The sequence below is a fragment of the Gobius niger genome (genome assembly GCF_951799975.1).
Source record: "Gobius niger genome assembly, contig: SUPER_10_unloc_1, whole genome shotgun sequence".
NCBI lineage: Eukaryota > Metazoa > Chordata > Actinopteri > Gobiiformes > Gobiidae > Gobius > Gobius niger.
Window position 1 is genome coordinate 277,698 of NW_027639332.1, and position 70,997 is coordinate 348,694.

Sequence of the window (70,997 nt, forward strand, 5' to 3'; positions counted from 1 at the left end):
TATGACGCCCCTCTGGTCACGTATGACGCTCTGGTCACGTATGACGCCGCTCTGGTCACGTATGATGCTCTGGTCACGTATGACGCCCCTCTGGTCACGTATGCCGCCCCTCTGGTCACGTATGACGCCCCTCTGGTCACGTATGACGCCCCTCTGGTCACGTATGATGCTCTGGTCACGTATGACGCCCCTCTGGTCACGTATGCCGCCCCTCTGGTCACGTAGGACGCCCCTCTGGTCACGTATGCCGCTCTGGTCACGTATGCCGCCCCTCTGGTCACGTATGCCGCCCCTCTGGTCACGTAGGACGCCCCTCTGGTCACGTATGCCGCTCTGGTCACGTATGACGCCCCTCTGGTCACGTATGACGCCCCTCTGGTCACGTATGCCGCCCCTCTGGTCACGTATGATGCCCCTCTGGTCACGTATGATGCCCCTCTGGTCACGTATGATGCCCCTCTGGTCACGTATGCCGCCGCTCTGGTCACGTATGCCGCCCCTCTGGTCACGTATGATGCCCCTCTGGTCACGTATGACGCTCCTCTGGTCACGTATGCCGCCCCTCTGGTCACGTATGATGCCCCTCTGGTCACGTATGACGCTCCTCTGGTCACGTATGATGCCCCTCTGGTCACGTATGACGCTCTGGTCACGTATGACGCCCCTCTGGTCACGTATGATGCCCCTCTGGTCACGTATGACGCCCCTCTGGTCACGTATGACGCCCCTCTGGTCACGTATGACGCCCCTCTGGTCACGTATGACGCCCCTCTGGTCACGTATGACGCCTCTCTGGTCACGTATGACGCTCTGGTCACGTATGACGCCCCTCTGGTCATGTATGACGCCCCTCTGGTCACGTATGACGCTCTGGTCACGTATGACGCCCCTCTGGTCACGTATGACGCCTCTCTGGTCACGTATGACGCTCTGGTCACGTATGACGCCGCTCTGGTCACGTATGATGCTCTGGTCACGTATGACGCCCCTCTGGTCACGTATGACGCCCCTCTGGTCACGTATGACGCCCCTCTGGTCATGTATGCCGCCCCTCTGGTCACGTATGACGCCCCTCTGGTCACGTATGATGCTCTGGTCACGTATGACGCCCCTCTGGTCATGTATGACGCCCCTCTGGTCACGTATGACGCCCCTCTGGTCACGTATGATGCTCTGGTCACGTATGACGCCCCTCTGGTCATGTATGACGCCCCTCTGGTCACGTATGATGCTCTGGTCACGTATGACGCCCCTCTGGTCACATATGACGCCCCTCTGGTCACATATGACGCCCCTCTGCTCACGTATGATGCTCTGGTCACGTATGACGCCCCTCTGGTCATGTATGCCGCCCCTCTGGTCACGTATGACGCCCCTCTGGTCACATATGACGCCCCTCTGCTCACGTATGATGCTCTGGTCACGTATGACGCCCCTCTGGTCACGTATGACGCCCCTCTGGTCACGTATGATGCTCTGGTCACGTATGACGCCCCTCTGGTCACGTATGACGCCCCTCTGGTCACGTATGATGCTCTGGTCACGTATGACGCCCCTCTGGTCATGTATGACGCCCCTCTGGTCACGTATGACGCCCCTCTGGTCACGTATGATGCTCTGGTCACGTATGACGCCCCTCTGGTCATGTATGACGCCCCTCTGGTCACGTATGATGCCCCTCTGGTCACGTATGATGCTCTGGTCACGTATGACGCCCCTCTGGTCACGTATGATGCCCCTCTGGTCACGTATGATGCCCCTCTGGTCACATATGATGCCCCTCTGGTCACATATGATGCCCCTCTGGTCACGTATGATGCTCTGGTCACGTATGACGCCCCTCTGGTCACGTATGCTGCCCCTCTGGTCACGTATGATGCCCCTCTGGTCATGTATGCCGCCCCTCTGGTCACGTATGACGCCCCTCTGGTCACGTATGATGCTCTGCTCACGTATGACGCCCCTCTGGTCACGTATGACGCCCCTCTGGTCACGTATGATGCCCCTCTGGTCATGTATGCCGCCCCTCTGGTCACGTATGACGCCCCTCTGGTCACGTATGATGCTCTGCTCACGTATGACGCCCCTCTGGTCACGTATGACGCCCCTCTGGTCACGTATGACGCCCCTCTGGTCACGTATGATGCTCTGCTCACGTATGACGCCCCTCTGGTCACGTATGACGCCCCTCTGGTCACGTATGACGCTCTGGTCACGTATGACGCCCCTCTGGTCACGTATGACGCCCCTCTGGTCACGTATGACGCTCTGGTCACGTATGACGCCCCTCTGGTCACGTATGTTGCCCCTCTGGTCACGTATGATGCTCTGCTCACGTATGATGCTCTGGTCACGTATGACGCTCTGGTCACGTATGACGCTCTGGTCACGTATGCCGCCCCTCTGGTCACGTATGACGCTCTGGTCACGTATGACGCTCTGGTCATGTATGACGCTCTGGTCACGTATGACGCTCTGGTCACGTATGACGCTCTGGTCACGTATGACGCTCTGGTCACGTATGACGCTCTGGTCACGTATGACGCTCTGGTCACGTATGACGCCCCTCTGGTCACGTATGACGTCCCTCTGGTCACGTATGACGCCCCTCTGGTCACGTATGACGCTCTGGTCACGTATGACGCTCTGGTCACGTATGATGCCCCTCTGGTCACGTATGACGCCCCTCTGGTCACGTATGACGCCCCTCTGGTCACGTATGACGCTCTGGTCACGTATGACGCTCTGGTCACGTATGACGCTCTGGTCACGTATGACGCCCCTCTGGTCACGTATGACGTCCCTCTGGTCACGTATGACGCCCCTCTGGTCACGTATGACGCTCTGGTCACGTATGACGCTCTGGTCACGTATGATGCCCCTCTGGTCACGTATGACGCCCCTCTGGTCACGTATGACGCCCCTCTGGTCACGTATGACGCCCCTCTGGTCACGTATGACGCCCCTCTGGTCACGTATGACGCCCCTCTGGTCACGTATGACGCTCTGGTCACGTATGACGCTCTGGTCACGTATGACGCTCTGGTCACGTATGACGCCCCTCTGGTCACGTATGACGCCCCTCTGGTCACGTATGACGCTCTGGTCACGTATGACGCTCTGGTCACGTATGACGCTCTGGTCACGTATGACGCTCTGGTCACGTATGACGCTCTGGTCACGTATGACGCCCCTCTGGTCACGTATGACGCTCTGGTCACGTATGACGCCCCTCTGGTCACGTATGATGCCCCTCTGGTCACGTATGACGCCCCTCTGGTCACGTATGACGCCCCTCTGGTCACGTATGATGCCCCTCTGGTCACGTATGACGCCCCTCTGGTCACGTATGACGCCCCTCTGGTCACGTATGACGCTCTGGTCACGTATGACGCTCTGGTCACGTATGATGCCCCTCTGGTCACGTATGATGCTCTGGTCACGTATGATGCTCTGGTCACGTATGATGCTCTGGTCACGTATGATGCTCTGGTCACGTATGATGCCCCTCTGGTCACGTATGATGCTCTGGTCACGTATGATGCTCTGGTCACGTATGATGCTCTGGTCACGTATGATGCTCTGGTCACGTATGATGCTCTGGTCACGTATGATGCTCTGGTCACGTATGATGCTCTGGTCACGTATGATGCTCTGGTCACGTATGACGCTCTGCTCACGTATGACGCTGTGGTCACGTATGACGCCCCTCTGGTCACGTATGACGCCCCTCTGGTCACGTATGCCGCCCCTCTGGTCACGTATGACGCCCCTCTGGTCACGTATGATGCTCTGGTCACGTATGCCGCCCCTCTGGTCACGTATGACCCTCTGGTCACGTATGACGCCGCTCTGGTCACGTATGATGCTCTGGTCACGTATGACGCCCCTCTGGTCACGTATGCCGCCCCTCTGGTCACATATGCCGCCCCTCTGGTCACGTATGCCGCTCTGGTCATGTATGACGCCCCTCTGGTCACATATGACGCCCCTCTGGTCACGTATGCCGCCCCTCTGGTCACGTATGACGCCCCTCTGGTCACGTATGCCGCCCCTCTGGTCACGTATGACGCCCCTCTGGTCACGTATGCCGCCCCTCTGGTCACATATGACGCCCCTCTGGTCACGTATGACGCCCCTCTGGTCACGTATGCCGCCCCTCTGGTCACATATGACGCCCCTCTGGTCACGTATGCCGCCCCTCTGGTCACGTATGACGCCCCTCTGGTCACGTATGCCGCCCCTCTGGTCACGTATGACGCCCCTCTGGTCACGTATGCCGCCCCTCTGGTCACATATGACGCCCCTCTGGTCACGTATGACGCCGCTCTGGTCACGTATGACGCCCCTCTGGTCACGTATGCCGCCCCTCTGGTCACATATGCCGCCCCTCTGGTCACGTATGCCGCTCTGGTCATGTATGACGCCCCTCTGGTCACGTATGACGCCCCTCTGGTCACATATGACGCCCCTCTGGTCACGTATGCCGCCCCTCTGGTCACGTATGCCGCTCTGGTCATGTATGACGCCCCTCTGGTCACGTATGACGCCCCTCTGGTCACATATGACGCCCCTCTGGTCACGTATGCCGCCCCTCTGGTCACATATGCCGCCCCTCTGGTCACGTATGCCGCCCCTCTGGTCACATATGCCGCCCCTCTGGTCACATATGACGCTCTGGTCACGTATGCCGCCCCTCTGGTCACGTATGCCGCCCCTCTGGTCACGTATGACGCCCCTCTGGTCACATATGCCGCCCCTCTGGTCACGTATGACGCCCCTCTGGTCACATATGCCGCCCCTCTGGTCACATATGCCGCCCCTCTGGTCACGTATGCCGCCCCTCTGGTCACGTATGCCGCCCCTCTGGTCACGTATGCCGCCCCTCTGGTCACGTATGACGCCCCTCTGGTCACGTATGATGCTCTGGTCACGTATGACGCCCCTCTGGTCACGTATGACGCTCTGGTCACGTCTGCCGCCCCTCTGGTCACGTATGATGCTCTGGTCACGTATGACGCCCCTCTGGTCACGTATGACGCTCTGCTCACGTATGCCGCCCCTCTGGTCACATATGCCGCCCCTCTGGTCACGTATGCCGCCCCTCTGGTCACGTATGCCGCCCCTCTGGTCACGTATGCCGCCCCTCTGGTCACGTATGACGCCCCTCTGGTCACGTATGACGCCCCTCTGGTCACGTATGACGCCCCTCTGGTCACATATGCCGCCCCTCTGGTCACATATGCCGCCCCTCTGGTCACGTATGACGCCCCTCTGGTCACGTATGACGCTCTGGTCACGTATGACGCCCCTCTGCTCACGTATGACGCCCCTCTGGTCACGTATGCCGCCCCTCTGGTCATGTATGATGCTCTGGTCACGTATGACGCTCTGGTCACGTATGACTCCCCTCTGGTCACGTATGCCGCCCCTCTGGTCACGTATGACGCCCCTCTGCTCACGTATGACGCCCCTCTGGTCACGTATGCCGCCCCTCTGGTCATGTATGATGCTCTGGTCACGTATGACGCTCTGGTCACGTATGACTCCCCTCTGGTCACGTATGACTCCCCTCTGGTCACGTATGCCGCCCCTCTGGTCACGTATGCCGCCCCTCTGGTCACGTATGCCGCCCCTCTGGTCACGTATGCCGCCCCTCTGGTCACGTATGACGCTCCTCTGGTCACGTATGATGCCCCTCTGGTCACGTATGCCGCCCCTCTGGTCACGTATGACGCTCCTCTGGTCACGTATGACGCCCCTCTGGTCACGTATGCCGCCCCTCTGGTCACGTATGACGCCCCTCTGGTCACGTATGCCGCCCCTCTGGTCACGTATGACGCTCCTCTGGTCACGTATGATGCCCCTCTGGTCACGTATGACGCCCCTCTGGTCACGTATGACGCCCCTCTGGTCACGTATGCCGCCCCTCTGGTCATGTATGACGCTCTGGTCACGTATGACGCTCCTCTGGTCACGTATGACGCCCCTCTGGTCACGTATGACGCTCTGGTCACGTATGACGCCCCTCTGGTCACGTATGACGCTCTGGTCACTTATGCCGCCCCTCTGGTCACGTATGACGCCCCTCTGGTCACGTATGACGCTCTGGTCACGTATGCCGCCCCTCTGGTCACGTATGATGCCCCTCTGGTCACATATGCCGCCCCTCTGGTCACGTATGCCGCCCCTCTGGTCACGTATGCCGCCCCTCTGGTCACGTATGCCGCCCCTCTGGTCACATATGCCGCCCCTCTGGTCACGTATGACGCCCCTCTGGTCACATATGACGCTCTGGTCACGTATGACGCCCCTCTGGTCACGTATGACGCCCCTCTGGTCACATATGACGCCCCTCTGGTCACATATGCCGCCCCTCTGGTCACGTATGACGCCCCTCTGGTCACATATGCCGCCCCTCTGGTCACGTATGACGCCCCTCTGGTCACGTATGACGCCCCTCTGGTCACATATGACGCCCCTCTGGTCACATATGACGCCCCTCTGGTCACATATGACGCCCCTCTGGTCACATATGACGCCCCTCTGGTCACGTATGACGCCCCTCTGGTCACATATGACGCCCCTCTGGTCACATATGACGCCGCTCTGGTCACGTATGCCGCCCCTCTGGTCACGTATGCCGCCCCTCTGGTCACATATGACGCCCCTCTGGTCACATATGACGCCCCTCTGGTCACGTATGACGCCCCTCTGGTCACATATGACGCCCCTCTGGTCACATATGACGCCCCTCTGGTCACGTATGACGCCCCTCTGGTCACATATGACGCCCCTCTGGTCACGTATGACGCCCCTCTGGTCACGTATGCCGCCCCTCTGGTCACATATGCCGCCCCTCTGGTCACGTATGCCGCCCCTCTGGTCACATATGCCGCCCCTCTGGTCACATATGCCGCCCCTCTGGTCACGTATGACGCCCCTCTGGTCACGTATGACGCCCCTCTGGTCACGTATGCCGCCCCTCTGGTCACGTATGACGCCCCTCTGGTCACGTATGACGCCCCTCTGGTCACGTATGACGCCCCTCTGGTCACGTATGACGCCCCTCTGGTCACGTATGACGCCCCTCTGGTCACATATGACGCCCCTCTGGTCACGTATGACGCCCCTCTGGTCACGTATGCCGCCCCTCTGGTCACGTATGACGCCCCTCTGGTCACGTATGACGCCCCTCTGGTCACGTATGCCGCCCCTCTGGTCACGTATGCCGCCCCTCTGGTCACGTATGACGCCCCTCTGCTCACGTATGACGCCCCTCTGGTCACGTATGACGCCCCTCTGCTCACGTATGACGCCCCTCTGGTCACGTATGACGCTCTGGTCACTTATGCCGCCCCTCTGGTCACGTATGACGCCCCTCTGGTCACGTATGACGCTCTGGTCACGTATGCCGCCCCTCTGGTCACGTATGATGCCCCTCTGGTCACATATGCCGCCCCTCTGGTCACGTATGCCGCCCCTCTGGTCACGTATGACGCTCTGGTCACGTATGCCGCCCCTCTGGTCACGTATGCCGCCCCTCTGGTCACGTATGCCGCCCCTCTGGTCACGTATGCCGCCCCTCTGGTCACATATGACGCTCTGGTCACGTATGACGCCCCTCTGGTCACATATGACGCTCTGGTCACGTATGACGCCCCTCTGGTCACGTATGACGCCCCTCTGGTCACGTATGCCGCCCCTCTGGTCACGTATGACGCCCCTCTGGTCACATATGCCGCCCCTCTGGTCACGTATGACGCCCCTCTGGTCACATATGACGCCCCTCTGGTCACATATGACGCCCCTCTGGTCACATATGACGCCCCTCTGGTCACATATGACGCCCCTCTGGTCACGTATGACGCCCCTCTGGTCACATATGACGCCCCTCTGGTCACGTATGCCGCCCCTCTGGTCACATATGACGCCGCTCTGGTCACATATGCCGCCCCTCTGGTCACGTATGCCGCCCCTCTGGTCACATATGACGCCCCTCTGGTCACATATGACGCCCCTCTGGTCACGTATGACGCCCCTCTGGTCACATATGACGCCCCTCTGGTCACATATGACGCCCCTCTGGTCACGTATGACGCCCCTCTGGTCACATATGACGCCCCTCTGGTCACGTATGACGCCCCTCTGGTCACGTATGCCGCCCCTCTGGTCACATATGCCGCCCCTCTGGTCACGTATGCCGCCCCTCTGGTCACGTATGACGCCCCTCTGGTCACGTATGCCGCCCCTCTGGTCACGTATGACGCCCCTCTGGTCACGTATGACGCCCCTCTGGTCACGTATGCCGCCCCTCTGGTCACGTATGCCGCCCCTCTGGTCACGTATGCCGCCCCTCTGGTCACGTATGACGCCCCTCTGGTCACGTATGACGCCCCTCTGGTCACGTATGACGCCCCTCTGGTCACGTATGACGCCCCTCTGGTCACGTATGACGCCCCTCTGGTCACGTATGCCGCCCCTCTGGTCACGTATGACGCCCCTCTGGTCACGTATGACGCCCCTCTGGTCACGTATGCCGCCCCTCTGGTCACGTATGACGCCCCTCTGGTCACGTATGACGCCCCTCTGGTCACGTATGCCGCCCCTCTGGTCACGTATGCCGCCCCTCTGGTCACGTATGACGCCCCTCTGGTCACGTATGATGCTCTGCTCACGTATGATGCTCTGGTCACGTATGCCGCCCCTCTGGTCACGTATGCCGCCCCTCTGGTCACATATGCCGCCCCTCTGGTCACGTATGCCGCCCCTCTGGTCACGTATGACGCCCCTCTGGTCACGTATGACGCCCCTCTGGTCACGTATGACGCCCCTCTGGTCACGTATGACGCTCTGCTCACGTATGCCGCCCCTCTGGTCACGTATGCCGCCCCTCTGGTCACGTATGCCGCCCCTCTGGTCACGTATGACGCCCCTCTGGTCACGTATGCCGCCCCTCTGGTCACGTATGACGCCCCTCTGGTCACGTATGATGCTCTGCTCACGTATGATGCTCTGGTCACGTATGCCGCCCCTCTGGTCACGTATGCCGCCCCTCTGGTCACATATGCCGCCCCTCTGGTCACGTATGCCGCCCCTCTGGTCACGTATGACGCCCCTCTGGTCACGTATGACGCCCCTCTGGTCACGTATGACGCCCCTCTGGTCACGTATGACGCTCTGCTCACGTATGCCGCCCCTCTGGTCACGTATGCCGCCCCTCTGGTCACGTATGCCGCCCCTCTGGTCACGTATGACGCCCCTCTGGTCACGTATGACGCCCCTCTGGTCACGTATGACTCTGTCCCGCAGCTGTGTGGAGAAGCTGGTGTCCCGCTCCTGCTCCGCCGTCGGGCCCTTCGTGGTGGACGACGGTGAAACTGCGACCGCCGTGTCCGACTTCTGCGCCCGCACGCTCTCTGCGGTCAGCGGCCTCACCGTGGTCGGACACTTCCTGTCCCGGCGCCGCCTGGACACGCCCTTCCTGTCCCGAGTCACGCTGTCCCACGGGGAGGAGGAGGCCGTGCTGGAGGGAGGGGCCGTCTACGTGAGTGACCACGCTGACCACACTGACCACGCCCTCCCTGACCACACCCTCCCCTGACCACACTGACCACGCCCTCCCTGACCACACTGACCACACCCTCCCTGACCACACTGACCACACTGACCACACTGACCACACTGACCACGCCCTCCCCTGACCACACTGACCACGCCCTCCCCTGACCACACTGACCACGCCCTCCCCTGACCACACTGACCACACCCTCCCTGACCACACTGACCACGCCCTCCCCTGACCACACTGACCACGCCCTCCCCTGACCACACTGACCACGCCCTCCCCTGACCACACTGACCACACCCTCCCTGACCACACTGACCACGCCCTCCCCTGACCACACTGACCACGCCCTCCCCTGACCACACTGACCACGCCCTCCCCTGACCACACTGACCACACCCTCCCTGACCACACTGACCACGCCCTCCCCTGACCACGCCCTCCCCTGACCACGCCCTCCCTGACCACGCCCTCCCCTGACCACACTGACCACGCCCTCCCCTGACCACACTGACCACGCCCTCCCCTGACCACACTGACCACGCCCTCCCCTGACCACACTGACCACACCCTCCCTGACCACACTGACCACGCCCTCCCCTGACCACACTGACCACGCCCTCCCCTGACCACACTGACCACGCCCTCCCCTGACCACACTGACCACACCCTCCCTGACCACACTGACCACGCCCTCCCCTGACCACGCCCTCCCCTGACCACGCCCTCCCTGACCACGCCCTCCCCTGACCACACTGACCACGCCCTCCCTGACCACGCCCTCCCTGACCACGCCCTCCCTGACCACGCCCTCCCTGACCACGCCCTCCCCTGACCACCAGGGGCGGACTGGCCTTATGTCCATTCTGGAAGAGCAGGGCCACCGGCTCGAGGGTCACCGGTCCCGCCTCAACCGAGCTTTACCCAAATCTAAAAGCTAAAAAGAAAAGCATCAAAATAGCAAAAAAAAGGGGATGAAAACATGAGAAAAACACGGACAAAAAAACACAACAAATTGATAGAAAAAATTATTAAAAATTCATCAAAAATGTGACAAAAAGGAAAAAGGAAAAAAAAAACATACAAAAGGTGACACAACACAGAAACAGCGCGAGGAAAAAGGTCAGTTTTGTGGGTCTTAGCTTTCAAATGAGGCGTTACACAGACAAAAGAGGGCAGAATGCATTTGGTTTAGGCGGGGGGTCAGAGGTTAAACCATGTATTTGTGGAAGTGTCACAATTACGCTGATGATGGCCAGGCTGGTCAGAGTCCAGGGCTGTTTTTCAGTCCCAGTCCGCCCCTGCTGACCACGCCCTCCCCTGACCACGCCTCCCTGACCACGCCTCCCTGACCACACTGACCACACTGACCACGCCTCCCTGACCACACTGACCACACTGACCACGCCCTCCCTGACCACGCCCACACTGACCACGCCCTCCCTGACCCCGCCTCCTCGCTCCCTCAGGTCAAAGACGTGATGGTGGAACTCAGTGAAACGGCCACGACGGCGGCGGGAATCGCCTTCAGCAAAACGGCCGAGGGCGTCAGGGCGGTTTATACGGGCGGCGCTGAGGGGTACGAGGCCTCCCTGTTCTACGACGGGACCGTCCTGGACCTGAAGCAGAGCGGTGAGTCCCAGACCTCAGAGTCCCAGACCTCAGAGTCTCAGACCTCAGAGTCCCAGAGTCTCAGAGTCTCAGACCTCAGAGTCCCAGAGTCTCAGAGTCTCAGACCTCAGAGTCCCAGACCTCAGAGTCCCAGAGTCTCAGAGTCTCAGACCTCAGAGTCCCAGACCTCAGAGTCCCAGACCTCAGAGTCCCAGAGTCCCAGAGTCTCAGAGTCTCAGAGTCTCAGACCTCAGAGTCTCAGAGTCTCAGACCTCAGAGTCTCAGAGTCTCAGAGTCTCAGACCTCAGAGTCCCAGAGTCTCAGAGTCTCAGAGTCCCAGAGTCTCAGAGTCTCAGAGTCTCAGACCTCAGAGTCCCAGAGTCCCAGAGTCTCAGAGTCTCAGAGTCTCAGACCTCAGAGTCTCAGAGTCTCAGAGTCCCAGACCTCAGAGTCCCAGACCTCAGAGTCTCAGAGTCTCAGACCTCAGAGTCTCAGACCTCAGAGTCTCAGAGTCTCAGAGTCCCAGACCTCAGAGTCCCAGACCTCAGAGTCTCAGAGTCTCAGACCTCAGAGTCCCAGACCTCAGAGTCTCAGACCTAAGAGTCCCAGAGTCCCAGAGTCTCACAGTCCCAGAGTCTCAGAGTCTCAGAGTCTCAGACCTCAGAGTCCCAGAGTCCCAGAGTCTCAGAGTCTCAGAGTCTCAGACCTCAGAGTCCCAGACCTCAGAGTCCCAGAGTCTCAGAGTCTCAGACCTCAGAGTCCCAGACCTCAGAGTCCCAGAGTCTCAGAGTCTCAGACCTCAGAGTCCCAGACCTCAGAGTCCCAGAGTCTCAGAGTCTCAGACCTCAGAGTCCCAGACCTCAGAGTCTCAGACCTAAGAGTCCCAGAGTCCCAGAGTCTCACAGTCCCAGAGTCTCAGAGTCTCAGAGTCTCAGACCTCAGAGTCTCAGAGTCTCAGAGTCTCAGACCTCAGAGTCTCAGAGTCTCAGACCTAAGAGTCCCAGAGTCTCAGAGTCTCAGACCTCAGAGTCCCAGAGTCTCAGAGTCCCAGACCTCAGAGTCCCAGAGTCTCAGAGTCTCAGAGTCTCAGACCTCAGAGTGTCAGACCTCAGAGTCTCAGACCTCAGAGTCCCAGAGTCTCAGAGTCTCAGAGTCTCAGAGTCCCAGAGTCTCAGAGTCTCAGACCTCAGAGTCTCAGAGTCTCAGAGTCTCAGAGTCTCAGAGTCCCAGAGTCTCAGAGTCCCAGACCTCAGAGTCCCAGAGTCTCAGAGTCTCAGAGTCTCAGACCTCAGAGTCCCAGAGTCCCAGAGTCTCAGAGTCTCAGAGTCTCAGACCTCAGAGTCTCAGACCTCAGAGTCTCAGAGTCTCAGAGTCTCAGACCTCAGAGTCTCAGACCTCAGAGTGTCAGACCTCAGAGTCTCAGACCTCAGAGTCTCAGAGTCTCAGACCTCAGAGTCTCAGACCTCAGAGTCCCAGACCTCAGAGTCCCAGAGTCTCAGAGTCTCAGACCTCAGAGTCTCAGAGTCTCAGAGTCTCAGACCTCAGAGTCCCAGAGTCTCCGAGTCTCAGAGTCTCAGACCTCAGAGTCTCAGAGTCCCAGAGTCTCAGAGTCTCAGACCTCAGAGTCCCAGAGTCTCCGAGTCTCAGAGTCTCAGACCTCAGAGTCTCAGAGTCCCAGAGTCTCAGAGTCTCAGACCTCAGAGTCCCAGAGTCTCAGAGTCTCAGAGTCTCAGAGTCCCAGAGTCCCAGAGTCTCAGAGTCTCAGAGTCTCAGACCTCAGAGTCCCAGACCTCAGAGTCCCAGAGTCCCAGAGTCTCAGAGTCTCAGAGTCTCAGAGTCTCAGAGTCCCAGAGTCCCAGAGTCCCAGAGTCCCAGAGTCTCAGAGTCTCAGAGTCCCAGACCTCAGAGTCCCAGACCTCAGAGTCCCAGAGTCCCAGAGTCTCAGAGTCTCAGACCTCAGAGTCCCAGAGTCTCAGAGTCTCAGACCTCAGAGTCTCAGACCTCAGAGTCTCAGAGTCTCAGAGTCTCAGAGTCTCAGACCTCAGAGTCTCAGACCTCAGAGTCCCAGAGTCCCAGAGTCTCAGAGTCTCAGACCTCAGAGTCTCAGAGTCTCAGAGTCTCAGAGTCTCAGACCTCAGAGTCTCAGAGTCTCAGAGTCCCAGAGTCTCAGAGTCTCAGACCTCAGAGTCTCAGAGTCTCAGAGTCTCAGACCTCAGAGTCTCAGACCTCAGAGTCTCAGAGTCTCAGAGTCTCAGACCTCAGAGTCTCAGAGTCCCAGAGTCTCAGACCTCAGAGTCTCAGAGTCTCAGAGTCTCAGACCTCAGAGTCCCAGACCTCAGAGTCCCAGAGTCTCAGACCTCAGAGTCTCAGACCTCAGAGTCCCAGAGTCTCAGACCTCAGAGTCCCAGAGTCTCAGACCTCAGAGTCTCAGAGTCCCAGAGTCTCAGACCTCAGAGTCCCAGAGTCCCAGAGTCTCAGACCTCAGAGTCTCAGACCTCAGAGTCTCAGACCTCAGAGTCCCAGAGTCCCAGAGTCTCAGACCTCAGAGTCTCAGACCTCAGAGTCCCAGACCTCAGAGTCCCAGACCTCAGAGTCCCAGAGTCTCAGAGTCTCAGACCTCAGAGTCCCAGAGTCTCAGAGTCCCAGAGTCTCAGACCTCAGAGTCTCAGACCTCAGAGTCCCAGACCTCAGAGTCCCAGACCTCAGAGTCCCAGAGTCTCAGAGTCTCAGACCTCAGAGTCCCAGAGTCTCAGAGTCTCAGACCTCAGAGTCCCAGACCTCAGAGTCTCAGACCTCAGAGTCCCAGACCTCAGAGTCTCAGACCTCAGAGTCCCAGAGTCTCAGAGTCTCAGACCTCAGAGTCCCAGACCTCAGAGTCTCAGACCTCAGAGTCCCAGAGTCTCAGAGTCCCAGACCTCAGAGTCCCAGACCTCAGAGTCTCAGACCTCAGAGTCCCAGAGTCTCAGAGTCTCAGACCTCAGAGTCTCAGAGTCTCAGAGTCTCAGACCTCAGAGTCCCAGAGTCTCCGAGTCTCAGAGTCTCAGACCTCAGAGTCTCAGAGTCCCAGAGTCTCAGAGTCTCAGACCTCAGAGTCCCAGAGTCTCCGAGTCTCAGAGTCTCAGACCTCAGAGTCTCAGAGTCCCAGAGTCTCAGAGTCTCAGACCTCAGAGTCCCAGAGTCTCAGAGTCTCAGAGTCTCAGAGTCCCAGAGTCCCAGAGTCTCAGAGTCTCAGAGTCTCAGACCTCAGAGTCCCAGACCTCAGAGTCCCAGAGTCCCAGAGTCTCAGAGTCTCAGAGTCTCAGAGTCTCAGAGTCTCAGAGTCCCAGAGTCCCAGAGTCCCAGAGTCCCAGAGTCTCAGAGTCTCAGAGTCCCAGACCTCAGAGTCCCAGACCTCAGAGTCCCAGAGTCCCAGAGTCTCAGAGTCTCAGACCTCAGAGTCCCAGAGTCTCAGAGTCTCAGACCTCAGAGTCTCAGACCTCAGAGTCTCAGAGTCTCAGAGTCTCAGAGTCTCAGACCTCAGAGTCTCAGACCTCAGAGTCCCAGAGTCCCAGAGTCTCAGAGTCTCAGACCTCAGAGTCTCAGAGTCTCAGAGTCTCAGAGTCTCAGACCTCAGAGTCTCAGAGTCTCAGAGTCCCAGAGTCTCAGAGTCTCAGACCTCAGAGTCTCAGAGTCTCAGAGTCTCAGACCTCAGAGTCTCAGACCTCAGAGTCTCAGAGTCTCAGAGTCTCAGACCTCAGAGTCTCAGAGTCCCAGAGTCTCAGACCTCAGAGTCTCAGAGTCTCAGAGTCTCAGACCTCAGAGTCCCAGACCTCAGAGTCCCAGAGTCTCAGACCTCAGAGTCTCAGACCTCAGAGTCCCAGAGTCTCAGACCTCAGAGTCCCAGAGTCTCAGACCTCAGAGTCTCAGAGTCCCAGAGTCTCAGACCTCAGAGTCCCAGAGTCCCAGAGTCTCAGACCTCAGAGTCTCAGACCTCAGAGTCTCAGACCTCAGAGTCCCAGAGTCCCAGAGTCTCAGACCTCAGAGTCTCAGACCTCAGAGTCCCAGACCTCAGAGTCCCAGACCTCAGAGTCCCAGAGTCTCAGAGTCTCAGACCTCAGAGTCCCAGAGTCTCAGAGTCCCAGAGTCTCAGACCTCAGAGTCTCAGACCTCAGAGTCCCAGACCTCAGAGTCCCAGACCTCAGAGTCCCAGAGTCTCAGAGTCTCAGACCTCAGAGTCCCAGAGTCTCAGAGTCTCAGACCTCAGAGTCCCAGAGTCTCAGAGTCTCAGACCTCAGAGTCCCAGACCTCAGAGTCTCAGACCTCAGAGTCCCAGAGTCTCAGAGTCCCAGACCTCAGAGTCCCAGACCTCAGAGTCTCAGACCTCAGAGTCCCAGACCTCAGAGTCTCAGACCTCAGAGTCCCAGACCTCAGAGTCTCAGACCTCAGAGTCCCAGACCTCAGAGTCTCAGACCTCAGAGTCCCAGAGTCTCAGAGTCCCAGAGTCTCAGAGTCTCAGACCTCAGAGTCCCAGACCTCAGAGTCTCAGACCTCAGAGTCCCAGAGTCTCAGAGTCTCAGACCTCAGAGTCTCAGACCTCAGAGTCTCAGAGTCTCAGACCTCAGAGTCCCAGACCTCAGAGTCTCAGACCTCAGAGTCTCAGACCTCAGAGTCCCAGACCTCAGAGTCTCAGACCTCAGAGTCTCAGACCTCAGAGTCCCAGAGTCTCAGAGTCCCAGAGTCTCAGAGTCTCAGAGTCTCAGACCTCAGAGTCTCAGAGTCTCAGAGTCTCAGACCTCAGAGTCTCAGAGTCTCAGACCTCAGAGTCCCAGAGTCTCAGAGTCCCAGACCTCAGAGTCTCAGAGTCTCAGACCTCAGAGTCTCAGAGTCTCAGACCTCAGAGTCCCAGAGTCTCAGAGTCCCAGAGTCCCAGACCTCAGAGTCTCAGAGTCTCAGACCTCAGAGTCTCAGAGTCTCAGAGTCTCAGAGTCCCAGAGTCCCAGAGTCTCAGAGTCTCAGACCTCAGAGTCTCAGACCTCAGAGTCCCAGAGTCTCAGAGTCTCAGAGTCTCAGACCTCAGAGTCCCAGAGTCTCAGACCTCAGAGTCTCAGACCTCAGAGTCTCAGACCTCAGAGTCTCAGAGTCTCAGACCTCAGAGTCCCAGAGTCTCAGACCTCAGAGTCTCAGACCTCAGAGTCTCAGACCTCAGAGTCTCAGACCTCAGAGTCCCAGAGTCTCAGACCTCAGAGTCTCAGACCTCAGAGTCCCAGACCTGGACTCGAACCCGGGGCTGATCCGTGTTGTTCTTCTCTGCAGTGCCCAGACTCGTCACGGAAACAGCCGGTTTGTGCTTTGACTCCACGGTGGAAAACAAGGCCGACTCCAGTCCTGACGGGTAAGACCTGAGGAGAACATCCCAGTGCAGGTTCAGGAGGAGAAGGAGGAAAGTTCAGGAGGAGAAGGAGGAAAGTTCAGGAGGAGAAGGAGGAAAGTTCAGGAGGAAAAGGAGGAAAGTTCAGGAGGAGAAGGAGGAAAGTTCAGGAGGAGAAGGAGGAAAAGGAGGAAAGTTCAGGAGGAAAAGGAGGAAAGTTCAGGAGGAAAAGGAGGAAAAGGAGGAAAGTTCAGGAGGAAAAGGAGGAAAGTTCAGGAGGAAAAGGAGGAAAAGGAGGAAAGTTCAGGAGGAAAAGGAGGAAAAGGAGGAAAGTTCAGGAGGAAAAGGAGGAAAGTTCAGGAGGAAAAGGAGGAAAAGGAGGAAAGTTCAGGAGGAAAAGGAGGAAAGTTCAGGAGGAAAAGGAGGAAAAGGAGGAAAGTTCAGGAGGAAAAGGAGGAAAAGGAGGAAAGTTCAGGAGGAAAAGGAGGAAAGTTCAGGAGGAAAAGGAGGAAAAGGAGGAAAGTTCAGGAGGAAAAGGAGGAAAAGGAGGAAAGTTCAGGAGGAAAAGGAGGAAAGTTCAGGAGGAGAAGGAGGAAAGTTCAGGAGGAAAAGGAGGAAAGTTCAGGAGGAGAAGGAGGAAAGTTCAGGAGGAAAAGGAGGAAAGTTCAGGAGGAGAAGGAGGAAAGTTCAGGAGGAAAAGGAGGAAAGTTCAGGAGGAAAAAGAGGAAAGTTCAGGAGGAGAAGGAGGAAAGTTCAGGAGGAAAAAGAGGAAAGTTCAGGAGGAGAAGGAGGAAAGTTCAGGAGGAAAAGGAGGAAAGTTCAGGAGGAAAAGGAGGAAAGTTCAGGAGGAAAAAGAGGAAAGTTCAGGAGGAAAAAGAGGAAAGTTCAGGAGGAAAAGGAGGAAAGTTCAGGAGGAAAAAGAGGAAAGTTCAGGAGGAAAAGGAGGAAAGTTCAGGAGGAAAAGGAGGAAAGTTCAGGAGGAAAAGGAGGAAAGTTCAGGAGGAAAAAGAGGAAAGTTCAGGAGGAAAAGGAGGAAAGTTCAGGAGGAAAAAGAGGAAAGTTCAGGAGGAAAAGGAGGAAAAGGAGGAAAAGGAGGAAAGTTCAGGAGGAGAAGGAGGAAAAGGAGGAAAAGGAGGAAAGTTCAGGAGGAAAAGGAGGAAAGTTCAGGAGGAAAAAGAGCAAAGTTCAGGAGGAAAAGGAGGAAAGTTCAGGAGGAAAAAGAGGAAAGTTCAGGAGGAGAAGGAGGAAAGTTCAGGAGGAAAAAGAGGAAAGTTCAGGAGGAAAAGGAGGAAAGTTCAGGAGGAGAAGGAGGAAAGTTCAGGAGGAGAAGGAGGAAAGTTCAGGAGGAAAAAGAGGAAAGTTCAGGAGGAAAAGGAGGAAAGTTCAGGAGGAAAAGGAGGAAAGTTCAGGAGGAAAAAGAGGAAAGTTCAGGAGGAAAAAGAGGAAAGTTCAGGAGGAAAAGGAGGAAAGTTCAGGAGGAAAAGGAGGAAAGTTCAGGAGGAAAAAGAGGAAAGTTCAGGAGGAGAAGGAGGAAAGTTCAGGAGGAAAAGGAGGAAAGTTCAGGAGGAAAAGGAGGAAAGTTCAGGAGGAAAAGGAGGAAAGTTCAGGAGGAAAAAGAGGAAAGTTCAGGAGGAAAAGGAGGAAAGTTCAGGAGGAGAAGGAGGAAAGTTCAGGAGGAAAAGGAGGAAAGTTCAGGAGGAGAAGGAGGAAAGTTCAGGAGGAGAAGGAGGAAAAGGAGGAAAGTTCAGGAGGAAAAGGAGGAAAGTTCAGGAGGAGAAGGAGGAAAGTTCAGGAGGAAAAGGAGGAAAAGGAGGAAAGTTCAGGAGGAAAAGGAGGAAAGTTCAGGAGGAAAAGGAGGAAAAGGAGGAAAGTTCAGGAGGAAAAGGAGGAAAAGGAGGAAAGTTCAGGAGGAAAAGGAGGAAAGTTCAGGAGGAAAAGGAGGAAAAGGAGGAAAGTTCAGGAGGAAAAGGAGGAAAGTTCAGGAGGAAAAGGAGGAAAAGGAGGAAAGTTCAGGAGGAAAAGGAGGAAAAGGAGGAAAGTTCAGGAGGAAAAGGAGGAAAGTTCAGGAGGAAAAGGAGGAAAAGGAGGAAAGTTCAGGAGGAAAAGGAGGAAAAGGAGGAAAGTTCAGGAGGAAAAGGAGGAAAGTTCAGGAGGAAAAGGAGGAAAAGGAGGAAAGTTCAGGAGGAAAAGGAGGAAAGTTCAGGAGGAGAAGGAGGAAAGTTCAGGAGGAAAAGGAGGAAAGTTCAGGAGGAGAAGGAGGAAAGTTCAGGAGGAAAAGGAGGAAAGTTCAGGAGGAAAAAGAGGAAAGTTCAGGAGGAGAAGGAGGAAAAGGAGGAAAGTTCAGGAGGAAAAGGAGGAAAGTTCAGGAGGAAAAGGAGGAAAGTTCAGGAGGAGAAAGAGGAAAGTTCAGGAGGAAAAGGAGGAAAGTTCAGGAGGAAAAAGAGGAAAGTTCAGGAGGAGAAGGAGGAAAGTTCAGGAGGAAAAGGAGGAAAGTTCAGGAGGAAAAGGAGGAAAGTTCAGGAGGAAAAAGAGGAAAGTTCAGGAGGAAAAAGAGGAAAGTTCAGGAGGAAAAGGAGGAAAGTTCAGGAGGAAAAAGAGGAAAGTTCAGGAGGAAAAGGAGGAAAGTTCAGGAGGAAAAGGAGGAAAGTTCAGGAGGAAAAGGAGGAAAGTTCAGGAGGAAAAAGAGGAAAGTTCAGGAGGAAAAGGAGGAAAGTTCAGGAGGAAAAAGAGGAAAGTTCAGGAGGAAAAGGAGGAAAGTTCAGGAGGAAAAGGAGGAAAAGGAGGAAAAGGAGGAAAGTTCAGGAGGAAAAGGAGGAAAAGGAGGAAAAGGAGGAAAGTTCAGGAGGAAAAGGAGGAAAGTTCAGGAGGAAAAAGAGGAAAGTTCAGGAGGAAAAGGAGGAAAGTTCAGGAGGAAAAAGAGGAAAGTTCAGGAGGAAAAGGAGGAAAGTTCAGGAGGAAAAAGAGGAAAGTTCAGGAGGAGAAGGAGGAAAGTTCAGGAGGAAAAAGAGGAAAGTTCAGGAGGAAAAGGAGGAAAGTTCAGGAGGAGAAGGAGGAAAGTTCAGGAGGAGAAGGAGGAAAGTTCAGGAGGAAAAAGAGGAAAGTTCAGGAGGAAAAGGAGGAAAGTTCAGGAGGAAAAGGAGGAAAGTTCAGGAGGAAAAAGAGGAAAGTTCAGGAGGAAAAGGAGGAAAGTTCAGGAGGAAAAAGAGGAAAGTTCAGGAGGAGAAGGAGGAAAGTTCAGGAGGAAAAGGAGGAAAGTTCAGGAGGAAAAGGAGGAAAGTTCAGGAGGAAAAGGAGGAAAGTTCAGGAGGAAAAAGAGGAAAGTTCAGGAGGAAAAGGAGGAAAGTTCAGGAGGAAAAGGAGGAAAGTTCAGGAGGAAAAAGAGGAAAGTTCAGGAGGAAAAAGGAGGAAAGTTCAGGAGGAAAAAGAGGAAAGTTCAGGAGGAAAAGGAGGAAAGTTCAGGAGGAAAAAGGAGGAAAGTTCAGGAGGAGAAGGAGGAAAGTTCAGGAGGAAAAGGAGGAAAGTTCAGGAGGAAAAGGAGGAAAGTTCAGGAGGAAAAGGAGGAAAGTTCAGGAGGAGAAAGAGGAAAGTTCAGGAGGAAAAAGAGGAAAGTTCAGGAGGAAAAGGAGGAAAGTTCAGGAGGAAAAGGAGGAAAGTTCAGGAGGAAAAGGAGTAAAGTTCAGGAGGAAAAGGAGGAAAGTTCAGGAGGAGAAGGAGGAAAGTTCAGGAGGAGAAAGAGGAAAGTTCAGGAGGAGAAAGAGGAAAGTTCAGGAGGAAAAGGAGGAAAGTTCAGGAGGAAAAAGAGGAAAGTTCAGGAGGAAAAGGAGGAAAGTTCAGGAGGAAAAGGAGGAAAGTTCAGGAGGAGAAAGAGGAAAGTTCAGGAGGAAAAAGAGGAAAGTTCAGGAGGAAAAGGAGGAAAGTTCAGGAGGAAAAGGAGGAAAGTTCAGGAGGAAAAAGAGGAAAGTTCAGGAGGAAAAAGAGGAAAGTTCAGGAGGAGAAGGAGGAAAGTTCAGGAGGAGAAGGAGGAAAGTTCAGGAGGAAAAAGAGGAAAGTTCAGGAGGAAAAGGAGGAAAGTTCAGGAGGAAAAAGAGGAAAGTTCAGGAGGAAAAAGAGGAAAGTTCAGGAGGAAAAGGAGGAAAATTCAGGAGGAAAAGGAGGAAAGTTCAGGAGGAAAAGGAGGAAAGTTCAGGAGGAGAAAGAGGAAAGTTCAGGAGGAGAAAGAGGAAAGTTCAGGAGGAAAAGGAGGAAAGTTCAGGAGGAAAAAGAGGAAAGTTCAGGAGGAAAAAGAGGAAAGTTCAGGAGGAAAAGGAGGAAAGTTCAGGAGGAAAAAGAGGAAAGTTCAGGAGGAAAAAGAGGAAAGTTCAGGAGGAAAAAGAGGAAAGTTCAGGAGGAAAAAGAGGAAAGTTCAGGAGGAGAAGGAGGAAAGTTCAGGAGGAGAAGGAGGAAAGTTCAGGAGGAAAAAGAGGAAAGTTCAGGAGGAAAAGGAGGAAAGTTCAGGAGGAAAAAGAGGAAAGTTCAGGAGGAAAAAGAGGAAAGTTCAGGAGGAAAAGGAGGAAAATTCAGGAGGAAAAGGAGGAAAGTTCAGGAGGAAAAGGAGGAAAGTTCAGGAGGAGAAAGAGGAAAGTTCAGGAGGAGAAAGAGGAAAGTTCAGGAGGAAAAAGAGGAAAGTTCAGGAGGAAAAAGAGGAAAGTTCAGGAGGAAAAAGAGGAAAGTTCAGGAGGAAAAAGAGGAAAGTTCAGGAGGAGAAGGAGGAAAGTTCAGGAGGAGAAAGAGGAAAGTTCAGGAGGAGAAAGAGGAAAGTTCAGGAGGAAAAAGAGGAAAGTTCAGGAGGAAAAGGAGGAAAGTTCAGGAGGAAAAAGAGGAAAGTTCAGGAGGAGAAGGAGGAAAGTTCAGGAGGAAAAGGAGGAAAGTTCAGGAGGAAAAGGAGGAAAAGGAGGAAAGTTCAGGAGGAGAAGGAGGAAAGTTCAGGAGGAAAAAGAGGAAAGTTCAGGAGGAGAAAGAGGAAAGTTCAGGAGGAAAAGGAGGAAAGTTCAGGAGGAAAAAGAGGAAAGTTCAGGAGGAGAAAGAGGAAAGTTCAGGAGGAAAAGGAGGAAAGTTCAGGAGGAAAAAGAGGAAAGTTCAGGAGGAAAAAGAGGAAAGTTCAGGAGGAAAAAGAGGAAAGTTCAGGAGGAAAAAGAGGAAAGTTCAGGAGGAGAAGGAGGAAAGTTCAGGAGGAGAAGGAGGAAAGTTCAGGAGGAAAAAGAGGAAAGTTCAGGAGGAAAAGGAGGAAAGTTCAGGAGGAAAAAGAGGAAAGTTCAGGAGGAAAAAGAGGAAAGTTCAGGAGGAAAAGGAGGAAAATTCAGGAGGAAAAGGAGGAAAGTTCAGGAGGAAAAGGAGGAAAGTTCAGGAGGAGAAAGAGGAAAGTTCAGGAGGAGAAAGAGGAAAGTTCAGGAGGAAAAAGAGGAAAGTTCAGGAGGAAAAAGAGGAAAGTTCAGGAGGAAAAAGAGGAAAGTTCAGGAGGAAAAAGAGGAAAGTTCAGGAGGAGAAGGAGGAAAGTTCAGGAGGAGAAAGAGGAAAGTTCAGGAGGAGAAAGAGGAAAGTTCAGGAGGAAAAAGAGGAAAGTTCAGGAGGAAAAGGAGGAAAGTTCAGGAGGAGAAAGAGGAAAGTTCAGGAGGAAAAAGAGGAAAGTTCAGGAGGAAAAGGAGGAAAGTTCAGGAGGAAAAGGAGGAAAAGGAGGAAAGTTCAGGAGGAGAAGGAGGAAAGTTCAGGAGGAGAAGGAGGAAAGTTCAGGAGGAAAAAGAGGAAAGTTCAGGAGGAAAAGGAGGAAAGTTCAGGAGGAGAAAGAGGAAAGTTCAGGAGGAGAAGGAGGAAAGTTCAGGAGGAAAAAGAGGAAAGTTCAGGAGGAAAAGGAGGAAAGTTCAGGAGGAAAAGGAGGAAAGTTCAGGAGGAAAAGGAGGAAAGTTCAGGAGGAAAAAGAGGAAAGTTCAGGAGGAGAAGGAGGAAAGTTCAGGAGGAAAAAGAGGAAAGTTCAGGAGGAAAAAGAGGAAAGTTCAGGAGGAAAAAGAGGAAAGTTCAGGAGGAGAAGGAGGAAAGTTCAGGAGGAAAAGGAGGAAAGTTCAGTAGGAAAAGGAGGAAAGTTCAGGAGGAAAAGGAGGAAAAGGAGGAAAGTTCAGGAGGAGAAGGAGGAAAAGGAGGAAAGTTCAGGAGGAAAAGGAGGAAAGTTCAGGAGGAAAAGGAGGAAAGTTCAGGAGGAGAAGGAGGAAAAGGAGGAAAGTTCAGGAGGAAAAGGAGGAAAGTTCAGGAGGAGAAAGAGGAAAGTTCAGGAGGAAAAGGAGGAAAGTTCAGGAGGAAAAGGAGGAAAGTTCAGGAGGAGAAAGAGGAAAGTTCAGGAGGAAAAGGAGGAAAGTTCAGGAGGAAAAGGAGGAAAGTTCAGGAGGAGAAAGAGGAAAGTTCAGGAGGAGAAGGAGGAAAGTTCAGGAGGAAAAGGAGGAAAGTTCAGGAGGAGAAGGAGGAAAGTTCAGGAGGAAAAGGAGGAAAGTTCAGGAGGAAAAGGAGGAAAGTTCAGGAGGAAAAGGAGGAAAGTTCAGGAGGAGAAGGAGGAAAGTTCAGGAGGAAAAGGAGGAAAGTTCAGGAGGAAAAAGGAGGAAAGTTCAGGAGGAAAAGGAGAAAAGTTCAGGAGGAAAAGGAGGAAAGTTCAGGAGGAAAAGGAGGAAAGTTCAGGAGGAAAAGGAGGAAAGTTCAGGAGGAAAAGGAGGAAAGTTCAGGAGGAGAAAGAGGAAAGTTCAGGAGGAAAAGGAGGAAAGTTCAGGAGGAAAAAGAGGAAAGTTCAGGAGGAAAAGGAGGAAAGTTCAGGAGGAAAAAGAGGAAAGTTCAGGAGGAAAAAGGAGGAAAGTTCAGGAGGAGAAGGAGGAAAGTTCAGGAGGAAAAGGAGGAAAGTTCAGGAGGAAAAGGAGGAAAGTTCAGGAGGAAAAAGAGGAAAGTTCAGGAGGAAAAAGAGGAAAGTTCAGGAGGAGAAGGAGGAAAGTTCAGGAGGAAAAAGAGGAAAGTTCAGGAGGAGAAGGAGGAAAGTTCAGGAGGAAAAGGAGGAAAGTTCAGGAGGAGAAAGAGGAAAGTTCAGGAGGAAAAGGAGGAAAGTTCAGGAGGAGAAGGAGGAAAGTTCAGGAGGAAAAGGAGGAAAGTTCAGGAGGAAAAGGAGTAAAGTTCAGGAGGAAAAGGAGGAAAGTTCAGGAGGAAAAAGAGGAAAGTTCAGGAGGAAAAAGAGGAAAGTTCAGGAGGAAAAAGAGGAAAGTTCAGGAGGAAAAGGAGGAAAGTTCAGGAGGAAAAAGAGGAAAGTTCAGGAGGAAAAGGAGGAAAGTTCAGGAGGAAAAGGAGGAAAGTTCAGGAGGAAAAAGAGGAAAGTTCAGGAGGAAAAGGAGGAAAGTTCAGGAGGAAAAGGAGGAAAGTTCAGGAGGAGAAGGAGGAAAGTTCAGGAGGAAAAAGAGGAAAGTTCAGGAGGAAAAGGAGGAAAGTTCAGGAGGAGAAAGAGGAAAGTTCAGGAGGAAAAAGAGGAAAGTTCAGGAGGAAAAGGAGGAAAGTTCAGGAGGAAAAGGAGGAAAGTTCAGGAGGAAAAAGAGGAAAGTTCAGGAGGAAAAAGAGGAAAGTTCAGGAGGAAAAGGAGGAAAATTCAGGAGGAAAAGGAGGAAAGTTCAGGAGGAGAAGGAGGAAAGTTCAGGAGGAAAAAGAGGAAAGTTCAGGAGGAGAAGGAGGAAAGTTCAGGAGGAGAAGGAGGAAAGTTCAGGAGGAAAAAGAGGAAAGTTCAGGAGGAAAAGGAGGAAAGTTCAGGAGGAAAAAGAGGAAAGTTCAGGAGGAAAAAGAGGAAAGTTCAGGAGGAAAAGGAGGAAAATTCAGGAGGAAAAGGAGGAAAGTTCAGGAGGAAAAGGAGGAAAGTTCAGGAGGAGAAAGAGGAAAGTTCAGGAGGAGAAAGAGGAAAGTTCAGGAGGAAAAAGAGGAAAGTTCAGGAGGAGAAAGAGGAAAGTTCAGGAGGAAAAGGAGGAAAGTTCAGGAGGAAAAAGAGGAAAGTTCAGGAGGAGAAAGAGGAAAGTTCAGGAGGAGAAAGAGGAAAGTTCAGGAGGAAAAGGAGGAAAGTTCAGGAGGAAAAAGAGGAAAGTTCAGGAGGAAAAGGAGGAAAGTTCAGGAGGAAAAAGAGGAAAGTTCAGGAGGAAAAGGAGGAAAGTTCAGGAGGAAAAGGAGGAAAATTCAGGAGGAGAAAGAGGAAAGTTCAGGAGGAAAAAGAGGAAAGTTCAGGAGGAAAAAGAGGAAAGTTCAGGAGGAAAAGGAGGAAAGTTCAGGAGGAAAAGGAGGAAAATTCAGGAGGAAAAGGAGGAAAGTTCAGGAGGAGAAGGAGGAAAGTTCAGGAGGAAAAAGAGGAAAGTTCAGGAGGAAAAAGAGGAAAGTTCAGGAGGAAAAAGAGGAAAGTTCAGGAGGAAAAAGAGGAAAGTTCAGGAGGAAAAGGAGGAAAGTTCAGGAGGAAAAGGAGGAAAGTTCAGGAGGAAAAAGAGGAAAGTTCAGGAGGAAAAAGAGGAAAGTTCAGGAGGAAAAAGAGGAAAGTTCAGGAGGAGAAGGAGGAAAGTTCAGGAGGAGAAGGAGGAAAGTTCAGGAGGAAAAAGAGGAAAGTTCAGGAGGAAAAGGAGGAAAGTTCAGGAGGAAAAAGAGGAAAGTTCAGGAGGAAAAAGAGGAAAGTTCAGGAGGAAAAGGAGGAAAATTCAGGAGGAAAAGGAGGAAAGTTCAGGAGGAAAAGGAGGAAAGTTCAGGAGGAGAAAGAGGAAAGTTCAGGAGGAGAAAGAGGAAAGTTCAGGAGGAAAAAGAGGAAAGTTCAGGAGGAAAAAGAGGAAAGTTCAGGAGGAGAAGGAGGAAAGTTCAGGAGGAAAAGGAGGAAAGTTCAGGAGGAAAAGGAGGAAAGTTCAGGAGGAAAAGGAGGAAAGTTCAGGAGGAAAAGGAGGAAAGTTCAGGAGGAAAAGGAGGAAAGTTCAGGAGGAAAAGGAGGAAAGTTCAGGAGGAAAAGGAGGAAAGTTCAGGAGGAAAAGGAGGAAAGTTCAGGAGGAGAAGGAGGAAAGTTCAGGAGGAAAAGGAGGAAAGTTCAGGAGGAAAAGGAGGAAAGTTCAGGAGGAAAAGGAGGAAAGTTCAGGAGGAAAAAGAGGAAAGTTCAGGAGGAAAAGGAGGAAAGTTCAGGAGGAAAAGGAGGAAAGTTCAGGAGGAAAAGGAGGAAAGTTCAGGAGGAAAAAGAGGAAAGTTCAGGAGGAGAAGGAGGAAAGTTCAGGAGGAAAAGGAGGAAAGTTCAGGAGGAAAAGGAGGAAAGTTCAGGAGGAAAAGGAGGAAAGTTCAGGAGGAAAAAGAGGAAAGTTCAGGAGGAAAAGGAGGAAAGTTCAGGAGGAAAAGGAGGAAAGTTCAGGAGGAAAAGGAGGAAAGTTCAGGAGGAAAAAGAGGAAAGTTCAGGAGGAGAAGGAGGAAAGTTCAGGAGGAAAAGGAGGAAAGTTCAGGAGGAAAAGGAGGAAAGTTCAGGAGGAGAAGGAGGAAAGTTCAGGAGGAAAAAGGAGGAAAGTTCAGGAGGAAAAAGAGGAAAAGGAGGAAAGTTCAGGAGGAAAAGGAGGAAAGTTCAGGAGGAGAAGGAGGAAAGTTCAGGAGGAAAAAGAGGAAAGTTCAGGAGGAAAAGGAGGAAAGTTCAGGAGGAAAAGGAGGAAAGTTCAGGAGGAAAAAGAGGAAAGTTCAGGAGGAAAAGGAGGAAAGTTCAGGAGGAAAAGGAGGAAAGTTCAGGAGGAAAAAGAGGAAAGTTCAGGAGGAGAAAGAGGAAAGTTCAGGAGGAGAAAGAGGAAAGTTCAGGAGGAAAAGGAGGAAAGTTCAGGAGGAAAAGGAGGAAAGTTCAGGAGGAAAAAGAGGAAAGTTCAGGAGGAGAAGGAGGAAAGTTCAGGAGGAAAAAGAGGAAAGTTCAGGAGGAGAAAGAGGAAAGTTCAGGAGGAAAAAGAGGAAAGTTCAGGAGGAGAAGGAGGAAAGTTGAAGAAACGTTTCTCCAGTGACTCTTGTCTCACTGCAGGAACAGATACTTGACCAGTTCGAGGATAAACAACCACACAGTGACTCGTGTGGGGGAGAAACAGCCTTTTCAGAATCCGTCTGTGATATCTGGGTTCAGAGTCTCGTGGTCAGATTAACCGTGTCATGTGTTCGTTCTGCAGCTGCGATGTGGTTCCTGAAGACACAGACGCAGAAATCACCTGTGACGACGTCAAAGCCGAGTAAGTCTTTTTACAAACGGATTCCACATCGATAACACCCGATTCAAACCACCCGTCAGCTGAGGGGGGACCACCAAGTGTTCTAACGTTCCCCCCTCACTGCACGGAACCATCACACGACCTGCAGGACAGAACACAAACAGGGCGGTGTCGGCGGAAGACCTCAGAGCTGGACAAGGAGAGGACACTGAGCTGACTCCGCTCACCCTCTGAACCCTCAGTCTGAGCTTCTGAACTCTAGGGGGCGATGCAGAGTCCCACTGGTTTAACCTCTTAACTCCCGCCTCAACCCAGACGAGCTTTTTCCTCACGTCATCACGTTTTTTTACATCATTTTTTTGTTGGGTGTTCAACTCATTTTTGTCACATTTTTGTTCATTTTTTCGTCAATTTTTTATCAAATTTTTCTTATTTTTTTTAACATTTTGTCAATTTTTTGTCCATTTTTTATCAATTTTTTGTCAATTTTTTGTCACATTTTTTGTCATTTTTTTGTCACATTTTGTTAATTTTTTTGTCCATTTATAGTGATTTTTTTTGTTCATTTTTTGTCAATTTTTTATAAAATTTTTGTCATTTTTTGTCACATTTTGTCAATTTTTTGTCAATTTTTTGTCATTTTTTCGTCCATTTTTTGTCATTTTTTCGTCCATTTTTTGTCATTTTTTTTGTCATTTTTTCGTCAATTTTTTGTCATTTTTTTGTTACATTTTTTATTAAATTTTTTGTCATTTTTTCGTCCATTTTTTGTCATTTTTTGTCACATTTTGTCAATTTTTTGTCCATTTTTTGTCATTTTTTTGTCCATTTTTTATCAATTTTTTGTCATTTTTTTGTTACATTTTTTATTAAATTTTTGTCATTTTTTGTCACATTTTGTTAATTTTTTTGTCCATTTTTAGTGATTTTTTTTGTTCATTTTTTGTCAATTTTTTTTAAAATTTTTGTCATTTTTTGTCATTTTTTGTCACATTTTGTCCATTTTTTGTCAATTTTTTGTCATTTTTTTGTCATTTTTTTGTCATTTTTTTGTTACATTTTGTTAATTTTTTTGTCAATTTTTTATTATATTTTTGTCATTTTTTTGTTACATTTTTTTAATTTTTTCGTCAATTTTTTGTCCATTTCTTGTGACATTTTTGTGACATTTTTTCCACTTTTTCATAAATTTTTCGTCACTTTTTTGTCACATTTCCATCATTGTTTTCGTCTAAGTTTTATTGCTCTTTTCCAGAAGCTTTTGGATTGGGGTAAAGCTGGAGAAAAGGTGCTCGGTTCAGGTGGGGGTTCGGGGGTTGAGAGGATCTTTAGTCCCCTGTGCTGTGGGGCTCCTGAATGAAGCAGCGTCCTGAACACACAGAACTTTCTCGCCGCCTGTGTGTTCGCAGCTGGTGCCTCATTTGAAAGCTAAGACCTTGCGGTGTGTGTGTGTGTGTGTGTGTGTGTGTGTGTGTGTGTGTGTGTGTGTGTGTGTGTGTGTGTGTGTGTGTGTGTGTGTGTGTGTGAGGCACATGTGTGATTCGTGACGCTTGTGTCGCAGATGCAGTTCCAAACTGTCCGGAGTGTCCGACGGCGCCGACGACGCCCCCTTTACCGCGGCGTTCCAGACGGTCTGTGAAGAGATGTTCTGCAAATACCCGGAGCAGGACGGACTCTTGTGCCACGTGCTGGACGCCTTCGCCAGACGGACCGAGAAGGAGGACTGGAGGGACGCCGCCGCCTGTGGTGAGATCAACATGAACATGAGCAGACGCTTCAGGAACCTGGAGCAGACTCAGGGAGATAACATTTTTGTCTTTTTTTGTTGCATTTTGTCATTTTTTTGTAATTTTTTGTCACATTTTTGTCATTTTTTTGTCAATTTTTTGTAATTTTTTTGTCAATTTTTTGTCATTTTTTTGTCACATTTTTGTCATTTTTTTGTCACATTTTTGTCATTTTTTTGTCAATTTTTTGTCATTTTTTGTCACATTTTTGTAATTTTTTTGTCACATTTTTGTCATTTTTTTGTCAATTTTTTGTCATTTTTTTGTCACATTTTTGTTATTTTTTTGTTATTTTTTTGTCACATTTTTGTAATTTTTTTGTCATTTTTTGTCATTTTTTTGTCACATTTTTCTCATTTTTTTGTCACATTTTTGTCATTTTTTGTAATTTTTTTGTAATTTTTTTGTCAAATTTTTCTCATTTTTTTGTCACATTTTTGTAATTTTTTTGTCACATTTTTGTAATTTTTTTGTAATTTTTTTGTAAATTTTTGAAATTTTTTGAAATTTTTTGAAATTTTTTGAAATTTTTGTCCATTTTTTGTCATTTTTTGTCACATTTTTGTCTTTTTTTGTCAATTTTTTGTCATTTTTTGTCACATTTTTTCATTTTTTTGTCATTTTTTTGTCATTTTTTTGTCAATTTTTTGTCATTTTTTTGTCACATTTTTGTAATTTTTTTGTCACATTTTTGTCATTTTTTTGTCAATTTTTTGTCCTTTTTTGTCACATTTTTGTCATTTTTTTGTCAATTTTTTGTCATTTTTTTGTCACATTTTTGTAATTTTTTTGTAATTTTTTTGTCACATTTTTGTCATTTTTTTGTTATTTTTTTGTCACATTTTTGTAATTTTTTTGTCATTTTTTGTCATTTTTTTGTCACATTTTTCTCATTTTTTTTGTCACATTTTTGTCATTTTTTTGTCATTTTTTTGTCACATTTTTGTAATTTTTGTGTAATTTTTTTGTCACATTTTGGTCATTTTTTGTCATTTTTTGTCATTTTTTTGTCATTTTTTTGTCAAATTTTTCTCATTTTTTTGTCACATTTTTGTAATTTTTTTGTCACATTTTTGTAATTTTTTAGTAATTTTTTTGTAAATTTTTGAAATTTTTTGAAATTTTTTGAAATTTTTTGTCCATTTTTTGTCATTTTTTGTCACATTTTTGTCATTTTTGTTGCATTTCTGTGTTGTGGGACTGGGGAAGGGTTCTTCTTCATTTGAGCACAGACGTGATGTTGATGATGATGATGATGATGAAGTTGATGATGATGATGATGATGATGATGAAGTTGATGATGATGATGATGATGATGATGATGATGATGATGATGATGAAGTTGATGATGATGATGATGATGATGATGATGATGAAGTTGATGATGATGATGATGATGTTGATGATGATGATGATGTTGATGATGATGATGATGATGTTGATGATGATGATGATGTTGATGATGATGATGAAGTTGATGATGATGATGATGATGTTGATGATGATGATGATGTTGATGATGATGATGATGATGATGATGCCTCTTCAGCCGTCTCCGTGTGCGCCGCTCACCCGTGTGCGTCCCAGGAGTTCTGCGGCCTGTCCGATGGCCACGCCTCCTGCCTCTGCCAGGCCGTGTCTGTGAAGACGTTCAAAGAGAACGACGCCTATGGTAAGTTCAGCCTCACACGTTCTCCTCATGTTCTCACTCAGCACAGCCTTCAGGAACGAAGACGAGCAGGGAGCCGCCATGGAGGACGTTTCAGCACTGTTCCATCACAATAATAATAAAGTTCTGAAGAGCCGAAGCGATGCAGGTGTAGATCTTTGCAGCACAGATTTACAAACGTCTGAAGCATCAACACCTCATCGTTCTGGAGAAAGTCCACAGATACTGAGATACATGTTCTGTCCTCAGTCTGTCTCTGTGACGTTTCAAAGTCCGGTTCCTGAATGGGTCGCCTTTGTTCCTCTGGTGTTTAGGAAAAGCTCCCACCTGCTCCAAGAACTCCGTGTCCCTGACTGTCGTGGACTGCCTGGTCCGAGAGAAAGGCTTCGACCCCGAGGGGCTTCACCTGATGGACCCGAGCTGCAAAGGCTCCAACGAGGCCGGGGAGACCACCTTCACCTACAGCTCCAGCCAGCTCTGCGCCGGGGAATACACGGTCCGTCTGAGTCCTGAGCGAGTCCCAGGGTCCGAGGGTCTGCCCGAGGGTCTGAGGGACTCGTCTGACCTTCTGGTTCCATCGTTCACAGATGCTGAAGGACGGACAGACCATCTCCTTCTCCAACGAGGTCCGGAACGTGCAGAGCGGCACCGTGGCCTTCGAGGACTCCTTCGCCCTGGACTTCTCCTGCACCTACGCCCAGCCGCCAGAGCCCATGACCGCGTCCTTCCGCATCGCCGACGGGTGAGCCCTCTCTGACCTCAGACTCTGACCTCAGACTCTGACCTCTGACCTCAGACTCTGACCTCAGTCCGCCTCTGACCTGCTCGGTTCCTCCGCAGCTCCGTGTCCGTGACCTACGAGAGCGGGGCCTTCAGCTTCTCCTTGACGTTCGGCCTCTTCTCCGACTCCGACCTCTCGGCGGCGGTGGAGTCGGACACGGAGCTGGCCCTGAACCAGCTGGTGTGGGCGTCGGTCAAAGCGGACGGCGTCGAAGGAGACGCTCTGGCTCTGGTCCTGGACAGATGCTGGGCCACGCCTGAAGCCGAGTCCGACGGCGAGAAGAAGCACGACCTCATCAGCGGCGGGTACGACCTCTCTCCTGGTGATCGTCTCGTCTCAGTCAGAAACCTGGTGATCGTCTCGTCTCAGTCAGAAACCTGGTGATCGTCTCGTCTCTGTGAGAAACCTGGTGATCGTCTCGTCTCTGTCAGAAACCTGGTGATCGTCTCGTCTCAGTCAGAAACCTGGTGATCGTCTCGTCTCAGTCAGAAACCTGGTGATCGTCTCAGTGAGAAACCTGGTGATCATCTCGTCTCTGTCAGAAACCTGGTGATCGTCTCGTCTCAGTGAGAAACCTGGTGATCGTCTCGTCTCTGTCAGAAACCTGGTGATCGTCTCGTCTCTGTGAGAAACCTGGTGATCGTCTCGTCTCAGTGAGAAACCTGGTGATCATCTCGTCTCAGTCTGAAACCTGGTGATCGTCTCGTCTCAGTGAGAAACCTGGTGATCGTCTCGTCTCAGTGAGAAACCTGGTGATCATCTCGTCTCAGTCAGAAACCTGGTGATCGTCTCGTCTCAGTGAGAAACCTGGTGATCGTCTCGTCTCAGTCAGAAACCTGGTGATCGTCTCGTCTCAGTCAGAAACCTGGTGATCGTCTCGTCTCTGTCAGAAACCTGGTGATCGTCTCGTCTCTGTCAGAAACCTGGTGATCGTCTCGTCTCTGTCAGAAACCTGGTGATCATCTCGTCTCTGTCAGAAACCTGGTGATCGTCTCGTCTCAGTGAGAAACCTGGTGATCGTCTCGTCTCAGTCAGAAACCTGGTGATCGTCTCGTCTCTGTCAGAAACCTGGTGATCGTCTCGTCTCAGTCAGAAACCTGGTGATCGTCTCGTCTCTGTCTGAAACCTGGTGATCGTCTCGTCTCTGTGAGAAACCTGGTGATCGTCTCGTCTCTGTCTGAAACCTGGTGATCGTCTCGTCTCAGTCAGAAACCTGGTGATCGTCTCGTCTCTGTCTGAAACCTGGTGATCGTCTCGTCTCTGTGAGAAACCTGGTGATCGTCTCGTCTCTGTGAGAAACCTGGTGATCGTCTCGTCTCTGTCTGAAACCTGGTGATCGTCTCGTCTCTGTCAGAAACCTGGTGATCGTCTCGTCTCAGTCAGAAACCTGGTGATCGTCTCGTCTCTGTCTGAAACCTGGTGATCGTCTCGTCTCTGTGAGAAACCTGGTGATCGTCTCGTCTCTGTCTGAAACCTGGTGATCGTCTCGTCTCAGTCAGAAACCTGGTGATCGTCTCGTCTCTGTCTGAAACCTGGTGATCGTCTCGTCTCTGTGAGAAACCTGGTGATCGTCTCGTCTCTGTCTGAAACCTGGTGATCGTCTCGTCTCTGTGAGAAACCTGGTGATCGTCTCGTCTCTGTGAGAAACCTGGTGATCGTCTCGTCTCAGTCAGAAACCTGGTGATCGTCTCGTCTCTGTCTGAAACCTGGTGATCGTCTCGTCTCAGTCAGAAACCTGGTGATCGTCTCGTCTCAGTGAGAAACCTGGTGATCGTCTCGTCTCTGTCAGAAACCTGGTGATCGTCTCGTCTCTGTCAGAAACCTGGTGATCGTCTCATCTCTGTGAGAAACCTGGTGATCGTCTCGTCTCTGTCAGAAACCTGGTGATCGTCTCGTCTCTGTGAGAAACCTGGTGATCGTCTCGTCTCAGTGAGAAACCTGGTGATCATCTCGTCTCAGTCTGAAACCTGGTGATCGTCTCGTCTCAGTGAGAAACCTGGTGATCGTCTCGTCTCAGTCAGAAACCTGGTGATCATCTCGTCTCTGTCAGAAACCTGGTGATCGTCTCGTCTCAGAGAGAAACCTGGTGATCGTCTCGTCTCTGTGAGAAACCTGGTGATCGTCTCGTCTCAGTCAGAAACCTGGTGATCGTCTCGTCTCAGAGAGAAACCTGGTGATCGTCTCGTCTCTGTCTGAAACCTGGTGATCGTCTCGTCTCTGTCAGAAACCTGGTGATCGTCTCGTCTCTGTGAGAAACCTGGTGATCGTCTCGTCTCTCTGAGAAACCTGGTGATCGTCTCGTCTCTGTCAGAAACCTGGTGATCGTCTCATCTCTGTGAGAAACCTGGTGATCGTCTCGTCTCAGTCAGAAACCTGGTGATCGTCTCGTCTCTGTGAGAAACCTGGTGATCGTCTCGTCTCTGTGAGAAACCTGGTGATCGTCTCGTCTCTGTCAGAAACCTGGTGATCGTCTCGTCTCAGTCAGAAACCTGGTGATCGTCTCGTCTCTCTGAGAAACCTGGTGATCGTCTCGTCTCTGTCAGAAACCTGGTGATCGTCTCGTCTCTGTCAGAAACCTGGTGATCGTCTCGTCTCAGAGAGAAACCTGGTGATCGTCTCGTCTCTGTCAGAAACCTGGTGATCGTCTCGTCTCAGTCAGAAACCTGGTGATCGTCTCGTCTCTGTGAGAAACCTGGTGATCGTCTCGTCTCTGTCAGAAACCTGGTGATCGTCTCGTCTCAGTCAGAAACCTGGTGATCGTCTCGTCTCTGTCAGAAACCTGGTGATCGTCTCGTCTCTGTCAGAAACCTGGTGATCGTCTCGTCTCAGTCAGAAACCTGGTGATCGTCTCGTCTCAGTCAGAAACCTGGTGATCGTCTCGTCTCTGTGAGAAACCTGGTGATCGTCTCGTCTCAGTGAGAAACCTGGTGATCGTCTCAGTGAGAAACCTGGTGATCGTCTCATCTCAGTCAGAAACCTGGTGATCGTCTCGTCTCTGTGAGAAACCTGGTGATCGTCTCAGTGAGAAACCTGGTGATCGTCTCGTCTCAGTCAGAAACCTGGTGATCGTCTCGTCTCTGTGAGAAACCTGGTGATCGTCTCAGTGAGAAACCTGGTGATCGTCTCATCTCAGTCAGAAACCTGGTGATCGTCTCGTCTCTGTGAGAAACCTGGTGATCGTCTCGTCTCTGTCTGAAACCTGGTGATCGTCTCGTCTCAGTCAGAAACCTGGTGATCGTCTCGTCTCAGTGAGAAACCTGGTGATCGTCTCGTCTCAGTCAGAAACCTGGTGATGATCTCGTCTCAGTCAGAAACCTGGTGATCGTCTCGTCTCTGTGAGAAACCTGGTGATCGTCTCGTCTCTGTCAGAAACCTGGTGATCGTCTCGTCTCTGTGAGAAACCTGGTGATCGTCTCAGTGAGAAACCTGGTGATCGTCTCATCTCAGTCAGAAACCTGGTGATCGTCTCGTCTCTGTGAGAAACCTGGTGATCGTCTCGTCTCAGTCAGAAACCTGGTGATCGTCTCGTCTCTGTGAGAAACCTGGTGATCGTCTCGTCTCAGTCAGAAACCTGGTGATCGTCTCGTCTCTGTCAGAAACCTGGTGATCGTCTCGTCTCTGTCAGAAACCTGGTGATCGTCTCGTCTCTGTCAGAAACCTGGTGATCGTCTCGTCTCTGTCTGAAACCTGGTGATCGTCTCGTCTCAGTCAGAAACCTGGTGATCGTCTCGTCTCAGTGAGAAACCTGGTGATCGTCTCGTCTCAGTCAGAAACCTGGTGATGATCTCGTCTCAGTCAGAAACCTGGTGATCGTCTCGTCTCTGTGAGAAACCTGGTGATCGTCTCGTCTCAGACTGCGCTCGCGTCTGTTGCAGATGCGCCTCTGGCTCCGACGGGAAGGTGAAGCTTCTGTCCAACGCCGTGGGCCTGGAGTCCACCTTCAGGTTCAACGTGTTCTCCTTCGTGGACGTGGAGGGCGTGGACCTGTACCTGCACTGCCAGGCCTCGCTGTGCGTGAAGGCGGACGGCTGTGAGAAGGTACGGACCACAGGAACAAACTAACGTGTGGACTCCAGCTGACGCTCTTTTCATTCCAGACGTGCGAGTGAGCGGCTCTGCAGCGCCCCCTACAGCACCGGCACCCACAGATGTTTGGAGATGGTTCTGGTCTGGGTTTGACCCTGGGGGCGTCTTTAACCTCAACTTTATTTCCTTTATTTCCTCCTTATTGTAATCGGTTTATATGTGACAGGGCTGCGCCTGGAATAAAGAGTTCACTGAGGGTTTACTGAGGGTTTACTGAGGGTTTACTGAGAGTTTACTGAGAGTTTACTGAGAGTTTACTGAGAGTTTACTGAGAGTTTACTGAGGGTTTACTGAGGGTTTACTGAGGGTTTACTGAGGGTTTACTGAGGGTTTACTGAGGGTTTACTGAGGGTTTACTGAGGGTTTACTGAGAGTTTACTGAGAGTTTACTGAGAGTTTACTGAGGGTTTACTGAGGGTTTACTGAGGGTTTACTGAGAGTTTACTGAGAGTTTACTGAGAGTTTACTGAGAGTTTACTGAGGGTTTACTGAGGGTTTACTGAGTGTTTACTGAGTGTTTACTTAGAGTTTACTGAGGGTTTACTGAGAGTTTACTGAGGGTTTACTGAGGGTTTACTGAGAGTTTACTGAGGGTTTACTGAGGGTTTACTTAGAGTTTACTGAGAGTTTACTGAGAGTTTACTGAGAGTTTACTGAGAGTTTACTGAGGGTTTACTGAGAGTTTACTGAGGGTTTACTGAGGGTTTACTGAGAGTTTACTGAGGGTTTACTGAGGGTTTACTTAGAGTTTACTGGGAGTTTACTGAGAGTTTACTGAGTGTTTACTTAGAGTTTACTGAGGGTTTACTGAGGGTTTACTGAGAGTTTACTGAGAGTTTACTGAGGGTTTACTGAGGGTTTATTGAGAGTTTACTGAGAGTTTACTGAGGGTTTACTGAGAGTTTACTGAGGGTTTACTGAGAGTTTACTGAGGGTTTACTGAGAGTTTACTGAGAGTTTACTCAGAGTTTACTGAGAGTTTACTCAGAGTTTACTGAGAGTTTACTGAGAGTTTACTGAGAGTTTACTGAGAGTTTACTGAGGGTTTACTCAGAGTTTACTGAGAGTTTACTGAGGGTTTACTGAGAGTTTACTGAGGGTTTACTGAGAGTTTACTGAGGGTTTACTGAGGGTTTACTGAGAGTTTACTGAGGGTTTACTGAGAGTTTACTGAGGGTTTACTGAGGGTTTACTGAGGGTTTACTGAGGGTTTACTGAGAGTTTACTGAGGGTTTACTGAGGGTTTACTGAGGGTTTACTGAGGGTTTACTGAGAGTTTACTGAGGGTTTACTGAGAGTTTACTGAGGGTTTACTGAGAGTTTACTGAGGGTTTACTTAGAGTTTACTGAGAGTTTACTGAGAGTTTACTGAGGGTTTACTCAGAGTTTACTGAGAGTTTACTGAGGGTTTACTGAGGGTTTACTGAGGGTTTACTGAGAGTTTACTGAGGGTTTACTGAGAGTTTACTGAGGGTTTACTGAGGGTTTACTGAGAGTTTACTGAGGGTTTACTGAGAGTTTACTGAGGGTTTACTGAGAGTTTACTTAGAGTTTACTCAGAGTTTACTGAGGGTTTACTGAGAGTTTACTGAGGGTTTACTGAGAGTTTACTTAGAGTTTACTCAGAGTTTACTGAGAGTTTACTGAGAGTTTACTGAGGGTTTACTGAGGGTTTACTGGGAGTTTACTGAGAGTTTACTGAGGGTTTACTCAGAGTTTACTGAGGGTTTACTGAGAGTTTACTGAGAGTTTACTCAGAGTTTACTGAGGGTTTACTGAGAGTTTACTTAGAGTTTACTGAGGGTTTACTGAGGGTTTACTGGGAGTTTACTGAGAGTTTACTGAGGGTTTACTCAGAGTTTACTGAGGGTTTACTGAGGGTTTACTGAGAGTTTACTTAGAGTTTACTGAGGGTTTACTGAGGGTTTACTGGGAGTTTACTGAGAGTTTACTGAGGGTTTACTCAGAGTTTACTGAGGGTTTACTGAGGGTTTACTGGGAGTTTACTGAGAGTTTACTGAGGGTTTACTCAGAGTTTACTGAGGGTTTACTGGGAGTTTACTGAGAGTTTACTGAGGGTTTACTGAGGGTTTACTGAGAGTTTACTTAGAGTTTACTGAGAGTTTACTGAGGGTTTACTCAGAGTTTACTGAGGGTTTACTGAGGGTTTACTGAGAGCAGAGAGAGTTCCCTCAGTGATGAACTTCCAGAGAATGTGGTGAATCCGTTCATGATCAGGATTTGTCCCATAAATGAGCAGCCCTGATGTTTAATCAATATTTAATCAATATTTAATCAATATTTAATCAATATTTAATCATATTAAGTCATGTTTTATTGTGTCTCCGCCTCCGCACGGCCCAGAGGTTCAACAACTGTTCACTCCAAGTCCCTCCAGGCCAAGATCCCAAACCCAGACTAAACCCAGACTAAACCCGGACTAAACCCGGACTAAACCCAGACTAAACCTGGACTAAACCCAGACTAAACCCGGACTAAACCCAGACTAAACCTGGACTAAACCCAGACTAAACCTGGACTAAACCTGGACTAAACCTGGACTAAACCCGGACTAAACCCAGACTAAACCCAGACTAAACCCGGACTAAACCCGGACTAAACCTGGACTAAACCTGGACTAAACCCGGACTAAACCCGGACTAAACCCGGACTAAACCCGGACTAAACCCGGACTAAACCCAGACTAAACCCGGACTAAACCCGGACTAAACCTGGACTAAACCTGGACTAAACCCGGACTAAACCCGGACTAAACCCAGACTAAACCCAGACTAAACCCGGACTAAACCCGGACTAAACCTGGACTAAACCTGGACTAAACCCGGACTAAACCCGGACTAAACCCGGACTAAACCCAGACTAAACCCGGACTAAACCCGGACTAAACCCAGACTAAACCCGGACTAAACCCAGACTAAACCCGGACTAAACCCGGACTAAACCCAGACTAAACCTGGACTAAACCCGGACTAAACCCGGACTAAACCCAGACTAAACCCGGACTAAACCCGGACTAAACCCGGACTAAACCCGGACTAAACCCGGACTAAACCCAGACTAAACCCGGACTAAACCCAGACTAAACCCGGACTAAACCCGGACTAAACCCGGACTAAACCCAGACTAAACCCAGACTAAACCTGGAGGAAAAAGTCTTTGTAATCCTCAGGGAGACTCTGAGTTTAGCTCGGAGCTGGTTTAGGTCTGGGGTTTGGTTTAGGTTTAAGTTTGGGTTTAGGTCTTGGTCTCGGTCTCGGCCTCGGTCTCGGTCTCGGTCTCGGTCTCGGTCTCGGTCTCGGTCTCGGTCTCGGTCTCGGTCTCGGCCTCGGCCTCGGCCTCGGCCTCGGCCTCGGCCTCGGTCTCGGCCTCGGTCTCGGCCTCGGTCTCGGTCTGGTCTTGGTCTGGGTCTCGGTGGAGACTCAGGAAGGGCCTGTGACGCTGCTGAGAACAGTTTGACTGATTCTTTTGATCCACTGTCTCTGTAACTGTTCCTTTTTCACCTCTGAGCAAAATAAAAGCGTCAGCAACAAATGTGCCTGTGGTTTTATTGTGGAGGGCGAGGGTGTGGTCCACTGTGGTCCACTGTGGTCCACTGTGGTCCACTGTGGTCCACTGTGGTCCACTGTGGTCCACTGTGGTCCACTGTGGTCCGTGTTGGCCCGAGAGAGAAGGGGGCGACTCTGGCTATGTTCTTTAGATCTTTGTGATGTTCTTAATGTGTGGAATAAACGCCAGCTCAGAGTCAAAGATCACACCAGGTTCTTCACCTGAGGGAGGATTAAAGACAGAGACGGTAGTTTGGGTAAAAGTCTCTCCTGATGATGAACATTTAAAGCCACACCGCGTAAAATTTTACCCAATAAATAAAATTTAAATACAAGCATTTATTTTATGACAGATATTTTCATCATTGAAAAATACCTCATAAATGTACAAACAAACATTTATGAGGCTCACCCTTGCTAAGACATGACTGTGAACTTTACTGGGAGTGGGTACGTCTCCAGCTCGTCTCCATGGAGATGTGACGAAAGACAGTCGAATATGGGATTTAAACAGGTTAGTTTCTCATCCATATCCATTCTTTTATTACACACTGCAGCAACAGCATTTTCGGTGTCATTTGGAGCATGTTTTGTTTTGCCGCAACAGTATAGTCCAAAATGTTACGCAGTGTGCCTTTAAGTTTTGTCCTGGTTAAGCTGGAGAAAGTTAAAAAGTCCATTGGCCTGGTGTCATCAGGAGACATCGAGATGTATAACTGTGGATCATCAGCATAACTGTGAAAGTCGACCCCATGTCTCCTGATGACATCACTGAGAGGAGCAGATACAGGTTAAAAAGCACTGGGCCTGAGAGCGACCCCTGGGGCACACCACATGTAATTCCATGGACCTTAGAGGAGCAGGATCCACACTCACCATGAACGTCCTGTCTGTGAGGGAGGAAGTAAAGCATTTGTGTTCAGCACCAGAGAGGCCCATGTGTTTTAAACGAGTTAAAAGAATAGTGTGGTCGACTGTATCAAAGGCTCAGATCCAGAAGAACCAACACTGTGACCTTCTGTGAATCATCATTTAAAATCTTTAAGAGGGCGGTCTCGGTGCTGTGGTTTACCCTAAAGCCGGACTGGAGTTTCTCAGGGACATTTTGTGCAGGAATAAAATCATTAAGTTGGAGAAAGATTTTGCTTAAAAATGGTAAGTTGGAAACTGGTCTGAAATTGTTAAAATCTTCCAAATTGCTCTTCTTCAACAGGGGCCTCACCACCGCCCCTTTAAAGGCAGCAGGGAAGACCCCCGTCTGGAGAGAGCAATTCATCATGTTTAAAAGCTCATTTCTAAAAGATCCATAAAATGTTTTTAAAAACGGCGTTGGGACCGGGTCTAAAAGACATGTGGTGGAACTCACTGAGGAGAAAGCTTTATCAAACATCTCAGCTTTAACCAGGACAAAACTGTCCAGTGTTTCCTCTGGAACAAACAGACCCTCAGATGTGTTTAGAGCCGTGTTACTTTGGGCAGATCAAATATAACATCTGATAGTGTCTCTTTCCTCTGAAGTGTCTGCAAACTCCTCACAGAGGTGTCTGTGGGGTTAAAGGAGTTTTGTCTAAATTAGGGTTTAAAACATTTTCTATTGTTGAGAATCAGACTTTTGGGTTATTTTTATGATTGGTGATTATTGTGGAAAATAATTTGTTTCTTGCATTTCTTATTGCTGTATTGTCGGTCTTTTGTTGAGCACGGAATATTTGATGATTTATTATTATTTTGCTTTTCCTCCATCTGTGTGTGTGTGTGTGTGTGTGTGTGTGTGTGTGTGTGTGTGTGTGTGTGTGTGTGTGTGTGTGTGTGTGTGTGTGTGTGTGTGTGTGTGTGTGTGTGTGTGTGTGTGTGTGTGTGTGTGTGTGTGTGTGTGTGTGTGTGTGTGTGTGTGTGTGTGTGTGTGTGTGTGTGTGTGTAATGTGCAGACAGAGCGTCACAGTTTGGTACAAAACTTTAATAAAACAGAATCATTTACAGAGTTTGGTTCATAAATAAATAAATAAATATCATAAATACGTCTCATTTCAAATAAATATTATTCTTAAATAAACGTGTCCTTGGGCAAAACACTCGTGTCCCTCCTCACTCCTTAACTCCCGCCTGAACCGAGCACATTTTCTCCAGCTTTACCCCAATCCAAAAGCTTCTGGAAAAAAGGTGTGAAAATAGCAACAAAACTGAGACGAAAACAATGATGGAAATGTGACACAAAATTTACAAAAAACGGAAAAAATTTACGAAAAATTGAGAAAAAAATGGACGAAAAAGTGATTAGAATTTGACAAAAGTCACGAAAATGTGACAGAAATGAGTCGACTGCTCGACAAAAAAAGTGATGAAAAAAAATCTGACATGAGGAAAAAGATCATTTAGTTTTGTAGGTCTTAGCTTTCAAATGAGGCGTTACTCTGGCCTACAGGATTTGGGTAAAGCTGAACTGGAGAAAATGCTCTGGGTTCAGGCGGGGGTTAAGAGGTTAATAAAACAGAAGAAGTATTTTGGGGGTACAGTTGTCCCTCAGCGCCCCCTCACTAACACATCTTCCCACGGCTCTGCTGCGTGAGGAGTCTGAGCTTCCCAAGCGGAGGAGCGCGTCCTGGTCCTCCACAGAGAACCTCCAACAACAGTGGTTAGCCTCCGGTGGTTAGCATCTTGTAGCAGAGTGGTTAGCCTCCTGTAGCAGGGTGGTTAGCCTCCTGTAGCAGGGTGGTTAGCCTCCTGTAGTTAGCCTGTAGCAGGGTGGTTAGCCTCCTGTAGCAGGGTGGTTAGCCGCCTGTAGTTAGCCTGTAGCAGGGTGGTTAGCCCCCTGTAGCAGGGTGGTTAGCCTCCTGTAGTTAGCCTGTAGCAGGGAGGTTAGCCTCCTGTAGCAGGGTGGTTAGCCTCCTGTAGTTAGCCTGTAGCAGGGTGGTTAGCCTGTAGCAGGGGGGTTAGCCTCTTGTAGTTAGCCTGTAGCAGGGGGGTTAGCCTGTAGCAGGGTGGTTAGCCTCCTGTAGCAGGGGGGTTAGCCTGTAGCAGGGGGGTTAGCCTGTAGCGAGCGCAGGCCGCGGTGCAGGTCTTGGCAGAAGTCTCGCAGAGCGGTGAGCGTCAGGTGGGCGGCGACCTGAGCCTCGTAGTCGCCGTGGATACGAGACAGAAGGCCGCTCTCGTCCGATTGGTCGGCCACGCCCGGCGACGGCATCATCTGAAGTAAAGAGGCGTGTCTTTATATACAGGTGAGAGTAAAGAGGCGTGTCTTTATATACAGGTGAGAGTAAAGAGGCGTGTCTTTATATACAGGTGAGTAAAGAGGCGTGTCTTTATATACAGGTGAGAGTAAAGAGGCGTGTCTTTATATACAGGTGAGAGTAAAGAGGCGTGTCTTTATATACAGGTGAGAGTAAAGGGGCGTGTCTTTATATACAGGTGAGAGTAAAGGGGCGTGTCTTTATATACAGGTGAGAGTAAAGAGGCGTGTCTTTATATACAGGTGAGAGTAAAGGGGCGTGTCTTTATATACAGGTGAGTAAAGAGGCGTGTCTTTATATACAGGTGTGAGTAAAGAGGCGTGTCTTTATATACAGGTGAGAGTAAAGGGGCGTGTCTTTATATACAGGTGAGAGTAAAGAGGCGTGTCTTTATATACAGGTGAGAGTAAAGAGGCGTGTCTTTATATACAGGTGAGTAAAGAGGCGTGTCTTTATATACAGGTGTGAGTAAAGAGGCGTGTCTTTATATACAGGTGAGAGTAAAGGGGCGTGTCTTTATATACAGGTGAGAGTAAAGGGGCGTGTCTTTATATACAGGTGAGAGTAAAGAGGCGTGTCTTTATATACAGGTGAGTAAAGAGGCGTGTCTTTATATACAGGTGAGAGTAAAGGGGCGTGTCTTTATATACAGGTGAGAGTAAAGAGGCGTGTCTTTATATACAGGTGAGTAAAGAGGCGTGTCTTTATATACAGGTGAGAGTAAAGGGGCGTGTCTTTATATACAGGTGAGAGTAAAGGGGCGTGTCTTTATATACAGGTGAGTAAAGAGGCGTGTCTTTATATACAGGTGAGAGTAAAGAGGCGTGTCTTTATATACAGGTGAGAGTAAAGGGGCGTGTCTTTATATACAGGTGAGAGTAAAGAGGCGTGTCTTTATATACAGGTGAGAGTAAAGAGGCGTGTCTTTATATACAGGTGAGAGTAAAGAGGCGTGTCTTTATATACAGGTGAGAGTAAAGAGGCGTGTCTTTATATACAGGTGAGTAAAGAGGCGTGTCTTTATATACAGGTGAGAGTAAAGGGGCGTGTCTTTATATACAGGTGAGAGTAAAGGGGCGTGTCTTTATATACAGGTGAGAGTAAAGGGGCGTGTCTTTATATACAGGTGAGAGTAAAGAGGCGTGTCTTTATATACAGGTGAGAGTAAAGGGGCGTGTCTTTATATACAGGTGAGTAAAGAGGCGTGTCTTTATATACAGGTGTGAGTAAAGAGGCGTGTCTTTATATACAGGTGAGAGTAAAGAGGCGTGTCTTCATATACAGGTGAGAGTAAAGAGGCGTGTCTTCATATACAGGTGAGAGTAAAGAGGCGTGTCTTTATATACAGGTGAGAGTAAAGAGGCGTGTCTTTATATACAGGTGAGGGTAAAGAGGCGTGTCTTTATATACAGGTGTGAGTAAAGGGGCGTGTCTTTATATACAGGTGAGTAAAGAGGCGTGTCTTTATATACAGGTGAGTAAAGGGGCGTGTCTTTATATACAGGTGAGAGTAAAGAGGCGTGTCTTTATATACAGGTGAGAGTAAAGAGGCGTGTCTTTATATACAGGTGAGTAAAGAGGCGTGTCTTTATATACAGGTGAGAGTAAAGAGGCGTGTCTTTATATACAGGTGAGTAAAGGGGCGTGTCTTTATATACAGGTGAGAGTAAAGAGGCGTGTCTTTATATACAGGTGAGAGTAAAGAGGCGTGTCTTTATATACAGGTGAGAGTAAAGAGGCGTGTCTTTATATACAGGTGAGAGTAAAGGGGCGTGTCTTTATATACAGGTGAGAGTAAAGAGGCGTGTCTTTATATACAGGTGTGAGTAAAGTAAAGGGGCGTGTCTTTATATACAGGTGTGAGTAAAGGGGCGTGTCTTTATATACAGGTGTGAGTAAAGTAAAGGGGCGTGTCTTTATATACAGGTGAGAGTAAAGAGGCGTGTCTTTATATACAGGTGAGAGTAAAGTAAAGAGGCGTGTCTTTATATACAGGTGAGAGTAAAGTAAAGGGGCGTGTCTTTATATACAGGTGTGAGTAAAGGGGCGTGTCTTTATATACAGGTGAGTAAAGAGGCGTGTCTTTATATACAGGTGAGAGTAAAGTAAAGGGGCGTGTCTTTATATACAGGTGAGAGTAAAGAGGCGTGTCTTTATATACAGGTGAGAGTAAAGAGGCGTGTCTTTATATACAGGTGAGTAAAGAGGCGTGTCTTTATATACAGGTGAGAGTAAAGAGGCGTGTCTTTATATACAGGTGAGTAAAGAGGCGTGTCTTTATATACAGGTGAGTAAAGAGGCGTGTCTTTATATACAGGTGAGTAAAGGGGCGTGTCTTTATATACAGGTGAGAGTAAAGAGGCGTGTCTTTATATACAGGTGTGAGTAAAGAGGCGTGTCTTTATATACAGGTGAGAGTAAAGAGGCGTGTCTTTATATACAGGTGAGAGTAAAGAGGCGTGTCTTTATATACAGGTGAGAGTAAAGGGGCGTGTCTTTATATACAGGTGAGAGTAAAGGGGCGTGTCTTTATATACAGGTGAGTAAAGAGGCGTGTCTTTATATACAGGTGAGAGTAAAGAGGCGTGTCTTTATATACAGGTGAGTAAAGAGGCGTGTCTTTATATACAGGTGAGTAAAGAGGCGTGTCTTTATACACAGGTGAGAGTAAAGAGGCGTGTCTTTATATACAGGTGAGAGTAAAGAGGCGTGTCTTTATATACAGGTGAGAGTAAAGAGGCGTGTCTTTATATACAGGTGAGAGTAAAGAGGTGTGTCTTTATATACAGGTGAGAGTAAAGAGGCGTGTCTTTATATACAGGTGAGAGTAAAGAGGCGTGTCTTTATATACAGGTGAGAGTAAAGAGGCGGGTCTTTATATACAGGTGAGAGTAAAGAGGTGTGTCTTTATATACAGGTGAGAGTAAAGAGGCGTGTCTTTATATACAGGTGAGAGTAAAGAGGCGTGTCTTTATATACAGGTGAGAGTAAAGAGGCGTGTCTTTATATACAGGTGAGAGTAAAGAGGCGTGTCTTTATATACAGGTGAGAGTAAAGTAAAGGCTTTACCCCAATACAAAAGCTTCTGGAAAAAAGGTGTGAAAATAGCAACAGAACTGAGACGAAAACACGGACGAAAAATTGAGAAAAAAGTGGAAAAAAAGTGAAAAAAATTACAAAAAAAATTACAAAAAAATTACAAAAAAAATTACAAAAAATTTTACAAAAAAGTGACTAAAAATTGACTAAAAACAGAAAAAAATTAAGAAAAATTTAGAAAAATTTCACGAAAAATCTAGAAAAAATTTACGAAAAAGTGTCAGAATTTGACAAAAAAAATTGAATAATTTGACAAAAAAGTGACAAAAAATTGAGAGTAAAGTAAAGAGGCGTGTCTTTATATACAGGTGAGAGTAAAGAGGCGTGTCTTTATATACAGGTGAGAGTAAAGAGGCGTGTCTTTATATACAGGTGAGAGTAAAGAGGCGTGTCTTTATATACAGGTGAGAGTAAAGAGGCGTGTCTTTATATACAGGTGAGAGTAAAGAGGCGTGTCTTTATATACAGGTGAGTAAAGAGGCGTGTCTTTATATACAGGTGAGAGTAAAGAGGCGTGTCTTTATATACAGGTGAGAGTAAAGAGGCGTGTCTTTATATACAGGTGTGGGTAAAGAGGCGTGTCTTTATATACAGGTGAGAGTAAAGAGGCGTGTCTTTATATACAGGTGAGAGTAAAGAGGCGTGTCTTTATATACAGGTGAGAGTAAAGGGGCGTGTCTTTATATACAGGTGAGAGTAAAGGGGCGTGTCTTTATATACAGGTGAGAGTAAAGAGGCGTGTCTTTATATACAGGTGAGAGTAAAGGGGCGTGTCTTTATATACAGGTGAGAGTAAAGGGGCGTGTCTTTATATACAGGTGAGAGTAAAGAGGCGTGTCTTTATATACAGGTGAGAGTAAAGAGGCGTGTCTTTATATACAGGTGAGAGTAAAGGGGCGTGTCTTTATATACAGGTGAGAGTAAAGGGGCGTGTCTTTATATACAGGTGAGAGTAAAGGGGCGTGTCTTTATATACAGGTGAGAGTAAAGAGGCGTGTCTTTATATACAGGTGGGAGTAAAGAGGCGTGTCTTTATATACAGGTGGGAGTAAAGAGGCGTGTCTTTATATACAGGTGTGAGTAAAGAGGCGTGTCTTTATATACAGGTGTGAGTAAAGAGGCGTGTCTTTATATACAGGTGAGAGTAAAGAGGCGTGTCTTTATATACAGGTGAGAGTAAAGAGGCGTGTCTTTATATACAGGTGAGAGTAAAGAGGCGTGTCTTTATATACAGGTGGGAGTAAAGAGGCGTGTCTTTATATACAGGTGAGTAAAGAGGCGTGTCTTTATATACAGGTGAGAGTAAAGAGGCGTGTCTTTATATACAGGTGAGAGTAAAGAGGCGTGTCTTTATATACAGGTGAGAGTAAAGAGGCGTGTCTTTATATACAGGTGTGAGTAAAGGGGCGTGTCTTTATATACAGGTGAGAGTAAAGGGGCGTGTCTTTATATACAGGTGGGAGTAAAGAGGCGTGTCTTTATATACAGGTGTGAGTAAAGGGGCGTGTCTTTATATACCGGTGAGTAAAGAGGCGTGTCTTTATATACAGGTGAGTAAAGAGGCGTGTCTTTATATACAGGTGAGAGTAAAGAGGCGTGTCTTTATATACAGGTGAGGGTAAAGGGGCGTGTCTTTATATACAGGTGAGAGTAAAGGGGCGTGTCTTTATATACAGGTGAGAGTAAAGAGGCGTGTCTTTATATACAGGTGAGAGTAAAGAGGCGTGTCTTTATATACAGGTGAGAGTAAAGGCGTGTCTTTATATACAGGTGAGAGTAAAGAGGCGTGTCTTTATATACAGGTGAGAGTAAAGGGGCGTGTCTTTATATACAGGTGAGAGTAAAGAGGCGTGTCTTTATATACAGGTGAGAGTAAAGGGGCGTGTCTTTATATACAGGTGTGAGTAAAGAGGCGTGTCTTTATATACAGGTGAGAGTAAAGAGGCGTGTCTTTATATACAGGTGTGAGTAAAGAGGCGTGTCTTTATATACAGGTGTGAGTAAAGGGGCGTGTCTTTATATACAGGTGAGAGTAAAGAGGTGTGTCTTTATATACAGGTGAGAGTAAAGAGGCGGGTCTTTATATACAGGTGAGGGTAAAGAGGCGTGTCTTTATATACAGGTGAGAGTAAAGAGGCGTGTCTTTATATACAGGTGAGAGTAAAGAGGCGTGTCTTTATATACAGGTGAGAGTAAAGAGGCGTGTCTTTATATACAGGTGAGAGTAAAGGGGCGTGTCTTTATATACAGGTGAGAGTAAAGTAAAGGCTTTACCCCAATACAAAAGCTTCTGGAAAAAAGGTGTGAAAATAGCAACAGAACTGAGACGAAAACACGGACGAAAAATTGAGAAAAAAGTGGAAAAAAAGTGAAAAAAATTACAAAAAAAATTACAAAAAAATTACAAAAAAATTATAAAAAATTACAAAAAAATTTACAAAAAAGTGACTAAAAATTGACGAAAAACAGAAAAAAATTACGAAAAATTGAGAAAAATTTCACGAAAAATCTAGAAAAAATTTACGAAAAAGTGTCGGAATTTGACAAAAAAATTTGAATAATTTGACAAAAAAGTGACAAAAAATTGAGAGTAAAGAGGCGTGTCTTTATATACAGGTGAGAGTAAAGTAAAGAGGCGTGTCTTTATATACAGGTGAGAGTAAAGAGGCGTGTCTTTATATACAGGTGAGAGTAAAGTAAAGAGGCGTGTCTTTATATACAGGTGAGAGTAAAGTAAAGAGGCGTGTCTTTATATACAGGTGAGAGTAAAGTAAAGAGGCGTGTCTTTATATACAGGTGAGAGTAAAGGGGCGTGTCTTTATATACAGGTGAGAGTAAAGGGGCGTGTCTTTATATACAGGTGTGAGTAAAGGGGCGTGTCTTTATATACAGGTGAGTAAAGAGGCGTGTCTTTATATACAGGTGAGAGTAAAGAGGCGTGTCTTTATATACAGGTGTGAGTAAAGAGGCGTGTCTTCATATACAGGTGAGAGTAAAGAGGCGTGTCTTCATATACAGGTGAGAGTAAAGAGGCGTGTCTTTATATACAGGTGAGAGTAAAGGGGCGTGTCTTTATATACAGGTGTGAGTAAAGGGGCGTGTCTTTATATACAGGTGGGAGTAAAGTACAGGTGAGGCGTATACTAAAGCGTATATGATGAACTCACCGCTCTGACCTGGAGCTGGAGGTCTCGGAGGTCAACGCTGAGGTCACGGAGCGCGCTCAGTCTGGACGACAGCGCTCCCACAATCCTTTGCTGCTGCTGTAGCCCCTCCCACATGTCGGTCAGGAGGTCGCTCTGAGGGAGAGAGAGAGGCGTGAGGCGGGGCTAAACCATCGCGACGAGGGCATAGGCGACCCGGGACTCACCTGGGTGTAGGTGGGCGGGTCCAGCGGCCTGAGGACCGGCGTGGGCGGGATCTGCAGCTGCGACGCCATCAGGGAGAGGTCGGGGGCGTGGCCCGAGGGGCTGAAGGCGAGTCCGGGCGCGGTCACGGTCTGAGCGTGGATCGAAGACAGACTGCGGAGAACCTTCTGGACCAGGTCCTGAGCCGGGGCCACGGTGACCACGGGGACCGCAGGGACCACGGGGGCCACAGGGGCCACAGGGGCCGCGCCAGCCGGGGCCACAGCGATCAGCAGGACCAGGAAGACTGTAACTGAGAGAGGAAGACTGTCACTGAGAGAGGAAGACTGTCACTGAGAGGAAGACTGTCACTGAGAGGAAGAGTGTCGGAACTGCCACACTAATTATATCCTTCGAACGCAGCGAAGGAGTCGACCAGACCTGTCCCGGATTCCACTCATACCACTGAGATCAAGCTGCTGCAGGGAGAGGGGGGAGAGAGGGGGGAGAGGGGGGAGAGAGAGGGAAAGGTAAACTGAGGTCAGGAGACTCAGCATTAAAGGGGGGGGTTTATTCAGGCTTTCCATCCTGTTATTCTGTCCCTCCCTCATTAAAAACATGGCTGAAGTGTTGCCTTGGCACATTCACGTATTTCTGAGTAATCTGTATAAACTCTGATGGCGGCCATTTTAGGGATAGGTGTTTGTCACATTTTTTTATCACATTTTTTTGAATTTTTATCACATTTTGGTTGATTTTTTGTCATTTTTTTGTCACATTTTTGTTGAATTTTTGTCATTTTTTGTCATATTTTGGTCATTTTTTGGTCATTTTTTTGTCACATTTTTGTTGAATTTTTGTCATTTTTTGTCATTTTTTTTGTCATTTTTTGTCATTTTTTTTCATTTTTTGTCACATTTTTGTCACATTTTTGTCGCGTTTTTGTAGATTTTTTGTCATTTTTTTGTCATTTTTTTGTTGAATTTTTGTTGAATTTTTGTCATTTTTTTGTCATTTTTTGTCACATTTTTTGTCATTTTTTTGTAGAATTTTTGTCACATTTTGGTTGAATTTTTGTCGCGTTTTTGTCATTTTTTTGTCACATTTTGGTTGAATTTTTGGCTGATGGCGGCCATTTTAGGGATAGGTTTGCCTGAGTCCTCCTAGGAACGCCCCCACCTCCTGGAGACGCCTCCGAGCTTTCGTCACCAGCCGAGTAACCAACCACTGCTCCTCAGCAGAACCCCCTCCCCACTGATGCCACAGACAGCGTGTGGAGGGGGCGTGTCTAAAGGCTCAGAGGTTCTTAAAGAGACAGAGGCCTATTTCAAGACATTCACTACAGCCATTTTGAGAGAGACATTTTATACAAGGCAGTTATTCTAATTTACTGCATTTACAGACCAACAGAAGGTTTGTCATCATTGTAGTGAGATATAGACTGGTGCTATGGGACTGACAAAAGCAGAACACGCCCTCTTTAAAGCAGAACACGCCCTCTTTAAAGCAGAACACCCCCTCTTTAAAGCAGAACACCCCCTCTTTAAAGCAGAACACCCCCTCTTTAAAGCAGAACACCCCCTCTTTAAAGCAGAACACGCCCTCTTTAAAGCAGAACACCCCCTCTTTAAAGCAGAACACCCCCTCTTTAAAGCAGAACACCCCCTCTTTAAAGCAGAACACCCCCTCTTTAAAGCAGAACACCCCCTCTTTAAAGCAGAACCTCGTCCTGACCCTGGACCTGGGGGCATAATCAGGTGACCTTTGTACGTTTGCCGACTTTCTGTGGAAACCATCAAAACTACATTTTTTTTACATAAGCGTCAGAAAAACAACTTATCCATTTGTACACTGTAAAAAAAAATCTGTTGTTTTTACAAAAAAAACTTTGGCAGCTGTGGTTGCCAGAATATTTTTGTAAAAAATACAGTAACATGTAAACAAGGTTACGGAATGACCTTCATATTAACATAATAAAACTGTTGACTGCTTTCTATTTTAGCAGTTTTTTTCTGTATATTTACTAAAACCACCCCGTTATTAAAAGAAGTTTTTTCAGTACAATTTACATGATGATTAATGTCAAACACGAGTAATGGTTAAGGTAATTGCTCGTAAACATTAGTTTCAAGTCCTTAAGTTTTTTAGTAATAGACTCCCGTTGTACATTAACTGTATCTGCTTGGTTTTTGTTTTGCAGTTTTTCTGTGTTGAAACTACAAAGAAATGTGATTATTTTAACATCAAGCTTCTTTAAAAGTAACAGTCTTGTGTGGTTAAACATCTAACTAAACATTACTGTTAATTAAACAGTGTTTTATCGTTTTTCAGTTTACGGTTTTTTTCAAATTTAATGGACATTTTTTACAGTGTAATAAAGAAAAAAAAGTGCGATAATGTCATTTATGTGGGGAGTAAAAAAACATAGTTTGGTGGAAGATTCCATTTGATCCGATGAAAAAAGTGAATGAAAGCCTTGCTGTTTGATGTTTTATCGGCACAATTTCACCAAACGACAATTGTTTTCTCTCTGACCATGAGGTTTACAAAAATACATCAGTTTCATCGTTTTACCCACTTGAAGAAAATGTCGTTTAACTTCAGTCGAGATTTATTCAAATAATGAGTCTCGTTTTAGAACCGGCGTGCGCTCAGTCCAAGACCAAAGATGTTGTTCGCGTTCTGCCTCTCCTCCTCTATGGGGGGAAGTTAGAAGTGACTGAGCTCTAGGGCGGCAACTAACCAGTGTTTTGGTAATCGATTAATCCACCCATCATTTTTACCATTAATCCAATGGAGTAAACTTAAGGTAAACGTTTGTAGGCGGCTCCTAGTGCCTATTCTGCTTCTGATTGGACGAGACAAAGACAGATATTTATGAAATTTACGATGTACAAAACACTGCAGACGCTCACTTAAAAAACATCCAAAATACATCATTGTCATGTCTTTTTAGCTCGATTTTAGTCTGTGTTTACTGGAAAACGATTAATCGATTACTGAAATAGTTGACAACTACTTTAGTACTCGATTAGTTGTTGATTAATCGGTTAGTTGTCGATTAATCGCTTAGTTGTCGATTAATCGTTTAGTTGTCGATTAATCGTTTAGTTGTCGATTAATCGTTTAGTTGTCGATTAATCGCTTAGTTGTCGATTAATCGTTTAGTTGTCGATTAATCGTTTAGTTGTCGATTAATCGTTTAGTTGTCGATTAATCGCTTAGTTGTCGATTAATCGTTTAGTTGTCGATTAATCGTTTAGTTGTCGATTAATCGTTTAGTTGTCGATTAATCGCTTAGTGGTCGATTAATCGCTTAGTTGTCGATTAATCGATTAGTTGTCGATTAATCGATTAGTTGTTTGAGCCGTACTGAGCTCTTTCACAAACATTATAATCCACCTTTTCATTTGGGCGGTGTAGACGCTCACGTGGCCGTATTGAAATAGGAACGTGGCTTCCACAGAGGAGAGGAGGAGGAGAGGCTGAATGCTAACAACATCTTTGGTCTGTTTGTCTGAGCGCACTCGTAAAGAGCAGACAGGTACACATCAACTGGTAAACGGTCTCAACTTATAAAGCGCTTTTCCACCTACATTAGGCTCTCAAAGCGCTTTACAGCAAGGATCCACTCACCCATTCACGCTCTCATTCAGACGCTGGGGGCAATGTGGGTGAAGTGTCTTGCCCAAGGACACAACGACAGTGTGCACTTTAGGGCTGCAACTAACGATTATTTCGGTAATCGATTAATCTACCGATCTACCTATTTTTACGATTAATCGATTAATCGCTTGGCTGTGAAAGGTGCGTGGAAATTGTATTTTTTCCATTTTTTTATCACATAAGCTAAAGTGGCGGCGCTCAAGGACATGTTGATGGAGTAAACTTAAAGTAAACGTTTGTAGGAGGCTATTTGTGCTAATTCTGCTCTGATTGGACGAGACAAAGACAGATATTTATGAAATTTACAATGTACAAAACACTGCAGACGCTCACTTTAAAAACAAAGTAGGTTTTCATCCAAAATACATCATTTTCATGTCTTTTTTGCTCTATTTTAGTCTGTGTTTACTAAAAAACCATTAATCGATTCCTGATATAGTTGACAACTATTTTAATAATCGATTAGTCGTCGATTAATCGATTAGTTGTTTCAGCCCTAGTGCACTTTCAGGAGGTGGGATTCGAACCCGCGACCTTCCGATCACGAGACGACCCCGCTCTATCGTCTGAGCCACTGTCGCCCCATCAACTCGTCTCAGGTAAGAAAAACCCTGTCCCTTTAAGACTGGAATCTCTGTGTGTGTGTGTGTGTGTGTGTGTGTATGCGTGTCCGTGCGCGCTCACCTGTGCTGGCGCTCATGTCCCGCGCCGCCTGTGCGTGGTGGTGGTGGAGGAGGTGCTTCCATGTGGCGCCCTGTGGTCGGCCTTATATCCCGGCGCCGCGGGGTTTCCATGTCCGACGCGCCGGCGACTCATCCACGCCGTGTCTCAAGAATCTCCGCGATTTCAGCGTCACCGCGTGCGTCACCGCGGAAACTGCAACTCCCAGAAGGCCGTGCGGCACAGGCGGACACAGGTCCAGGCAGGAGCCGAGCCGGGGGGGGGTTTAGGGGGGGTAGAGGTGAACACTGTGGGAGCAGAGGTGGTGTTAGCAGAGTGATAGTGTTAGTGTTTGTGTTTGTAGAGTTTGTAGAGTTTGTGTTAGTGTCAGACCTGTATTGCGTGTCCGTTTGTCCGTCTTTGCGTCAGAGCTGCCCCAGATTGCGCCACCCGCTCCGTCACTCGCACTTCCTCAAACCGACGGCGCCGCCCTCGGAGCTCGGAGGCCGTTCCTAGGAAGGAGGAGAAGAAGAAGATAAGCTTCCACTGATCTGACGACAGCGGCTCCGAGAACAAACCCCTGGAAAACGGAAGGAGGACGAGCGATTAAAGGAACCGGACGCTGAGCAAACAGTGACACGCACGGAGGGAAAGCCTGAAGCATGACTCACCTGCACTTATCAGACGGGATCATCAGCAGGAAGAGAGAGTTTGGCTTTTATTTACTTATTCTGGAAATCACAGATTAAATACACATCGACTAAAATCTCCAGAAGTAAAAGTAAAGCACATTTGAAACATCAAAGCTCTACAAACCATACACCGGGGCAGGCAACGTCAGGCCAGGAAAAATTATTATGCAAATAAGGGATCGATGACCTGTTAAAGTATCTAAAATGGGAGAAATGGTGTCTTTTTAGAGTGTGTTTAGTTTTAAACATTCCACTTGGTCATATATGATGTAAAACAGTGATTCTCTGGTGGGTCGTGAGCCTATAGGGAACTTATTTTCAATATTTTCCATCTGGAACTACACGGAAACACACTGGGGTCTGTTCAAATTCATATTATTGGGTTGTTTTGATCATTTCAGTCTTGATGGCAAATTTACAGCTTGTTTAATAAAAACATTTCTACAATATTTTACAACAAATACAATATTTTATATGATATGACACATTATAGCTTTATTTGGGTCGCAGCTGGTCATTACGGTAATGGCGGGTCTTTAGAACCACAGTAAAACTGCCTCCCCCTCCCTTCTGTGTGTTTGTTTCCTCCTACCTGGGCGTGGCTTTCCTGGCTTGGCTGCTGGCACACCTGATCCTCATCCATCCTCGTTTACCTGCACTATAAGAAGCCTGGTTCTTCAGCCACTCCTCGCCAGTTCGTCGTCTCTACCATCCAGTTAGTAACGCTTGGCTCCTTCATTGTGAAATCTATACTTTTTGTAACCTGTTTTTTGTGCTCAGGTGCCGGCAGCCATCTTGTCTACTCGCCTGCCTGCCTGGTTCCTCCTGCTCCACCTGTAAAGTTACCTAAACGTACCTGCTTCGTCGTCCTTCTGGGTTAGAGTGAGCCGTGACAGTAACGTTGGCATTTGCAGAAAAGGGTTCTGAACTTTAGGCTGCACTGGTCAGGTTCGGCCCCCGGGGTTTTAGCAATGATGACGACACAAACTTGCCGACCCTGCCCTATACTGTCCTCATGCACTGCCCGATTTACCTTATTACTCTGGGGAATTACTTATACTTTATAATAACTACACCTTATTGAGACTTAATAAATGTTGAATTAACACTTAATTCATCATGAACAATTCATTCATTACACTAACCCTAACCCTAACACTTAATAACTACTTAACTACTACACTTCATTAATGCTTAACTCATAATGAATAGGTCTTAACATATTTCACTTATTCATCATTATTTAATCATTAAATAATTATGGAGTAACCGTTTATAACTACATGTATAGATGACTTATTACACCATGATTAAACCACATGTCAATGATCAATAAGTGTATCAATAATTATAAACTAATACTGCAGTGCATGAGTTACTAACTGTTAGTTAACCTCTTAACTCCCACCTGAACCGAGAGGATCTGTTTCCTCACGTCAGCACATTCTTTTCCATCGTTTTTTTGGTGGGTGTTCAACTCATTTTTGTAACTTTATTTGTCATTTTTTGTCACATTTTTTGTTTGAAGTTGATAAAGAAATAACTGTTGACCCACTGCATGTAGGGATATTACTATATGTCCATCTTGTACTCAGTAAGAGCAGCCGTCACAGAATAAAGTCATATCTAGGTTTGTGAAGAGCGTCGTCTGCAAGTCTGTTCTCACATTTAGTTCCTAAGAACTCCACCTCTCAGAGTTTAAGGGCTGGTTTGTCATTGATGATTTTACGTCATTCTCCAAACAGCTGGCAAAAAGATGCAGTGCTTAGTCCTTGTTGCTCTTACCCTCCCCCATCTGTTCCTGCCGCTTTGGGTTCTATCTACGTTAGCATGGTATATCTTCTCTATGTTAGCATGGTATATCTTCTCTATGTTAGCATGGTATATCTTCTCTATGTTAGCATGGTATATCTTCTCTATGTTAGCATGGTATATCTCCTCTATGTTACCATGGTATATCTCCTCTATGTTAGCATGGTATATCTTCTCTATGTTACCATGGTATATCTTCTCTATGTTAGCATGGTATATCTCCTCTATGTTAGCATGGTATATCTTCCCTATGTTAGCATGGTATATCTCCTCTATGTTACCATGGTATATCTTCCCTATGTTAGCATGGTATATCTTCTCTATGTTACCATGGTATATCTTCTCTATGTTAGCATGGTATATCTTCCCTATGTTACCATGGTATATCTTCTCTATGTTAGCATGGTATATCTTCTCTATGTTAGCATGGTATATCTCCTCTATGTTACCATGGTATATCTTCTCTATGTTAGCATGGTATATCTTCTCTATGTTAGCATGGTATATCTTCCCTATGTTAGCATGGTATAACTTCTATGTTAGCATGGCATATCTTCACTATGTTAGCATGGTATATCTTCTCTATGTTAGCATGGTATATCTTCGCTATGTTAGCATGGTATATCTTCTCTATGTTAGCATGGTATATCTTCTATATGTTAGCATGGTATATCCTCTCTATGTTAGCATGGTATATCTTCTCTAAGTTAGCATGGTATATCTTCTCTATGTTAGCATGGCATATCTTCTCTATGTTAGCATGGCATATCTTCTCTATGTTAGCATGGCATATCTTCTCTATGTTAGCATGGTATATCTTCTGTATGTTAGCATGGTATATCTTCTCTATGTTAGCATGGTATATCTTCTCTATGTTAGCATGGTATATCTTCTCTATGTTAGCATGGCATATCTTCTCTATGTTAGCATGGTATATCTTCTGTATGTTAGCATGGTATATCTTCTCTATGTTAGCATGGTATATCTTCTCTATGTTACCATGGTATATCTTCTCTATGTTATTATGGTATATGTTCTCTATGTTAGCATGGCATATCTTCTCTATGTTAGCATGGCATATCTTCTCTATGTTAGCATGGCATATCTTCTCTATGTTAGCATGGCATATCTTCGCTATGTTAGCATGGCATATCTTCTCTATGTTAGCATGGTATATCTTCTCTATGTTAGCATGGTATATCTTCTCTATGTTACCATGGTATATCTTCTCTATGTTAGCATGGCATATCTTCTCTATGTTAGCATGGCATATCTTCTCTATGTTAGCATGGCATATCTCCGCTATGTTAGCATGGCATATCTTCTCTATGTTAGCATGGTATATCTTCTCTATGTTAGCATGGCATATCTTCGCTATGTTAGCATGGCATATCTTCTCTATGTTAGCATGGTATATCTTCTCTATGCTAGCATGGTATATCTTCTCTATGTTAGCATGGTATATCTTCTCTATGTTAGCATGGCATATCTTCTCTATGTTAGCATGGTATATCTTCTGTATGTTAGCATGGTATATCTTCTCTATGTTAGCATGGTATATCTTCTCTATGTTACCATGGTATATCTTCTCTATGTTATTATGGTATATGTTCTCTATGTTAGCATGGCATATCTTCTCTATGTTAGCATGGCATATCTTCTCTATGTTAGCATGGCATATCTTCTCTATGTTAGCATGGCATATCTTCGCTATGTTAGCATGGCATATCTTCTCTATGTTAGCATGGTATATCTTCGCTATGTTAGCATGGCATATCTTCTCTATGTTAGCATGGTATATCTTCTCTATGTTAGCATGGAATATCTTCTCTATGTTAGCATGGTATATCTTCTCTATGTTAGCATGGTATATCTTCTCTATGTTAGCATGGTATATCTTCTCTATGTTAGCATGGTATATCTTCTCTATGTTAGCATGGTATATCTTCTGTATGTTAGCATGGTATATCTTCTCTATGTTAGCATGGTATATCTTCTCTATGTTATTATGGTATATCTTCTCTATGTTAGCATGGCATATCTTCTCTATGTTAGCATGGCATATCTTCTCTATGTTAGCATGGCATATCTTCGCTATGTTAGCATGGCATATCTTCTCTATGTTAGCATGGTATATCTTCTCTATGTTAGCATGGTATATCTTCGCTATGTTAGCATGGTATATCTTCTCTATGTTACCATGGTATATCTTCTCTATGTTATTATGGTATATCTTCTCTATGTTAGCATGGCATATCTTCTCTATGTTAGCATGGTATATCTTCCCTATGTTAGCATGGTATATCTTCTCTATGTTAGCATGGTATATCTTCGATATGTTAGCATGGTATATCTTCTCTATGTTAGCATGGTATATCTTCTCTATGTTAGCATGGCATATCTTCGCTATGTTAGCATGGCATATCTTCTCTATGTTAGCATGGTATATCTTCTCTATGTTAGCATGGTATATCTTCTCTATGTTAGCATGGTATATCTTCTCTATGTTAGCATGGCATATCTTCTCTATGTTAGCATGGTATATCTTCTGTATGTTAGCATGGTATATCTTCTCTATGTTAGCATGGTATATCTTCTCTATGTTACCATGGTATATCTTCTCTATGTTATTATGGTATATGTTCTCTATGTTAGCATGGCATATCTTCTCTATGTTAGCATGGCATATCTTCTCTATGTTAGCATGGCATATCTTCTCTATGTTAGCATGGCATATCTTCGCTATGTTAGCATGGCATATCTTCTCTATGTTAGCATGGTATATCTTCGCTATGTTAGCATGGCATATCTTCTCTATGTTAGCATGGTATATCTTCTCTATGTTAGCATGGAATATCTTCTCTATGTTAGCATGGTATATCTTCTCTATGTTAGCATGGTATATCTTCTCTATGTTAGCATGGTATATCTTCTCTATGTTAGCATGGTATATCTTCTCTATGTTAGCATGGTATATCTTCTGTATGTTAGCATGGTATATCTTCTCTATGTTAGCATGGTATATCTTCTCTATGTTATTATGGTATATCTTCTCTATGTTAGCATGGCATATCTTCTCTATGTTAGCATGGCATATCTTCTCTATGTTAGCATGGCATATCTTCGCTATGTTAGCATGGCATATCTTCTCTATGTTAGCATGGTATATCTTCTCTATGTTAGCATGGTATATCTTCGCTATGTTAGCATGGTATATCTTCTCTATGTTACCATGGTATATCTTCTCTATGTTATTATGGTATATCTTCTCTATGTTAGCATGGCATATCTTCTCTATGTTAGCATGGTATATCTTCCCTATGTTAGCATGGTATATCTTCTCTATGTTAGCATGGTATATCTTCGATATGTTATTATGGTATATCTTCTCTATGTTAGCATGGCATATCTTCTCTATGTTAGCATGGTATATCTTCGCTATGTTAGCATGGTATATCTTCTCTATGTTAGCATGGTATATCTTCTCTATGTTAGCATGGTATATCTTCGCTATGTTAGCATGGTATATCTTCTCTATGTTACCATGGTATATCTTCTCTATGTTAGCATGGTATATCTTCTCTATGTTAGCATGGCATATCTTCTCTATGTTAGCATGGTATATCTTCCCTATGTTAGCATGGTATATCTTCTCTATGTTAGCATGGTATATCTTCGATATGTTATTATGGTATATCTTCTCTATGTTAGCATGGCATATCTTCTCTATGTTAGCATGGTATATCTTCCCTATGTTAGCATGGCATATCTTCTCTATGTTAGCATGGCATATCTTCTCTATGTTAGCATGGCATATCTTCTCTATGTTAGCATGGTATATCTTCGATATGTTATTATGGTATATCTTCTCTATGTTAGCATGGCATATCTTCTCTATGTTAGCATGGTATATCTTCTCTATGTTAGCATGGTATATCTTCTCTATGTTAGCATGGCATATCTTCTCTATGTTATTATGGTATGTCTTCTCTATTTATTATGGTATACCTTCTCTATGTTAGCATGGTATATCTTCCCTATGTTAGCATGGCATATCTTCTCTATGTTAGCATGGTATATCTTCTCTATGTTAGCATGGTATATCTTCTCTATGTTAGCATGGTATATCTTCTCTATGTTATTATGGTATATCTTCTCTATGTTAGCATGGTATATCTTCTCTATGTTAGCATGGTATATCTTCTCTATGTTAGCATGGTATATCTTCTCTATGTTAGCATGGTATATCTTCTCTATGTTAGCATGGTATATCTTCTCTATGTTAGCATGGTATATCTTCTCTATGTTAGCATGGTATATCTTCTCTATGTTAGCATGGCATATCTTCACTATGTTAGCATGGTATATCTTCTCTATGTTAGCATGGTATATCTTCACTATGTTAGCATGGTATATCTTCTCTATGTTAGCATGGCATATCTTCGCTATGTTTGCATGGCATATCTTCTCTATGTTAGCATGGTATATCTTCTCTATGTTAGCATGGTATATCTTCTCTATGTTAGCATGGTATATCTTCTCTATGTTAGCATGGCATATCTTCTCTATGTTAGCATGGTATATCTTCTGTATGTTAGCATGGTATATCTTCTCTATGTTAGCATGGTATATCTTCTCTATGTTACCATGGTATATCTTCTCTATGTTATTATGGTATATGTTCTCTATGTTAGCATGGCATATCTTCTCTATGTTAGCATGGCATATCTTCTCTATGTTAGCATGGCATATCTTCTCTATGTTAGCATGGCATATCTTCGCTATGTTAGCATGGCATATCTTCTCTATGTTAGCATGGTATATCTTCGCTATGTTAGCATGGCATATCTTCTCTATGTTAGCATGGTATATCTTCTCTATGTTAGCATGGTATATCTTCTCTATGTTAGCATGGTATATCTTCTCTATGTTAGCATGGTATATCTTCTCTATGTTAGCATGGTATATCTTCTCTATGTTAGCATGGTATATCTTCTCTATGTTAGCATGGTATATCTTCTGTATGTTAGCATGGTATATCTTCTCTATGTTAGCATGGTATATCTTCTCTATGTTATTATGGTATATCTTCTCTATGTTAGCATGGCATATCTTCTCTATGTTAGCATGGCATATCTTCTCTATGTTAGCATGGCATATCTTCGCTATGTTAGCATGGCATATCTTCTCTATGTTAGCATGGTATATCTTCTCTATGTTAGCATGGTATATCTTCGCTATGTTAGCATGGTATATCTTCTCTATGTTACCATGGTATATCTTCTCTATGTTATTATGGTATATCTTCTCTATGTTAGCATGGCATATCTTCTCTATGTTAGCATGGTATATCTTCTCTATGTTAGCATGGTATATCTTCCCTATGTTAGCATGGCATATCTTCTCTATGTTAGCATGGCATATCTTCTCTATGTTAGCATGGTATATCTTCCCTATGTTAGCATGGCATATCTTCTCTATGTTAGCATGGCATATCTTCTCTATGTTAGCATGGCATATCTTCTCTATGTTAGCATGGTATATCTTCGATATGTTATTATGGTATATCTTCTCTATGTTAGCATGGCATATCTTCTCTATGTTAGCATGGTATATCTTCTCTATGTTAGCATGGTATATCTTCTCTATGTTAGCATGGCATATCTTCTCTATGTTATTATGGTATGTCTTCTCTATTTATTATGGTATACCTTCTCTATGTTAGCATGGTATATCTTCTCTATGTTAGCATGGCATATCTTCTCTATGTTAGCATGGTATATCTTCTCTATGTTAGCATGGTATATCTTCTCTATGTTAGCATGGTATATCTTCTCTATGTTATTATGGTATATCTTCTCTATGTTAGCATGGTATATCTTCTCTATGTTAGCATGGTATATCTTCTCTATGTTAGCATGGTATATCTTCTCTATGTTAGCATGGTATATCTTCTCTATGTTAGCATGGTATATCTTCTCTATGTTAGCATGGTATATCTTCTCTATGTTAGCATGGTATATCTTCTCTATGTTAGCATGGCATATCTTCACTATGTTAGCATGGTATATCTTCTCTATGTTAGCATGGTATATCTTCACTATGTTAGCATGGTATATCTTCTCTATGTTAGCATGGCATATCTTCTCTATGTTAGCATGGTATATCTTCTCTATGTTAGCATGGCATATCTTCTCTATGTTAGCATGGTATATCTTCTCTATGTTATTATGGTATATCTTCTCTATGTTAGCATGGTATATCTTCTCTATGTTAGCATGGCATATCTTCTCTATGTTAGCATGGTATATCTTCTCTATGTTAGCATGGCATATCTTCTCTATGTTAGCATGGTATATCTTCTCTATGTTAGCATGGTATATCTTCTCTATGTTATTATGGTATATCTTCTCTATGTTAGCATGGTATATCTTCTCTATGTTAGCATGGTATATCTTCTCTATGTTATTATGGTATATCTTCTCTATGTTAGCATGGTATATCTTCTCTATGTTAGCATGGTATATCTTCTCTATGTTAGCATGGTATATCTTCTCTATGTTAGCATGGTATATCTTCTCTATGTTAGCATGGTATATCTTCTCTATGTTAGCATGGTATATCTTCTCTATGTTATTATGGTATATCTTCTCTATGTTAGCATGGTATATCTTCTCTATGTTATTATGGTATATCTTCTCTATGTTATTATGGTATATCTTCTCTATGTTAGCATGGTATATCTTCTCTATGTTAGCATGGTATATCTTCTCTATGTTAGCATGGTATATCTTCTCTATGTTAGCATGGCATATCTTCTCTATGTTTGCATAGTATATCTTCTCTATGTTTGCATAGTATATCTTCTCTATGTTAGCATGGTATATCTTCTCTATGTTTGCATAGTATATCTTCTCTATGTTTTCATAGTATATCTTCTCTATGTTAGCATGGTATATCTTCTCTACGTTAGCATGGTATATCTTCTCTATGTTAGCATGGTATATCTTCTCTATGTTAGCATGGTATATCTCCTCTATGTTAGCATGGTATATCTTCGCTATCCCCCCCTTTATCCCCGTCTGGTCTTTGTCCGTGCGCTCACACATACGCAGCCTCTCCCACATGTCACATAGCTCCAAAAAAGCTCACGATAGAAGCTGCCAAGCTCTTCCACGTGTTTCCTATTTAAATAAAGTTACGTGAAGTGTTTTCATGCCAAGTATATTTACACAGAAATGTAACATGTGGATTTTATAAGCAGATAAAAAGGGGGACTATATTGTGAGGCGTAATGATACAGGAGCAGTAACTCCTAAAGACTCCCCCGCTCACTTCCGTCAGTAGAAGCTGCGTGACTTGTAGAGCAGCAGAGAACAGTTGAAGAAGCGTGGATAACTTGTGAACGATGCCTTTTACGTGCATCGTGCCGGGCTGTGATAACAAGCAGAAAGTATATCGTGTAGTAATGTTTCACAGATAATAACATGGCTAAAAGCTCCAAAAAGTCGATTTTGCAGGATATAGGACCTTTAAGACCTTAATTTTAGGACAATTCTTTCAGTGAATCAAACGTAGTGGATAATTTGTCATCTTCTAAAACTGACTTTAAAATGGGACATTTATCAAAATATGCAGCACAGGCAGACAAAGGTCAAACAGCTGTGGTCACCAGGACAACACTGCAAAACGTGGATTCTAAGCAAGTAGAAAATGTCTTACTTTAAGAAATAAGTTCTTATTTTTTCCCTAAAAAGTAATAATGTCTCACTGAGCAAAGTTTTCTTGAGACAAAAAATCTTAATTTAGGAAATAAAATCTGTCCATTTCTTGTTCAGATAAATTTGCTAAAAACATGATAATTTTTCTTGTTACAAGAAAGAAAAACTTTTTGAATCTTCTTCAGTTTTAGACAAAGAATATTTGTTCTTATTTTAAGACAAACTCAGATCAACAACTCTTAATGTAAGAACTGATTCTCACAGAGAGATAAAACATTCCATTCTTTAAAGTGGCGGCTCGGTGGCACAGCGGTTAGAGCCTCAGCTTCACAGCTCGAAGGTCCTGGGTTCGATTCCCACCAGGACGGGGCCTTTCTGTGTGGAGCATGTTCTCCCCGTGTCTACCACTAAAAACATGTACAATAGGTGAATCCTCCAGGTGATTCTGACCATCAGCCTGGCTCCACATCATGGAGGCGGGTCTCCGGGCAATACTTTCCTTAAATATTAGTATTTATTAACAACATTTTACTTAAATCAAGCAACATTTAAGTAAAATATCCACAATGTTTCACTAAATAAGAATGTTTTCCTTAAATTACTCTATTTTCTGAGGACATTTTGCTTAATTCTAGCTTTATTTGCTTAAATTTAGTGTTTCTTTCTTGTTTTATGATGAGAAAAATATTCTAGAAATAAGAATTCTTAGCAAGATAAAAACACTGACCCATTGGCAGAATTTTTTCCTTAAAACAAAACAAAACGTCTTGTTTTCAGACTTTTTTCCTTGTTTTTTGCAGGGCACTTTTTGCAGTGAGATGTGACTGAATGAGTGAATGGAAGAACATCTTTGATAAGTTGTTTCTAATGAATCTGAAATTCGAAAGGGAGAATTGAATCTTAGTCCTAACTGTTTTATGTTTGAAACTGAAATGGGAATCACTATGTAAACCTAAATATTTATACTCGGTTACTAATTCTAACGGCTGTCCTGAGATAAAAACGTCAGATTGAGGGTTTCAATGATTCTTAGAGAAAAACATGGCCACGGTTTTTGAGATATTGAGCCAGGATGTAATATCTGACGTTCATTTCATTGCAACATGACCTGGAGTTTTCCATGTGTGAAGACGACAGTGTCATCAGCACATGAGTGTCTCCCACTGGTTAACGGGACTACGGGATTTCACCAATAATAAAATCTCCATGTTGTTTGGATAAAGGATTTGTACCAGTGCAGCTGATTTGATAAATAACGGACTTCTAAGAAAACGACTCAGAGTCCATTTATCTTTAGACACGTTACTCAGTTATGTAGAATTGTTATTTCTGCTTTTCATGGCTCATCGACAGTATATGAAGTATTCCAGGCGTTGGCCTCCGAACACTTTCCCCATCGCAGTCGGTCCAGAACTCAAACTCAGCAGCTCGACTTTCCCCGGGAGCCAGAGAACACCTGCACGTCCGCCCTGTTTCAGCTCCTCTGCAGCGGCTCTGTGCGTTTCAGAGTCGTCTGTTTTTAAAGCTCCTCTGCAGCGGCTCTGTGCGTTTCAGAGTCGTCTGTTTTTAAAGTTTCAGAGTCGTCTGTTTTTAAAGCTCCTCTGCACCGGCTCTGTGTGTTTCAGAGTCGTCTGTTTTTAAAGCTCCTCTGCACCGGCCCCTCAGCGTCTCGTAGACACTGAGGGTTTTACATCTCGTCTCAGGCTTTTAACGCCGCGGGAGTGGTTTGGTCCCCGTGTCTTTTATTCATTTGATCTGGTTGGTTTTATTGTTTTATTCAATGTTTTTAATTATTCTATTGTTTCATCTGTTTTACTTTCATGAATGTCTTTTACGAACTCTGTATTGTTTGATGCAGGTTTGAGTCTATCCTGTTTGTGCTGGAGCTCAGATCTGTTTCCAGGGTCTCATGTGAAACATTTGTGTTGGTTAAATGTGCCATACAAATAAACACTGTTTTAGCTCTGCTGTGATTGGTGACCATCAGCAAAGGGGCGGAGCCAAGCACATCTCTCAGCTCAAGGGGAGGAGCCAGAGAATCAGGCCAGAGTCAAAACACACAGCCCTAATAAAGCAGGAGATACTCAGGAAATGACCGTTTACCCTCCAGGTGGACACGGTCCAGAGTTTACCCTCCAGGTGGACACGGTCCAGAGTTTACCCTCCAGGTGGACATGGACGTCCCGAGTTTACCCTCCAGGTGGACATGGACGTCCAGAGTTTACCCTCCAGGTGGACACGGACGTCCCGAGTTTACCCTCCAGGTGGACATGGACGTCCAGAGTTCACCCTCCAGGTGGACATGGACGTCCAGAGTTCACCCTCCAGGTGGACATGGACGTCCAGAGTTTACCCTCCAGGTGGACATGGACGTCCAGAGTTTAACCTCCAGGTGGACACGGACGTCCAGAGTTTAACCTCCAGGTGGACATGGTCCAGAGTTCACCCTCCAGGTGGACATGGACGTCCAGAGTTTACCCTCCAGGTGGACATGGACGTCCAGAGTTTACCCTCCAGGTGGACACGGTCCAGAGTTTACCCTCCAGGTGGACATGGACGTCCAGAGTTCACCCTCCAGGTGGACACGGACGTCCAGAGTTTACCCTCCAGGTGGACATGGACGTCCAGAGTTTATCCTCCAGGTGGACATGGACGTCCAGAGTTCACCCTCCAGGTGGACATGGACGTCCAGAGTTCACCCTCCAGGTGGACATGGACGTCCAGAGTTTACCCTCCAGGTGGACATGGACGTCCAGAGTTCACCCTCCAGGTGGACATGGTCCAGAGTTCACCCTCCAGGTGGACATGGACGTCCAGAGTTCACCCTCCAGGTGGACATGGTCCAGAGTTCACCCTCCAGGTGGACACGGACGTCCAGAGTTTACCCTCCAGGTGGACATGGACGTCCAGAGTTTACCCTCCAGGTGGACACGGTCCAGAGTTTACCCTCCAGGTGGACATGGACGTCCAGAGTTCACCCTCCAGGTGGACACGGACGTCCAGAGTTTACCCTCCAGGTGGACATGGACGTCCAGAGTTTACCCTCCAGGTGGACATGGACGTCCAGAGTTCACCCTCCAGGTGGACATGGACGTCCAGAGTTTACCCTCCAGGTGGACACGGTCCAGAGTTTACCCTCCAGGTGGACACGGACGTCCAGAGTTTATCCTCCAGGTGGACATGGACGTCCAGAGTTCACCCTCCAGGTGGACATGGACGTCCAGAGTTCACCCTCCAGGTGGACATGGACGTCCAGAGTTTACCCTCCAGGTGGACATGGACGTCCAGAGTTCACCCTCCAGGTGGACATGGACGTCCAGAGTTTACCCTCCAGGTGGACATGGACGTCCAGAGTTCACCCTCCAGGTGGACATGGTCCAGAGTTCACCCTCCAGGTGGACACGGACGTCCAGAGTTCACCCTCCAGGTGGACATGGTCCAGAGTTCACCCTCCAGGTGGACATGGACGTCCAGAGTTCACCCTCCAGGTGGACACGGTCCAGAGTTTACCCTCCAGGTGGACATGGACGTCCAGAGTTCACCCTCCAGGTGGACACGGACGTCCAGAGTTTACCCTCCAGGTGGACATGGACGTCCAGAGTTTACCCTCCAGGTGGACACGGTCCAGAGTTTACCCTCCAGGTGGACACGGACGTCCAGAGTTTATCCTCCAGGTGGACATGGACGTCCAGAGTTCACCCTCCAGGTGGACATGGACGTCCAGAGTTTACCCTCCAGGTGGACATGGACGTCCAGAGTTCACCCTCCAGGTGGACATGGTCCAGAGTTCACCCTCCAGGTGGACATGGACGTCCAGAGTTCACCCTCCAGGTGGACATGGTCCAGAGTTCACCCTCCAGGTGGACACGGACGTCCAGAGTTCACCCTCCAGGTGGACATGGTCCAGAGTTCACCCTCCAGGTGGACACGGACGTCCAGAGTTCACCCTCCAGGTGGACATGGTCCAGAGTTCACCCTCCAGGTGGACATGGACGTCTCGAGTTTATCCTCCAGGTGGACATGGACGTCCAGAGTTCACCCTCCAGGTGGACATGGTCCAGAGTTCACCCTCCAGGTGGACATGGACGTCCAGAGTTTATCCTCCAGGTGGACATGGACGTCCAGAGTTTACCCTCCAGGTGGACACGAACGTCCAGAGTTTATCCTCCAGGTGGACATGGACGTCCAGAGTTCACCCTCCAGGTGGACATGGTCCAGAGTTCACCCTCCAGGTGGACATGGACGTCTCGAGTTTATCCTCCAGGTGGACATGGACGTCCAGAGTTTACCCTCCAGGTGGACACGGACGTCCAGAGTTCAACCTTTAGGGATTTTGAACATGATCTGTTTTCAAAAGCCATAAGGAACTGTTGAAGTGTGAACGCCTGATTCATGTTCCAGCAGTGACCAGGGCCGGACCGGGACTGAAGACCAGCCCTGGACTCTGGTCAGCCTGGACTCTGGTCAGCCTGGACTCTGGTCAGCCTGGACTCTGGTCGGTCTGGACTCTGGTCGGTCTGGACTCTGGTCAGCCTGGACTCTGGTCAGCCTGGACTCTGGTCAGTCTGGACTCTGGTCAGCCTGGACTCTGGTCGGTCTGGACTCTGGTCGGTCTGGACTCTGGTCGGTCTGGACTCTGGTCGGTCTGGACTCTGGTCAGTCTGGACTTTGCTCAGTCTGGACTCTGGTCAGTCTGGACTCTGGTCGGTCTGGACTCTGGTCGGTCTGGACTTTGCTCAGTCTGGACTCTGGTCAGCCTGGACTCTGGTCAGTCTGGACTTTGCTCAGTCTGGACTCTGGTCAGTCTGGACTCTGCTCAGTCTGGACTCTGCTCAGTCTGGACTCTGGTCAGTCTGGACTCTGGACTCTGGACTCTGGTCAGTCTGGACTCTGGACTCTGGACTCTGGTCAGTCTGGACTCTGGTCAGTCTGGACTCTGGACTCTGGACTCTGCTCAGCCTGGACTCTGGTCACTTCCACAAATACACATTAACCTCTGACCCCCCGCCTTCACCCAGAGCATTTTCTCCAGTTCGGCTTTGCCCAAATCTAAAAGCTTCTTGACTGGAGAGCAACACTGTGAGGACTCATTTGAAAGATAAAGTCTAGAAAAGTGACGGTAACTTTTTGTCACGTTGTCGCTGCTTTTTTGTTTGTCGATGTTTGTTTTTTCATCACTTTTTTGTGGCTTTTTGTCGTGTTTTCGTCACTTTTTCGTCTCTTGTTTTTCAGTGTTTTTTTGGTCATGTTTTTGTTGTTTTTTTCCACCGCTTTTTTCAGTGCTTTGTCATCACGTTTTTTTGTTTTTTTTTCCATTTTCAGTTCAGTTCAGTTCACATGTTGTATTCAGCCATGGCGTTTTGACAGACACAATAATAACAACAACAACAGCAAAGTCTTCAATGCTGAACAGGAGCACCAGGAAGACATTGTGCTTTTGTCACTTTTTTGTTGCTTTTCCAGCACATTTGTGTTCTTGGATGCTTTTCTTTTAAGCTTTTAGATTTGGGTAAAGCTCGGGGGTGAGGGTGAGGTAAAGTGAGAGGTCAGACCGGTGGCCCTGGAGCCAGTGGCCCCTCTGTGCTCTTCCAGAACGGACACATGGCCAGTCCAAGAAAACATAAGAATAAGAACATAACAACTAAGTCAATTATTTCTATTTCTTCTTTTAAATATTGTTATTTAAGGCGAGACGCTGCAGGTGAACAGGGGAAACATGTATATTTACAGATATCATTTTGAAGCTGTTGCTGTCGATCACTGGCATAAATGTGAGAAAAAATACATGGCAAGTTTTCTGTCATTTTATCTTTTCATATCAGAACAAGGTGTTTTATGCCTAAAAATGCCCCAAATTTCACATCTTTTCAGCGACGAAATCTGAATAATGGACAGAGCTCAAACTTATGGTTTCATTTTATTGATGAATGAGTTACCAAGACTTTCTCAGAGGGGATTCAGGATTTCTTGTTTAGTTTTAAAATAAACTGTTTTTTAGTGGAAAAATGTGTAAAAATGTAATTTTCGCCTTATTTTTTGACATTGAAAACTCAATAAATGGGGCTTAAGGGATTAAATAATAAAAAATCCCTGAAAAAATCTTCCAAATCTTGTTCAGTCCAAGGCTGGAAAATGTGACGTCTTTAGGTCCGACTGACGTGGACATAGTGTCGCCACAATGACAGAAACATGTGTTTGGAGAAAAAGGCCCTTGAAATTGTGTTCTCCCATATAAGTCTATGGGGGAACATTGAATCAGCGCAATATTTAAACATGTTATTGTGAAGATTTGGTATATTTTCTGTTTCCGGTTGAAAGCTTATATGTTCAGAGACAGATTTGGCCCAAAACCTGACACTATGTCCACGTCAGTCGGACCTAAAGACTTCACATTGGACTGAACAAGATTTGGAAGATTTTTTCAGAGGGATTTTTTATTATTTAATCCCTTAAGCCCCATTTATTGAGTTTTGAATGTCAAAAAAAAAGGCGAAAATTAAACAAGAAATCCTAAATCCGCTCTGAGAAAGTCTTTGTAACTCATTTATCAATAAAATGAAACCATACATTTGAATGTAGCTCTGTCCATTATTCAGATTTCGTCGCCGAAAAGATGTGAAATTTGGGGCATTTTTAGGCATAAAACACCTTGTTCTGATATGAAAAGATAAAATGACAGAAAACTTGCCATGTATTTTTTCTTCTCACATTTATGTCAGTGATCGACAGCAACAGTTTCAAATTGATATCTGTAAATATACATTTTTTTCCCATTCACCTGCAGTGTCTCGCCTTATTTCACCACAAACACCGACACAGTCACAGCAGACATTGAATAAAACAATACAAAAAGCTACGCTACATTTCACAGAACAAAAACTCAAGACAAAGACAAACTAACAAAGAGACAAGATAGTCCTTGGACCATCTGCTTGTCTTCATGCACAAGTCAATTTCCCCACATTTTAGAAAACCCTTCTTAGTTTACTTTGTGTTTAATTTCATAAAACAACTGAAATAATAGTACCTGTAGCCTAAACTACTACTACTACTAAATTATACTAAATAATCCCAACAATACAACTGTAAAACATGACATAAATACCGTGGTTTATCCGGCTTTACCGGCAGAGGGCGCACTATCACGGTGGATGTCTCGGCATTGAAGAGTGCAGTACCGTCGCCTCACGGCAGGGGGCAGCGTTGCCGTAGAGCCAGGCGGAAGCATCAGTAGAAGAAGTCCGGCGTGGCGCATGCGCAGTGGAGCGTTTTCAGTGACTTAGCAGTTTGTCCAGACTCTTCTGCCACAGCTCTGACTTTACTCACTTTAATCCACATTTATCCACATTAACTCCACCGACCCGCCCGCTTCAGACCCCCCCGGCCCCGCAGCTCCGGCCTCGGCCTGAAACATGAAGGAAACGGCGGCCAAGCGGAGAGAGAAGGCGGCGCAGCGGGAGAAGAAGGCCCCCGAGCCGCAGGACGTGGACATGGCCGAGCAGGAGGCTCCTCCGCCGGCCACCGCGGGGGAGCAGGACGGCCTCACTCTGGAGGGTAAGAGCGGGCTCACTCTGGTGGGTAAGACCGGGGCCTGGGACCCGGACCCGGGGCAGAACCCCCCCCATTAACCCACTTTAAAACCGGAGGACAGAGGAGTTTACAGTGCGTTAGCATGTTAGCTCCGATGCTAATAACAAAACCGCTAACTCATGTCAGTGACGAAGAGATTTAAAAGTTCAGATCTCCGTGTGAAGCCTCTGCTGTGGGTCACGAGACAGACATGTGCTGTGAGTTCATGTCTTTATATGGAAAATAACATAACATATATGATACAGGTTATATCAATAACTTTTAACCTCTTAACTCCCACCTGAACCGAGCACAGTTTCTCCAGTTTGGCTTTACCCCAATCCAAAAGCTTCTGGAAAAAAGCAATAAAACTGAGACGAAAACAATGATGGAAATGTGACAAAAAAGTGACAAAAACATTGACAAAAGTGACGAAAAATTGATTTGAAAAGTCACAAGAAATTTAAAAAAAAAATGAAGAAAAAAAAGACAAAAAATTGACAAAAAATGTGGAAAAAATGTGACCAAAAATTGAAGAAAAAAATGACAAAAATGACAAAAATGTG

At 46.6% G+C, this 70,997-nt stretch overlaps 2 protein-coding genes across 2 annotated transcripts in view; one reads left to right on the forward strand and one right to left on the reverse strand.

The window, feature by feature from the left end:
• Positions 1-41,642: 41,642 nt before the first annotated feature.
• LOC306969778 (uncharacterized protein) lies at positions 41,643-52,778 on the reverse strand (the record flags this gene model as incomplete). Its single annotated transcript, XM_079582994.1, has 4 exons — positions 52,662-52,778; positions 48,335-48,624; positions 48,132-48,263; positions 41,643-41,822 (listed from the first exon to the last, which is right to left on the reverse strand). The coding sequence occupies exons 1-4, from the start codon at positions 52,675-52,677 to the stop codon at positions 41,643-41,645; spliced, it is 618 nt and encodes a 205-aa protein (XP_079439120.1). The 5' UTR covers positions 52,678-52,778.
• A 17,321-nt stretch (positions 52,779-70,099) lies between these two features.
• psmd3 (proteasome 26S subunit, non-ATPase 3) overlaps positions 70,100-70,997 on the forward strand; it is a 15,849-nt gene continuing 14,951 nt past the window's right edge. The window contains exon 1 of the mRNA XM_079582987.1: positions 70,100-70,416. Within this exon, the coding sequence (XP_079439113.1) occupies positions 70,275-70,416 (142 nt within the window). The 5' untranslated portion in view covers positions 70,100-70,274. The remainder of the gene's footprint in view (positions 70,417-70,997) is intronic.